Source organism: Strongylocentrotus purpuratus, unplaced genomic scaffold (genome assembly GCF_000002235.5).
Source record: "Strongylocentrotus purpuratus isolate Spur 01 unplaced genomic scaffold, Spur_5.0 spur5_scaffold_15, whole genome shotgun sequence".
NCBI lineage: Eukaryota > Metazoa > Echinodermata > Echinoidea > Camarodonta > Strongylocentrotidae > Strongylocentrotus > Strongylocentrotus purpuratus.
In genome coordinates this window covers 13,452,717-13,518,289 of record NW_022145600.1, presented here as the reverse complement: position 1 = coordinate 13,518,289, position 65,573 = coordinate 13,452,717, and the positions used below count along the sequence as shown (strand labels likewise).

The window sequence follows — 65,573 nt, the reverse complement described above, 5'->3', positions numbered from 1 at the left end:
ATGAATATATTTCCATATTCTAAGGGGTCCTGTGATATTTAATCTATTACATAGGGGTGAAAATGGCCTCCGGACAAAATGTAACGCGAGTTACCGTAACGTGAGTTACCGACATATTTGCTTCCTGCATTTTACTAGTCCATTGTTTCTTATCTTTAATATTGTGATCTTATACTAGTAAGTCACAACCTACTATCAAATTAAAATAGGAAAGATTTTGTCAAGATTGTCTAGTATGAGGAGAAAAGAGGGTCTCGTAGGATTGACCATGTCCTTTTTTTGTAACGCGAGTTACCGAAATTCAATAATCCAAGAATCTAAAAATGTTTGTTCTTCAATTTTCTTTTTTGTTTCATTCAGTTGTTCTATATCTACCCTGTCCATGTTTGAAAAAAGTATCTTGTAGATCCTAGCAGTTCTAAAGATATAGGCACATTATCGTGTCAATGTACCCATTAAGTGTAACGCGAGTTACCATGGAATGGCCCTGCAACAGATTAGCGATGCATAAATAAAATGTGCTCATTTTATGAATTATTCTGCTTAGTGAGCGCGAAATTCGATCGAGAAGCTAAAGATACAACACACCAAATTCGGTGCATGGGACTGATCTCGAAAAATATGCTGCAACAAATTGGCGATGCATAAATAAAATTGTTCATTTTATGAATTATTCTGCAACAACTTTGATTTAAGGGCAATTACAGACACGAAAATGTGTTAATTTAAGAGAATTCACGCTTCCACCACTCTCCGGTTCTAGAATTAGGTCAATTTGGGTCCATTTTGTGACTTCAATGTGATGTTTCGTGCCTACAAAAGATTGCTTACGAACATGTATCGTCACAGTTTGCGAACGACGGCAAAACAAGGGCCAACGCGTTCGAGAATTCTGCTACGAACGATGAGCTCGTCGATGCGCGTGCGCACTGCTTCAAAAGTGACCACATACGTCGCAGTCTACTAGTGAACGGGCAAATCGAAAAGTCCCTGATGACCTTATGCTATGGTCACATTACCCAAAAGTAGCCTGCTCGGCGACCGAGCGGCGAGTTTTTAACAAATTCTGGCCGGCGGCTGCCCGGCCACCGAGCGGCGGCCGCCCAGGCACCGCTCGTTTTTAGGGCATCGCTCGGTCGCCGCTGAAGTTTTAGCGCGGAGTTAAAATTTGGGCGGCGCCTGCTCACTTTTCACTCGCCGCCCAAAATACGCTCGGTGCCTGGGCGGTCGCCGCCCGGGCACCGACCTAATCGCTGGACGATGCCTAATTCCAGCAGCGAACGAGCAGGCTACTGATCGGTCGGTCGCTGCTCTGATTTGTGACCATAGCTTTAGACAGTGGGCTGGTGTAGAGAACGAAGAGCAGTGGGCCGATTACGGAACCTTGAGGAACGCCGCAGATCAGTGGAAATGTTGCAGAAGGCGACACGTTGACTGCAATTGTGGAGATATGAGCGTATCCAATCAAGCACAGTTCCGGTGATAAAAAAGTCATTTTCCAGGCGATGAAGTAACAGGGTATGGTCGATGGTATCAAATGCAGCTGTGTAATCCAGGAGGATGAGCACGGCTTCATTACCCTTGTCTATGGCCAGGAGAAGATCGTTCAAGACTTTAACCGTAGCAGTTTCTGTTGAATGGTGGTTCCTGTAAGCAGATTGATGAACAGGAAGCATGCCAAATCTCTCGAGGTGGGCCTTCAGCTGAGCAGCCACAATCCTCTCCAAGACCTTATCTAGCTAGATTTGCAATGGGCCTGTAGTTGTTCAGTCCATTTAGATCAAGGTTCGGCTTCTTGAGAAGAGGAAGGAGTAGGGAGAGGAGAGATTAAACATCTTGGTGATAACAGGGAGGAGTTCGTCAAGGGTGTCCTTCAAGAGCCACGTGGGAATTGGATCCAATTTACAGTGTTTAAATGGTAGTGATTTGATGAGCTTCCTGACTTCCGAATCAGATACAAGACAGAATTGGGAAAGTTCATGATCAGACGACGGAGCGCAATATGTGACTGCTGGCACCGGAACTGAGTCAGTGAAGGAAGATACCAAATTGGATACCTTCTCGCTGAAGAACCTAGCAAACCTGTTGGCAAGTTCACTGTCAGATGAGTGATCCGGAATAATTGATGATTGATTTGGTGATGAGAGTGACTTTACAATGCTGAACAGTTGTTTGGTGTCAACATCTGCAATAAGATTCTTGAGATACGTTGACCTAGCATTGTAGATGCATTCGTAGTAAGAATCGCATTCTCGACGATACAGTTCCCTGTCAACACAAAGCCCTGACTTGATCATACAGCGTTCCGCCCGGCGCCTTCGTCTCTTTGCCTCCCGCACGTCTTCGGTAAACCAAGGCGCTTTAGGTCTAATTGTGACGGTTTTGACTTGAAGAGGAGCATGCCTATCAATCAAAGTACTCAGAAAGGAGTTGTATTGATCTGTAGATTTAGAGGGACATACAGGTTCAGAAAGTGGATGGAAGATCTGTTTAATGTCGTTGCGTAGAGAGTCCATATTGATGCTTCGAAATTTTCTGAAGCTCACTTCCTTCTTCGGGTTCTGTGGCCTGGTGAGGCTAACTGTAGCAACAAGTGCAGAATGATCGGAAGGGAGTGAAGACAACAGCTTCACATGGTCGATGTCGTCTGAATCTCTAGTGAATAATAGGTCAAGGGTATGGCCTGCTCGATGCGTAGGTTCATGGACATGCTGCTTAAACCCAAGAGAATCAACTCCGCCCATCAAGGATTTTGCAAAATTATCTTTGGGATCGTCAACATGTACGTTAAAATCACCTAAGAGTAGAGGGAAGTGATCGGTTACAGCAGCACCTTCAAGAAGAGTTAAAAACTCCTCCCGAAAGGTGCTGTTAGAGACATTGTTACTTGTGGAGGGAGGACGATAAATACAGTACAATCTAGCAGCAGAGGATGGGGTAAGGTTGATTGTTAAATCAAGTAATTCAAAGGAAGAAAAATCATCATTGGAATTTACAGTACAACGAGTTGTGGATCTACAAAGTACAAAAATGCCACCACCCTGAGAAGACTTACGGGGTCGGTGAGTAAAATCATAATTAGGCAAGCATAACTTTATATCGGCCAAAGTGTGACCGTCCCTGTTACTATCCCCAGATAGCCATGACTCAGTTATGACTAATACATCAAGGTTATTGTCTAAAACTAAATCGGTAACCGCATGTGTTTTATTGGTCAAGGATCGTGCATTCCATAGGCCAAGTTGGAGACCAGTGGATGGCACAGAAATAGAAATAGATGCAGAGTATTGTGACCTTGGGACCCTACGCTTACGGGGCTTACGTCCGCGGTGAGTTTGACGTCGGCGACCGATACCAAGCTCACAAACCCTGGTCAACACAGGCTGAGATAGCAGCTGGAAAGGCTGTCTGTTCAACTGATATAGAGGGCATTTAAATCATAGCAAATACGACTTGACGGTGCATAATCAGTATATTGAGATGTATGAACATGGTCATGATCATGGATACAGGAAAGGACAGAACCCCTCCCACCCCAAAGAAAAAGGGTAGTCACTCTCAGAGACGCTTCATTGGGATTATGGACTAGATCTAATTTTTCCTCCGATTCCCCTATTTTTGGAAATCCGCCTCTGCCTTCACGTTTCCCAAATTTGCTTGATGTGAAAGAACAATACGAGACGAGATCATAATGATTAAAATTGTGTAAAATGTTGTCATTTATTGATCAACTGGGCCCCATGTTATCAAGAGTACTGTTGTAAAAATAGCATACAATCGTTTGCTAGCTTGCCGTCGATTCGGATAAATGTCTCGTGTAATCGCTCGGGGTATAATGCTACGTTTACACTATGTTCCCGGCGGCCACGGCAGTCCCGTTTGCCCGAAACGTAGTGCGCCGTGGGATTTTGGCCATTTTTGTATTTGTAGACAAGTTTTGTTATATTAGGTCTTGTCAAGTTTTCTCACGGTCTATCACGGTATCCGTGACGGGCCGTGTGGGGGAAAGGGGTGTCCCGAGGGCTCAAAGGCGCACTAAGGTTCGGCCCGCGATCTACCACGGATGTCAGTACGTTCCCTCCCGGCCCGTCACGTTCTGAGTGGGTCCATCACGTTTATCACGTTCCGATCAAGTTATGCCGAGTGGTTCACGTTCTATCAAGGCTTTCTACGAATGAAACGTGGACGCCGGGCAGTTTTGGAGTTTTGTGCCCACGGTATAAAAAGGCCTACCAAGCAATAGCAATCATTGTACGCGACAACATCATGAAAGCCCTAGATGAAGAAGATTTTGTGTTTGCATGTTTGCTGGGTGCATACATCCAGTCTGTGCGTCAGCAAGAAGAAGGCCGGCAGCATTTGCAAAGAGGGAAGGCCAGAGTTCAGCAGGCAGCAAGAAGGCGAAGAAGGCGGATGAGAAGGCCAAGATCCACGTAGGTGATCAAATGGCTATCGGAAGACAGAAGGCAGCAGCTGGGCCACTACTCAACATTTCTTACCAGAGAGTTCCGCACCGAAGATGTCAACGCCTTCCAGAACTATCTGAGGATGCCTCCAGAGCACTTCGATGATATCCTAGGAGATTAACACCAGCCATCGAGAGACAAGACACGAAGTTTTTTGACAGTTTAAAAATCTGGCCCGGCATCCGCCGCAATCACGGCCTGTCACGTTTGCTCATTTCGTCCCCTGCGTTGTCTCACGTCCATCCCGTTATGTCCACGGTGGCCTGAAACGTGATTACCGTGGCCGCCGGGAACATAGTTTAAACGTAGCATAAGTCTAGAAATACAAAGAATAGGCGATACAGAAATGGCAAATGGCATTTCTAGAAATACTTACAGATATGATAGAAGATTTCGTCGACACCCTCACCAGTCTTGGCGCTGGAATGAAAGTGAAACACTCCTTTGGTTTGGGCGTAACTCTCTGCCACTTCCCGGTCGACAACACGGTGCGATTCGAGGTCTACTTTGTTCCCAATGACATAAATCAAGATTCCCTCAGGACCATTACCCCTTAGCTCTGAGATCCAGAAATCAACTTCATCGAACGATCTCTAAATGTGTTTTTTCCATAAAAAAAGAACAAAGAAACGGCCTTGACATTTGCTGCTATTTTTCATTTCGGCAGTTGCCCCTCCCCAATGATTATTGCGTTGGTATCTTGTTTGCACTGATCTTATAGCCTTACCCCTTACATCGCATAAGAATGTCGATTTTCCATCAAAAGAAATATAAAAAGAAAACGAAGAAGAAGAAGAAGAAAAAGAGTAAAAGGATCGAATTATTTTTTATGCAGCGTCGGGGCAACATTTTCCCTCCCCTGTGGGATACCCCTTAGCGTCACCCTAAGAGGAAATCTATATTCTCTTACCTGATCTGTGATGTCATAAACGATGAGTGCGGCGGCTGCAGACCTGTACACCAGAGGGGCCAGGGCACGAAACTTTACGAGACAAATAAACAGGTGATGATAATCATGATAATTTCTATATAATTATGTAATGCTTCCTGGGAGAAATTTCAATTATTTAAATATATTTGTGGCTTACACCCAGTAAATAAGATCGATTGATCGATCTGTATTAAAAAACAAGTCAGAACAAATCTTGGAACCAGCGGGACTTGAACCTGCATCTACTGCTTACCTAGTGGTAGAGTCGCTGCCCGGTAAGCAGTAGATGCAGGTTCAAGTCCCACTGGTTTCAAGATTTTTTCTGACTTGTTTTTCAATACAGATCGATCAATCGATCTTATTTACTGGGTGTAAGCCACAAATATGTTTAAATAATCATGATAATGGTTAAGTTAAATTAAGTGAAGATAAGTTAAGTTAGGATAAGTTAAGTTAGGTTAAGTTAAGATAAGTTTAAGTTAAGTTAAATTCAGTTAATATACTGATAGGCTAGGCTAAACCTTAAATGAGGAAAACATGAAATAAAATTATGTATTAAATTTTGATGTGTAACGAACATGACACCAAATACTCGACTTTTAAGTGCTTATTAACTCCCAGTTTTCTTCTTTCCTGGTATTATCAAGCGAACATAAAATAACACGTTGTTTGGTAATGGCAGATTGTCTATTACAAGGACTTACAGCTCAATATAATAATTCCTGCTATTAGTGGGTCAATAAGAATTATGCCACTTAGATATTTTATGACAATTAGGTACACATATACTCGTTTGATGAGAATATTTTCTAATTCTTAGTCATTCCAAAGTTAAATAGAAAATGATGCCAGATCTTTAGAGAATAATGGTCACCGCGTTATTATTTAACTGTTATGAAACAGAATTTCATTCATTTAGTGATGAAAAAAAATGATAAGAAAATATTTTCCAGGGTCTCTTAAACAGATTTGAAGATGATTGCAATAAAGTATTAGATGAATGAGTTTACCCTAAAATTCCCGATATCGCTAACAAACAAAATCCCTCTTCTCCTCAATAAATCTTCACAAAAAAAAATCATAGTTACCCTTTCTTGCCCTGCCGTATCCCATAATGCAAAACGATATTCGATGTTCTGAAAGGTGAGAGATCTTGACAAGAAGGCGAAGCTATGATGGGAGAGAGAGATGGAGAGAGAAAGAGAGAGAGGGGAGAGTGAGACAGAGTGGGAGAGATTAGAGTAATTAGAGAGAGAGGAAGAAGAAGAAAGAGAGAGGGGGAGAGATTCAAGGTTTCTTTTTTATTTTAATATAACATAATCAAATGAATATGCAATATATACAAATTCAATAACATTATATTAACCAAAGATACGACAAAGGATTATACAATTATTCAAATAAATCATTTAAGATTGGCACAGAAGTAAAACATAGTGGAGGAGTCTATCAAAAAGAAAAGCATGTCTTGTATTTTATAGACCCCTTGGAAATAAAAAAAAAGTTACAAGTGTTCTGTAATATAATTAGAAAATATATGTATAAAAATGTTTAGGTAATCATACACCACCCCCCCCCCCCCCCCGCTACAAAACAAAAAGGTTGTCTTTGACATTGGTGAATATACAAAAAATACAGATAATGGAAATAATAACAAAGTATAACCTTTCTAGCAGAGAAGAGAGAAAGAGAGAGAAAGAGAGAGAGAGAGAGAGGGAGAGCGGAAGAGAGAAGAAAGATAGAGAGAATGGAAGATGAAGCATGAAGAACGGGGACATTACACACTATGGTTACTTTTTCAATGTTTTGGTCTTATCTTACTAATAGGTTTATCTTTTAATTTTTTTAAATTATTGTTCCAAAAGTTGTTTTCTCTATACATGTTGTCGTTTCAATTATTGTGTCTATCTAGATGGTATTGTTTAAGTCTACGTTTAAATGAAAAAATAGTAGAAGCTGATTTAATGTTATCTTTCAACGAGTTCCATAGCTGTGGTCCGGTATATATAAAAGTCTTTTAAGCAGTGACGGTTCTCGTCTGTGGTAGATGAAATTGATCTGATTGTCGAGTGGGGTACTTGTGTACTTCATTTAAAAAAAAAAGATTTGCAACAGGTTTTCTGGTAACTGATTTTTTTTCTTTCTCCTAAAGGTTTTTCAAAAAACAACCGAGATTATACAAATATAATTCATCCATTTTTAAGATCGTATTATTATGAAAAAGAGTGTTAGTGTGAGAACGATAGTTTTTGTTGCAAATAATTCTCATTAGCGTTTTTTTTTGGAGCAATATGAGTTTCTTGAGGTTTTGTTTAGTAGAGTGGCCCATACGAGTATTTCAAAATTCAAAATGGATAGGACAAGAGTACAGTATAATACATGGAGGGTGGGCTGTGGAAAGAAATGTTTAATTTTGTTTATGCCTGGGTGTCATGATTGACGAGGAGTTACGTTGGACAGAGCATGTGGAAAAAGTTATTAAAACTGCTCAAAGAAATATAAGTGTAATTAAGCAAGCCAAGATTATGTTCCAACAAGATCTCTAAAACTTCTGTATAATGCCATCGTACTTCCTCATTTTGATTATTGTTCCTCGGTGTGGTCTGAGCGATTTCAAAGACAAACGATTAAATTACAAAAGGTTCAAAAACGAGCTGCACGTGTAGTGCTGGGAGAAGGATTTGAAGTATCTTCAAATGATATGTTTAGTCGCTTAGGATGGATGCCTATTCAGACACGTTTCCAGTTTGGACGTGCAGTGATGATGTATAAATCAATGCATGACATGGCACCAACATACTTAAAACAAGATTTACATCATGTTAGTTCACAACATGATCACAACACAAGACATGCTGTAAGGGATGCATTGTAATTGTGTGTACCCAAATTCAGGACGGCCACTTATAAAAAAAATAGTCCTCTAATTTTTAGGAATTAGAGTATGGAACCATCTTAAAAGTCCTGTCAAAATGTCACCTACTTTGAACAGTTTTAAACACGCTCTAAAAGCCCTGTTATTTGTAGATGACGTGTAAGTGAACTTTTGGGGGTTTCGTGCGAAGCTAACCATTTTTTTTTCCTATTTGCAAAATTATGAAATTTTGTTGACACGGTTATCGTTATATCATGTATTCATACATGTTATGTATCCATTTTTAGCTATCTTGTAAACAACCTAAGTGTATTTGAATGTAAATATGTATATAACAATTTTGGTATCCCGTGCGTTAAAGGTACTATGTCCCTTTTGCAGCCAACCTCAACCTCAATTTCAATCTGTATTTCAAGGAGAAAATAACATTTCTAGAAAGTTCAATTCCTGCCCTTTCATATGACACCTCAATCAGGAAAAATGAGCTAGGAATAACAAAGTTCTGTTTGTTCAAAAAAATGCTTGCATTTCCATAATTTGATCAAACGAGTTCGTTTTCACTGGCTAGCAACAAACAGAGTTGACAAAAGACTTAACTCCATTTCGTTGAAGATCAGCCAGGCATCAGGTCTTTCGTCTTCTTTGTGCATGGCTGATCGTCAACGAAACGGAGTTAAGTCTTTTGTCAATTCTGTTCGTTGCAACGGCAAGAAGCCAGTAAAAAACGAACCCGTTTGATCAAATTATGGAAATGCAAGCATTACTTTAAACAAACAGAACTTTGTTATTCCTGGCTCATTTTTCCTGATTGAGGTGTCATATGAAATACATATTTTGAAAATATCCAGTATTTGTAGATTTAATGTAGCCTAATTTAGGAGAGAGAGAGAAGATGAATAAGAAGAAAGAGAGAGATAAAGAGAGAGAAGAGAGAGAGAGAGGGAGTGAGAGAGAGAGAGAGAGAGAGAGAGAGAGAGAGGGGGGAGGGGAGAGGGATAGAGAACGTGGTCGGGAGGGTAAAGGAACTTACCCGATAGTGCGGCCGTATACCTCTTCACACCGTCCTTCGACGAATCGATTGGTTATACTGGTTTTCCCCACAAAGACACCCTATGATACACGAAATTAAAGTAAGGATATATCATCATGATGATTATGGCAAGGAAGGATAGGGCTCCAAGAATCTTGAAAAGGAAAATGTGGAGCGAAACAGCGGTAAATAGGCTTTTTAAAGAGAGAGAGAGAGAGAGAAGGGGTGCCGAGATCAATCATAATTATGTCTACAGTAAATGCTATTCATTCAAAAGTATATTTGCGTTTACAGTGCAAGCTGTAATGGAAAAATTAGCTCTTTCTTTCTCGAACTTTTCTAACAATTTCATCGTGAAGTCATACGAATACATTATTCCGAAGGGTCACAATAGTAGGGAGATTTAGTATAATCCTAGCTGTTTCCGACAGGTTTAGCACAGGACTTGCGGTGACTCCGCCGGAATGGGGAAAGTCCCCTTTTGTTACCCAAACCTCGCACAGACATGCGCACGTAATATATTTTCAATGCAAGAAATGTTTTATATGTCGGTCGTGTTTTACAAACCCACATCACAAGAGTAAATGAGAGTAAAAACATTTTGTGCTTTCAATGATTAAGCAAACAATATCATGCGTATATTATGAGGCATAATTATTAATCGCAGATAAGTTAATCTGTATGCCTGACTGAGGAAAATACCTCCTTTTATTACACTCTTCCAATTACAATCAATATCAAGGAAATACAAAAGAAAATGATTGAGCGCGCTTTTAATCCCTACTGATCAAAGGGCTCATTGACAAATATAGCAACTAAAACACTCTCGAAAAGATTGTCTGTATGATATACTTACGCCAAGAAAGCACACCTTAACGTCCTTCTGTGCCATATTCTCGGCAATAATTCCGTAGGCGATGAGACCAGAAACTGACAGTAGTTTCTTTCAGACGCCGAAGTCAAATACTAGATTGTGGGATTTCTAAAGCTGCACGAAAAACGGAACAAAACCACAAATAAATATTGATCTTGCGAACTGTATATGATCGCACTCAGCAGTAGGGTCAAAATATGAAGATTATTTTTCAAGCAGTATAAATTACAAGGCAAAAATTACCGAAAGCTTCCAAATGTATCTTCAGATTTATAAGCCTGTTTATGTATTCAAAACCAACCTTTACTCTGGCGACCAATAGAGTACCAAAGTATGACGTCATATTAGGCAAGTTGTCAAGGTAGCTGGTTCCAAACAATTTTGTGCTAAACAATGGCGTGGTGATCACACCAACGCCAAACATTTTGTTCTGCTCCAGCCAGGGGCGTCGCTAGACCCTTTTCAGTGGGGGGGGGGGGGGGGGGGGGGGGTGTAGAGGCCAACGATTACCGACAAAACTAGCCCCCGATTACCGACAAAATTAAATGTCCCAATATTTACAAATTTAACCCTATATAACCGGGGCCGAAGGCTAAATTGTTTTTCCTACGGACTATCTATAGTACTTGCGTATGCGCAAATGGTCATTTTCCTCGACGACATAAATATACGAATTATTTCTTGAACTTAGTCAGCATCATAGCTATATATTTTAATGCAGGCGCGGAGCTACGATCTTATATTAGGGAGGGGCGGTAGTGAGCAAGCGGATCACTTAAAGAGCGCGTGAAGCGCGCTTATTAGGGGGGTGTGGGTGATGGGCCTCCCGCGCGAAGCGCGGAAGCTTAGACGTTTCCTTAATTTTTTAGGAAAAGAAGACGATTTATTGTACCGTTCTCGACTGTTAATCCTTGTTTGAATTCAGTTCTCCACCTTTGTTTTGACTTTTGCTTTGTTTTGAAAGTTTTGACGTTTCATTAAATTATTAGAGAAAGAAGGCGATTCGTTGTACCGACTTCGACTCTTAATAAGCCCTAATTGTCTGAATTCCGTTTCCCCCTTTAGCGCGAAGCGCGGAAGCTTTGACGTTTCCTTAATTTATTAGAGGAAGCAGACGATTCGTTGTACCGTTTTCGACTCTTAATCCTAGTCTGAATTCAGTTTCCCTCCTACCGCGCGAATCGCGGAAGCTTTGACGTTTACTTAAATTATTAGAGAAAGAAGACGATTCGTTGTACCTTTCTCGACTTGTCTAAATGAAGTTTTCCCCCGCACGCGCGAAGCGCGGAATCTTTGGCGTTTCATCAAAATATAGAGAAAGGAAGACGATTCGTCGTACCGTTGTTGACTCTTATTCCTTGTTAGAGTTTAGTTTCCCCGAAAATTTTAAACATCTGATTTCTCTAGCTGATAATATAGGAAAGTGAAACTTCGAGAAAATACAAGTATTGTAGTTTGTTTTTTTGTAGTCACTCTCGAAGTCGTCACAGCGGATAAAAAGTCACCGTTCGTAGGGAAAAAAACTTGTCGGCCGACTGACAATACATATCACCGACTTCAAACTTCTGCATTGATATAGTAATCATAATAATAATATAATAATAATAATAATAAATGTATATAGCGCGAGGATCGAGCAAGAATACCGACACAGCAACATATTTACCTGTGTCTTTCTTGCACCCTCGACGAGACGACTCCAACCAACAACCCCTTCTCTCTTTTACTCTCACTCCTCCTCTTTCAGGCTCTTACCTCCCCTCTCTCCCAGGGGCGTCGCCAAAGGGGGTGTGGGGGGAGGGGTGCGACCCCCCCCCCCCCACCTGTCAGGATATTGTCAGTAAAATTGCGCTGTCGTCGGGAAAAAAGAGAAAAGGGGGAGGGGGGAAAAGAGAGGGAAAGGGAAAGGGAAGAAAAAAAGAAAAAAAAAAGAAAAGGAAAAGAAAGGAAAGAAATGAAAAGAAAGGAAAGAAAGGAAAAGAAAGGAAAGAAAGGAAAAGAAAGGAAAAAAGGAGAGGAAAGGTAAGAGAAGAGAAAAAAGAAAAAGAGGGAGGAGAGGAAAGGAAAGAAAAGAAAAGAGAAAAGAAAGAAAAGGAGAAAAGGAAGAAAAAAAGAGAAAAAGGAAACATGGGGAGGTAAGAGCCTGAGAGAGGGTGGGTGGGAGTAAACGAGAGGGGGGTTGTTGGGTGGAGTCGTCTCGTCGAGGAAGCAAGAAAGACACGCATAAGTATATTGCTGTGTCGGGTCAGCTGTGTCGGTATTCTTGCTCGATCCTCGGGTACTATATAAATGCAGGAATTTGAAGACGGTGAGATGTATAATGTCGACCGACAACTTTTTTTCCCCTACTAACTGTGACTTTTATCCGCTTTGACGACATTGAGAGAGACTTCAACTATAATACTGGTATTTTCTAGAAGTTTGACTCTCCTATAATATCAGCTAAAGAAATCAGAGGTTTAAAATTTTCGGGTAAACTAAATTCAAACAAGGATTAAGAGTCAAGAACGGTACAACGAATCGTCCTTTTTCTCTAATATGTTAATGAAACGCCAAAGCTTTCGCGCTTCGCGCGGAAGGGGGGAACTTTATTTAGACAAGAATTAAGAGTCGAGAACGGTACGACGAATCGTCTACTTTCTCTAATAATTTAAGAAAACGTCAAAACTTCCGCGCTTCGCGCGGGAGGGGGTAAACTGAATTCAGACAAGAATTAGGAGTCGAAAACAGTAGAACAGATCGTCAGCTTTCTATAATAATTTAAGGAAACGTCAAAGCTTTAGCGCTTCGCGCGATAGGGGAAATTTGGATTCAGACAATTAGGGCTGATTAAGAACCAAAAACGGTACAACGAATCGTCTTCATTGTCTAATAATAAATACTACAAATTTAATGAAACGTCTAAGCTTCCGCGCTTCGCGCGGGAGGGGGTAAACTAAATTCAGACAAGGATTAAGAGTCGAGAACAGTAGAACAGATCGTCTGCTTTTTCTAATAATTTAAGGAAACTTCAAAGCTTCCGAACTTCGCGCGATTGGGGGAAACTGAATTCAGACAATAAAGGATTAAGAGTCGACAATACTACATCGAATCGTCTGCTTTCTATAATAATTTAATGAAACGTCAAAGCTTCCGCGCTTCGCGCGGAAGGGTGGAATCTTCATTCAGATAAGGATTAAGAGACGAGAACAGTACAACGAATCGTCTGCTTTCTCTCATAATTTAATGAAACGTCAGAGCTTCCGCGCTTCGCGCGATTGTGGGAAACTTCATTCAGACAAGGATTGAGAGTCGCGAACGGTACGACGAATCGTCTTCTTTCTCTTATAATTTAATAAAACGTAAAAACTTCCGCGCGTCGCGCGGTGGGGGTAAACTGAATTCAGACAAGGATTAAGAGTCGAGAGCAGAAGAACAGATCGTCTGCTTTTTCTAATAATTTAAGGAAACGTCAAAGCTTCCGCGCTTTGCGCGATTTGGGGAAACTGAATTCAGACAATTAAGGATTAAGAGTCGAGAAACTACATAGAATCGTCTGCTTTCTATAATAATTTAATGAAACGTCAAAGTTTCCGCGCTTCGCGCGGTAGGGTGGAATCTGCATTCAGATAAGGATTAAGAGACGAGAACAGTACAACGAATCGTCTTCATTGTCTAATGATTTAATGAAACGTCTAAGCTTCGAGCGGGAGGCCCTTCGCGCGCTCTTTAAGTGATTCGCTTCTCACTACCCCCCCCCCTAAAATAGGATCCAAGCTACGCGCCTGCATTTAAATATATAGCTATGATACTGAATAAGTTAACGAAAAAATTCTTATATTTATGTCGAGGAAAATGACCATTTACGCATACGCAAGTGCTTTAGATAGTTCATAGGAAAAAAACAATTTAGCCTTCGGCCCCGGGTTGATAGGGTTAAATTTGTAGACACGGGGACATTAAATTTTGTCGGTAATTGGTGGCTAGTTTTGTCGGTAATCGGTGGTCTCTACACCCCCCCACTGAAAAAGGTCTAGCGACGCCCCTGCTCTCTCCTCTCTTTCACCCCCCGTTTCTTTTGTTTCTCTTTTCTCTTTTTTCTCCTTTTTTCCCTTTTCTTTCTCCTCTTTCTTTTGTTTTCTTTCCTCTCCTCCCTCTATTTCTTTTTTTATCTTTCTTTCTTCTCTTTTCTTTCCTTTCTTTTCCTTTCTTTCCTTTCTTTTCCTTTCTTTCTTTTCTTTTCCTTTTCTTTTTTCTTTTCTTTCCCTTTCCCTCTCTTTTTACCTCCCCCTTTTCTCTTTTTTTCCAACGGTAGCGCAATTTTAATGACAGGTGGGGGTGTCGCACCCCCACCCCCCCCCCCCTTGGAGACGCCCCTGGCTCCAGCCCGTTGCTTGAATGATATCGCGGTGAAATTTATTTATTTATTTATTTCTAAGTATTTATACATGGTGACTCATTATCAACAATAATGGTGGTCTTCCATGAGGCACTGTTAAACATAATGAGGTACATTATAGTTTAACAAATATATATATATATGATAATAATATTAATAACAAAATCTTGAACTTAAATTCATATTAGTAATAAACAATATTAAGTAAGAACATGCATAAACATAATATATACCAAGTATTTGGTATCCTCATAATAAAAGAATGGTTTGTTTGTTTTGTTTTGCTTTTCGTTCAAGAAAACGTTGATGCATAATCATAATATTTTAATTTAACATTATAGTATAGACAGTAATTAGTTTTTTAATCCGATGAAAAGTAACTTTTAGCGTATTTCGGTAAGTATTAGCCTAGACCTTGAAAAAAGGCAACATATACTTTGAGAGTTCAATTGTTATATACATATTTACAACAACAAAATATAATACAGGATAGTACATTACTGGATAATATGAATAATTATTGCATGTAATCTAGTATTTGACAACTTTGACAACTTTGACAACTTGACTTCCGAGATGTGGAAGGCTACAGGTGAAGAAGGTACTGACCTGATGTGGCGTCTCTGTTGCAATATCTGGAATAGTAGGGAGTTGCCTAAAGCTATGGTCACAAATTAGAGCAGCGACCGACCGATCAGTAGCCTGCTCGGTCGCTGCTGGAATTAGGCATCGTCCAGCGATTAGTTCGGTGCCCGGGCGGCGACCGCCCAGGCACCGAGCGTATTTTGGGCGGCGAGTGAAAAGTGGGCAGGCGCCGCCCAAATTTTAACTCCGCGCTAAAACTTCAGCGGCGACCGAGCGATGCCCTAACAACGAGTGGTGACTGGCCGGTCGCCGCTCGGTGGCCGGGCAGCCGCCGGGCAGAATTGGTTAAAAACTCGCCGCTCGGCCGCCGAGCAGGCTACTTTTGGGTAATGTGACCATAGCATAAGGACTGGTGTAGAGCTGTTTTTATACCATTGCCAAAGAAGAGAGATCTGAAAAAATGTGCAAATCACCGAATGATCAGCCTGATTTGTCATGCAAGCAAAATACTTCTGAAGGTGATTAGCAGAAAAATGAAAATCAAACTGCAAGCCGAGATCTCAGATGAGCAAGCAGGGTTCCGTGAAGGTAGAGGGACAAGAGAACAGATTGTCAACATTCGAAACATATTAGAGAAATGCAGAGAACACAAACATCGCCTCTAATTTTGTGCTTTATAGATTATAGCAAAGCATTTTACTGTGTGAGCCACTCTCAATTGTGGAATACAATGGCAAAGATGGGGTTCCCAAGTCACATCATCGAACTGATCAAAAACCTCTATCATGACCAAGAAGCAACAGTGAGAACCAGTAACGGCAATACTGAGTGGTTTGGAATTGGCAGGGGAGTACGTCAAGGCTGTATACTGTCTCCTAACCTTTTTAATATTTACTCTGAGGACATTATGAGAAATGCTCTGGTCTGATATTAAGAAAGTGTCTGGACAAGGAATGAAAGGTGCAACACAAATGGCAGGTGAAAGAGTTGCATGGCGTGTTCTCGTGAAGGCCACAGCAGCGCTTTACAGCGCCATCTGAAGTTGATGATGATGATGACTGTATGCTCTACACACTAAGAAAAAATGGTGCAACTATGCACCTTTAGGGGTTCAAACCGATGCAACAATAGCAGCACCTTTAGGGGTTAAATCCTGCACCCTTTTTAAAGGTGCAATCCTGCACCCTTCAAAAGGGTGCCAGATTGAACCTTTTGGGGGAAATGTTAGTACCCTTTATGGTTCAATCCTGCACCTTTAGGGGTGCAAACCGATGCAACAATAGCAGCACCTTTAGGGGTTAAATCCTGCACCCTTTAGGAGGGTGTCAGAATGCACCTTTTAGGAGACATGTTAGTACCCTTAATGGTTCAATCCTGCTCCTTTAGGGGTGCAAACCAATGCAATAGCAGCACCTTAAGGGGTTCAATCCTGCACCCTTTAAAAGGTGCAATCCTGCACCCATCATCGAGGAATACTCGTGTCATTTGCTCGTACACATATACATATTAAACATGCATGATGTTTCTTGGTTAGTAAAAATATAATCAATATATATATTGCTAAAACGTGAATGTAATTGTAACATGATCAGACAAAATAATCTATTGGTTAATGATTACCGAAGGAAAATAAAAATCACATAATTGATGTGCATTGTCATAATTTGCTTAACAAATCATATGATAAATGTATTTTATGTGACAGTGGAAAGTAATCATGAATATGCATGCGATATGCAAACATTTATTTTGCACCTTTTTGGGTTGTTAGGGTTCATTTTTGTGGGAAGGGTGCAAAATCTTATATTGCACCCTTTTTTGAACCCCTTTTCCTTCAATAGGGTTCAATTTTATGTAAAGGGTGCAAACTCTTATTTTGCACCCTTTTTTGCACCCTTTTTTCTAAGAGTGTAGCGTGAAAACGGCCAATGGCCGCAAACCCCTGTATATTCATGCTTTGCATGAATGCACCGAGCCTCATTTACATTCTTGCAAATTTTCACCTAGCCAAACAAAAGGATTTTTGTTCAGATCAGATTAATTTTATTGGTCCATTTGGAAATCCATTAGTTCCTATTTCGCAAGCTCAAACGGAAATAAATAATTCCTATTGAACCTACGAAGTATGGTGAAACAAAAAACATACAATTATATACCAACTGATACAAAATGAATTACCTGGGGGGGGGGGAGGGGGGCACCGTGCGAGCACCATTCATTCATGCTCCCAAACATAAAGTAAAAAGAGCTGGAATATGTCTATTAAGCAGTCTTCCTATAATGTACTATTCATAAGTACCAGTGTTAAGATAGGACCGTGTCCATCAATGATATTACTTCTTTAAAGTGACTTGGTAGCATTGTTGAAGGTTGCTGAAAAAATTGCTTAATTTTTGTATAAAATGTTACTTACTATATTCCTTCTACTGTACTTACCCTCTGACATGCAAAAAATCCTGAAAAAATTCTCAAACCACGAATATATCTATGGTTTTCTTTGAAGGAGTCGATGTATGACACCCTCTAACCATGGACCTACTACAGTAGAATTTTCAGATTATCTTTAATTGTACATCTAGCATTGAAGTCACTACCTTAGCACCACAATCTCTCATCTGAACAATGTTACAAAGTCCCTTTAAGACATCAGGAATATAATACATAATTTCATTATCAATCATGCCGTGAGTGCTTACGACAATTTATGTCTCCTTGGCAATCTGTATATCACATGGGGACTTTAACAGATCATGAATTTAGTAAAAACAAACTGTTTTGTCAGTATTTCTTTTACGATTTACATATATTTTGACAAGCATGTTTGCACTACCTTTATGCCTTTGAAATGTCATTAAGTTCACTTCTGCCGCTGCAGCAGTGTCTCGTGCACGAAGAGTTGGAATTTATCCTGGATCTAAAGCAGGGCTCCCACTTAGCCGAGTTGGAGCCTCGAGTTGTGGCGAGCTGGCGCGAGCTTATGGCTAGCCGTCTTATCATTAAAATATATTTCTTGATATCAAGAATTCAATTGTTGATATCACGAAATCGAATTCTTGATATCACGAATTCAATTCTTGATATCAAGAATTACCATTGCTTTACAACGTAAAATCATGTCTTGATATCAAGAAATGTGTTTTAATGATAAAACGGCTTGCCATAAGCTCGCGCCAGCTCGCCACAACTCGAGGCTCCAACTCGGCTAAGTGGGAGCCCTGCTTAAAATTTCTCCGCGTCTTGAACAGGATATCTATTTTTCTGGCTTCTTTATCATTGACAAATGTATCAAATTAAGTCGCATGAACGGGAAACTTATTCTAATGAGTATCATGAATGGGTTGTTTAAGTAACTCATTCATTGGTAATGTGGGTTTACTGTCCAAAGCTAGCTAAGTTCCTTCTCTTAATTCATCTGCTTTCTGTTGTCAGTAAAGTTTTGTAGGAGATGTTACTAACTCATTCATTTACACCTAAACACTTTGATTTATAGAGATCCTGTGATAACGTTACATGAGCAGATCAGCCAAAGGGTAATGTAATGCAATGATTTGATTTTGTGTTATTGATTCTAATGGTTCGTTATGGAACAGGAGTACCTTGATTTGAGATCACACATGGCATGACATATTTTCAACACCTTCCGTGCTTCTACTACTAGTACTTGTCCTTTGTTTTTGTCATATTGCCTGCTTTTAAATGTGTCTCACTCATATACTCTCGAGATCTAACTTACTCTTCGCCATTTAATTTATACAAGCCCTGTAGTAACATTGTATTAAAGATAAACTCCAGTTCTGATAAAAAAAGAAAATTAATTCTCACAGAATCAAACGAAACTTACACTGAATGTTCAGGATTACAAATAAATGACATGTGCCCAACAATTTTGGAAGAAAATGTATACTGGCTGAGTAATGAGCATAGAAAGACAAGGAAATCAAGGTAGTACTAGCCCCGACACCATGTGTGTTGTCCCATATATAGCTTTCTGTGTACAGTGCTTGTTACTTTACCAAGACTCGGCCAAATTTATTATGATTTTGATGACTCCAGAACCTTGCAGTGCACACCAATACTTACATGCTACATGATCAACTGTTTCTGATCCATTCCACACCTTTTCTTTCACAATGCAATCGCATTACCAGAACTCACCTTTATCTTTAATGTAACAAGTGAATGCAGTCAAAACTTATGGTCACTGGAACTCCCTTGTTCATAGACATCTTTTTAAACATCGCTATGTCAGCACAGGTATTATACATTCGTCTCCAGTGAGACAACTTAAACATGCATAAATCAATAAGACATCCCTCTGTAAGGACAATAAGGTTTATATAGATTCCATCATTTTGATATACTCCTACCTGTGCATAACTTTTGATGTAATCTCAATTTAAACAAGAACCATCTTCTTGATTAACCTCTTCTGATACATCTGTATAGCAGCACATGCATTATATTCTTATCCAGTGAGACAGTGTAAACATGCATAAAGGGCGTCCTTCTGTAAGGACTAAACTAAGGTTCGTATAGATTTCATCGTTTGATATACTTGTACATGTGTATGTATCAATGCGTACGTGTATGTACTAATTTCAAGTGAAATATCATCACAATGTTAAGTCACGAGAACTCTGTTTCATAATCTTCTTCTGATATATCAGTATGTCAGCACATGTATTACATTATTCTCCAGTGAGAAAATGTAAACAGGTATAAAGCAAACACAGTTAGGAATTCTTCAGTAAGGAAATAAAGCTCATATAGATATCATCATGTGATATACCTATGCAGGATGTCTGTTACTTCCAAGTAAAATTATGAAAGAATATAAATGTCTACTGAACTCCTAACTTCATTTATAACCTCTGCCTTTTGCAAGCGCATTAAACTCCTTCTGTTTCCATGACACGGTATGTTTATGTATATTGTTTATGTCATGTTCACTTCTTGAGCAATAGGGACTTTTAGATTCGCACGAAGACAATGGGGATTGCTACGATCGACGTCCTTTTAATGCACTGCCTTGAATGGACGTCACACGTATCAGTCCACGCAAATCTAAAAGTCCCTATTTGCATGCCAGTGCATACTTTTAACCACCGTCTTCGGTGACACAGTGTAATCTTTCTCATTTCCAAACCATCATTACCACCCGTCCCATCATTATGATCCGTCAATCTCCAGTGAGACTTAACGACCTCCCAGTAGTATGGGAAAGTTATCGTCGTTCAGTTCAGTTCAGTTAATTTATTCAAAACCATACAAAGCATGATATAATCTGTTACATAAAAAAGAGACTGGTAATAGTACATCAATCAACATATTCTAACTTGATTACATCATAAACTGAATGGTTTTAGGACCCCTTTAGAAGCTAAGCTTGTGAGCGGGGCCCTATAGTCAACAAAATACATACATTTACAGTAAAAAGAATGTTAAGTATGATTATACAATGGATGAAAATACTAAGCTACAGAATATAGAACATACAAATACTCTCTCACACACGCACACACACGCCCATACACAGCAAACACACTGACGAGTAGGTCCTTAGTGGTCAAAAAGCATTTCAGAATAAGAAATTACTAAGATGCAAATAAAAACTATGTCAGTCTTTAAAGCAGGTACGTTTTAGATAAACTTCTAAACCTAGAAAGAGTTGTACTATTTTTTATATCATCAGGCAGACTGTTCCATTCTTTAATGCAAGAGATATGGAAAGAGGTCAGAGTGACATTTGTTCTTGCAAAAGGCTACTTCTCTTCCATTATGTAGAATATTCTTTACCATTTTCATTTCTGCAATTCCATTACAAGTCTTTTCTCATATCTGATCCTCTATAATTCGTTTCACTGATGAAGCAGTTTGAACCAAACATGTTTTTTGCCTTCATAAGCAGAATGATTTTTTTTTATGATACCAGAGCTATGCTCTGATAAACATCGATCCATCTTAATTAATATTTAAGACCATGTTGGTAGAAGAGTTTCTATTGTGCTATGTTTAGACAGTTTTGTAGTTAGCCTATTTACAATGATAATAAATAGACCGGAACATTGGATTACTGGAAGCGAGGTATTCTTCGTATTCAAGAGAACCCCCCCCCCCCCCTAGCTCCCCGAGTCATTAATGTGCCTCCTGTATTAGATCGGTTCTATAAAGCCATACTCTTATTTGAATAATCCTAGAGTAAAAGGGCTCTTCTAACACTTCGTTCTCTTACGACAAGCTTTCTTGCTGTATCTGGCAATTCTCAGTATTCCATCAATAATTTTCTATGTAGAAAATGATGATCAATTCCGTATCGACTGAGAAATCCAATGTGTGGAACTGAATTGTTTCATACGTGAATACGTTTAGGAATTTTACCTACAGAAATAAAAACATAGTATGCACTTTACTATTTGAAAATTATTACAGATTCTAACATCACACTGTACAGGAATAGTATTTTTTTTCTCCTCACTCACCCCTTCTCTCTTCTCGCACTACAAAGACATATTGAATGCTACCTGCTAGAAGATGTGCATACCTCAAACCGCATTTCGATGCATCAGCCAACATGTTACCATTCAGGTCTGCCTCCTTAAAGACTGTAACTAGCCCTGTCCATTGAAAGAGGGTAACAAATTTCAGGGCGTGGTTGTACAATTTTGTTTGTTTAAAGCGGACAAGGAAGAGCAACAACAACTTATGTGGTTGTATGCTCCAGAGTGAAAACGTTCAATGGCGGCAAACCCCTGTATATTCATGCTTTGCATGAATGCACCAAGCCTCATTTGCAAGAATACAAATGCTCACCTATCCAAACAATAGCAAATTCCATTTCAATACACATTTATTGGTGAGTCAGTCGAAAAATGATTTGTGATGCAAATCATATACTTGGCCCGTGCTAGCTGTCTAAGGGTGCGTTTAAGCTCAATTTTGAAGGCAGAATGAGCGATTTGAAACGCACATCGTAAACGCTCATCGTAATCGCAGTTCCACGGTGTACTGTTTATGCTCACTTCTCTGGCTCCTCCAGGCAATTCTTCCTGGGCGGCCTTAATTGGCCTTGCATCAGTGCGTTGACCACATTTAAACGCGTTTACAAATTGTAAACGCACCTTTTTGTGAGTTTACGATCGGCGATCATGATCGCCGTTTTTCGGTGATTCTACAAAAGTGAGAAAGGACGCAACCGTGTTTTGAACTAAACGCGTAACAGATGCCTGATTCTGGCCAGAAAAAGTTGAGCATAAACATACCCTAAGAGAGTACTGTAGAAATAGAGTACCGAAGTGTGACGTCATATTAGCCAAGTTGTCAAGGTGTAACATTAGGGACTTTTAAATTTGCACGACGATATCGAGAACGTGGACTGCTCGTGTGACATCCTTTTAAGGCAATGTGACGTCACTGCCAGTCCCTTAAAAGGACGTAAAATTGGATGTCACACGTCGCAGTCCACGTTCTCGTCGTGCAAATCTAAAAGTCCCTAATGGCGATTTGATCACACCAGCGCCAAACTTAGAATTTGCCCTGCTCCTGTCCGTTGCTGAAGTAGGGACTTTTAGATTAAGTGGACGAGAACACGACGAACGCCGACTGATCATGCGTGTCAACGTACTCAACTGCCCATGTTGACTACAATTAGATCTTTTAAAGATCGCACTCGACGATATACATGCATGCAGGAAGTAACACTACGATTATGACGGACAATTAAAGAGGACAAAATATACAGTTCCTCATTCTACCCTCAACAATTGCTGTGGTAGACAAAAGAACATCCCTTCACTGCTATTATGTAAAAATGTGTAGAACAGTTGAATATGCGTGTGACACCTGTTCTACACATTTTTACTTAATAGCAGGGAAGGGATGTTTCTTTGTGTACCTGAGGAACTGTATATTTTATGCGCACGCGGCACACTTGTACCGTACTAGATTTAGGACAATCAAGGTTAAAGCATTCTCGATCGCCGACTGAGACGACGTGACACATGCGCAGTGCCTTAAAATGACGTCACACGTTGCAGTCAAAGCTGTCGACATGCAAATCTAAAAGTCCCTAATAATGCCGCGGTGATCCTCATGCGCATGGCTCTGTTGTTTGGAACTAGTAACCGAGACGACGAGCGAATATGACGTTAGCACTTCGGTACTCTATTCGGGAGTTTGACAGCGACAGCGAGAGAGAGAGAAAGGGAGAGAGAGAGAGAGAGAGAGCGCGCAATCTAGATAAAGGGAAGACAAGGGGGGGGGGGGGCAACTCAGGCATCAGAAACAAATAATAATTAAAAACGGGCATCGTGAATGCCAATGTTCTCTGGTCTTATCCAAGCGCTCACAAGGCTGTCGACTTGATATACCAACCGGCAAAAGGCTGTGGTGAGGTCGGTATATCGGTATATATTTGCAAACTTGTGCATTGTGTGCTAAAGGGTGACCCAAAAAGGTGACCTCACCTCTCCCAACTTATTCAAAATTTGTCATCAAATCGTGGACCCCCCCCCCCCCAAAAAAAAAGTGCTCTTACCCCCCAATGATTATGAAGGCTGGATCTCGAAGAAGGGAAACGCAACACCTTGAAATGATATTGTTACGTTCTTTACGCAGCTTATGTTATCATTAAAAGTAAATATGGTCAATGTTAGAGATCTAGGGAATGCAGGTGAAAAACATGCCTTTGTAAAACACATTCTGAAGAGGAGAATTTCAATTGAAGCTTGTCTGACATTGTTTTTCGATCAAACTAAGCCGTTGTTTCAACTTTTCGACAAAGTCTTTTTGCGTTTGTCTATTGGTTTCAGAGATTACAATGTAGAAGTAAAATGACTGATATTGTTGTAAATTTGAAGAACTATTTATCTTCAATTTAATCCTCATAAAGACCTTGTCCTAAAAGGTTTAAATGAACTTGAACCAACTAACCTTAGACTTGAAAATAAAATTAAAAAGTTTTATAATATCATACTTTAGTTTTTGAATTCTCACCGACATACCACCTACCCTAAAAGTACCTACTACAGGTTAATATGAATCCATCATTGAATTAATTAAGTAATGCGTAATTATGATTATTAAATGTATTCATTTTTTTCTATTGACTCTATCTTGTCTTAATCATAATAATGAAACTTTGCTCTCAATACATTTGGCAGTTCATCAGCAATCACGTTAAAACATGTTCACTGATATCATGCGTGCATACATTAAAAAATGACTTAAAGACTTCCCCCGAGGTTTACAAGGCCTAATAACACTTAGCCTACATTAAACGGTAGATGCTGTCTATATAGATGGCAATGAACTGTAGAGTCAACAGATTAATAGGGGCGCGCTCTGCCGTTAAGTTCCAAGGAACTGAAATACATTAGATGACCTAAACTAGTTTATTGTTGCAGTATATCTCTCTCTCTCTCTCTTTCTATCTTCCTCTATCTGTTTAGCTCTCTCTCTCTCTCTCTTCTTTCTCTCTCTTTCTCTCTCTTTCTCTCTCTCTCTCTCTCTCTGTATGGGATGATACTTAAACATTAAACGCGCCGTTATGCACACACACACGCACACGCACACACAAAAGTCACATATTTTATTTGATTTGATTTGATTTTATTTTATTTTCTTCTGCATTCATATAAATACAATGTTTTTCGAGTAGTAATATAAAATACAATAAGTATTTTTCTGACAATGAATCATAAATAAGCAAATATATATAATATTTTTTTTTTCAAAAACGAAATGATTAACTTACTGTCAAAAATACTAAATTTCATCAAACATCAAACATTATACAATTTTCCAGCAAATTACTTAAAAATAAGACAGCCCCAGTCAGGAGGTATCCATTATATTCTACTTGTACAGACTTGAAGTTCGAATGTGCAGGGAGAGCATTCCATAGAGTGCGGAACATCGCCCTCCTTCACCCCCTAATGAGTATAAAAAGTGGCGTATTCAGATATTAATAAAAGGTGGGGGATTATCCCTAGACGTGGGATATGAGAGTAGCCCCCCCCCCCCCACCCCTATCCCCTCCGTTCAGAACATCCAATTTATTGTCATTTCTAGGGCCTAGAAATGGCGGCGGCCGGGCCGCGCCATACATCGACTTTAAATATTATACTGGATACCAAATGTCATAACTTATAATAACATTCACAGACTTAAAGTCACCCGTTAATATTGAATGGCGTCATGTTCTAGCTTATAAAGTCAAATGAAATTAATAGAATTTTAACTAAATTTCGACCCCTTTCAGGTCCAAATGATTTTAATAAACTGCAACTTTTATTTCAGTACTACAGTCCTGAATACAGTGGCGTAGACAGGTTCGTACACCTGGGGGGATGACTCAGGGGCGGATCTAGCTTTTTGCTAAGGGGGGGTTGACCAATAATGACGATGCGGAGCATCGTCCACGAGCCGCGAAGCGGCGAGCCAATTTTTTTGGGGGTGTTTATTTGAACCCCGTAAGTGATGTTTTCCTGGCATCTATTAACACAATGGAGACCATAAAAAGCAGTGCATGATAACGTATTTTTAAATCAAGTTACAGTTAAATACACAGTTATATCCAGATGAGTTGAATATCTTCTCACAATATTTGCACTTGAAAGGGTTTCTCTCCAGCGTGCGTTCTTTTTTTTTCTTTTTTTCTTTTTTTTTTCTTCTTTTTTTTCCCTTTTTTCTTTTTGTTTGTTTTTTTTTTGTTTTGTTTTTGTAGATCCGCGCCTGTTTAATCTTGTGGTTATCTTGTGGTTTCCAAACCACAAGATAACCACAAAATACTTGTAAGATTTTCTTTTTTTTACCGTCTGAATTGGCTTTCACCGTGTGAATGCGGCTAATAACAATAAACACAATTACAATAATGATGAGGATTATTATTATCATCATCATAATTATTATTATTATTAATATTATAATTGTTATCATTATTATTATTACTATTATTATCATCATTATGACTTATTAAGTAAGCAAATATCATTCCCCAAAACCTGGGGGGGGGATGATTGTACATGCCATCCCCCCCACCTTGTGAGGTGGGGGGATGCATCCCCCTCATCCCCCCCCCCCCCCGTTGTCTACGCCCCTGCCTGAATATGTATATTATGATTAACATCTCTTTAAACATAAAACACAGATTGCTTACATGATCCATCTCATTAATGATAATGAAAAACAAAAAACAGTGTTGCCCCCTCCCCCTCTCTCTCTCGATCTCTCTTTCTCTCTCTCTCTCTCTCTCTTCCACCCTCCTCCTCCTACCCCCACCCAGATTTCTTTTAACTTCAGGGCATTTTGTGTCACTATAAATAAGTTTATCTCGCATTGTTCATTGGCAAGAAATGTTGAAAGATAATGTTTGCGGAGCAATTGATTCGGGTATTCTTTGGCGTGTAATGTTGGGGTTAGGCTGGCTTGGGGATAAAGAATTAAGTTAGTAAAGAATATTTAGCGCGGAACAATCATCACTGTCGCCTGAGTAGAATTACGCAGAACGTCAGTTTAGGAAGTCTAATATGAATATACGGATAATAGCAATGTTTTTTTTTCGTTTTAATTCCATGTAAATCTTAAGCCATGACATCAGATTTTTTCTTGACGCATGCAAAGAGTTTATAAAGCCTGATAATAGCTGTTAGCAAAGAGATTAATTAGCTCAAGGAAATTTCAATTTCCTGTTGTATTCCCTTTATAGAAATCATGTTTGGTTGAAGTAATAGGTTCGCGCATTTCAAAAGGCGATGTAAAAGGCTACTGAAATTGCTTTTACGTTGATTTTAGAAAGCCTTTGCGATCATGTTTGATGATGTGATCACTTGCTCTGACATCGACATCGACCGCGATCACCTTCTCTGTTTCCATCGGAATTGGTAGAGTTGGAGACATCGACCGTACTCTGACGATTCTTGCATCTATTTTCTTGTATTGATCTTGTCTTTTGACCTGTTAGGAGTAAAGGAAATGAAAAGGGATATTCAAGAACATAACTTATTCAATTTCTTTGTGAGATAATGAAAAACTGAGTGGCCAGTTCGAAAGAACATATACAATTTAAATGACAAAATCATCTTTGTTTGATCAAAATCAGTTCACAGACGGCTGAAATGTCCATAAATATAACCATTCCTAATATTTGTGGGGCCCCACAAATGTTCGATAATTTTGAACCGGCTGTTGAAAGACAAAAAAATGCTTACAGTTTTCAAACGAATATTTTTAAATACTTGTTGATGATCTCTCTATTTAATCATTATTTTAACAAAGCACAACATGCACAATTTTATTATAATGAATGTTTAAAACCAATGACTTTTTAGAGAATGCCCTCATATGGTTTAAATTTTCTCTTTAATTGATAACAAGCTTATCACTTAGTCGTTGTAATTTAGTTAAATCCCTTTCAAGCATGGTGCAGTAATAACTTTTAGTATTCGTAAATGTTTTTTTTTAATTATAGACGTAATTTTGTTCTTCTTCAAAACTAACTAAGTTCTTTAGAATTTAGATTTTTAGGATTCTTATTATTGCCTTTTGCTTTAGCGGATCCAAGAAAAGGACAGAACCCCCCCCCCCCCCCTCTGAAATTTTTCCTTCGACTCCCCTGTTTTCTTGAAATCCGCTTCTGCCTTGTCGTTTCCCAAATTTGCTTCACGTGAAAGAACGAGATGAGACGAGATCATAATGATTACACTTATGTAAAATTATGTAAATTATTGATCAACTGCGCCCCATGTTTTCAAGAGTACTGTTGTGAAAATAGCATGCAAACTTTAGCTACTTGCCGTCGATTCAGATAAATGGCATCCCTTTATCGCTCGGGGAATAAGTGTGGAAATACATAGAATAGGCGATAAAAAAAATGGAATTACTTACAGATATGATAGAAGATTTCGTCGACACCCTGACCAGTCTTGGCGCTGGAATGAAAGTGAAACACTCCTTTGGTTTGGGCGTAACTCTCTGCCACTTCCCGGTCGACAACACGGTATGATTCAAGGTCTACTTTGTTCCCAATCACATAAATCAAGATTTCCTCAGGGCCCATGCTCCTCAGCTCTGAGATCCAGAAATCCACCTCATCGAAGGAATCCTATTTTTTAAGAGGAAGAAAGAAATAATCTGTTTACATTTGCCCCAATTTTATTTGGGCAGTTGCCCCTCCTCCCCAATGCGATATTGCGTTGGTATTTATGCAGTGGTTGCATTAAACAAAATCTTACCCCTCACACCGCACAAGAAAGTCGATTTTTCATCAAAATAAATTTTAAAAAAACGAGGAAGAAGAAGGGGAAAAAAAGAGTAAATCATTTGAAAATTGTTTGAATGCATCGGCGGGGCAACATTTTCCCTCCCCGGTGGGATACCCCTTAGCGTCACCCTAAGAGAAAAATCTATTTTCTCTTACCTGATTTGTGATATCATAAACGATGAGTGCGGCGGCTGCAGACCTGTACGCCAGAGGGGCCAGTGAACGAAACTGTAAAAGACAAATAAACAGGTGATAATAACAAAAACTGTATGGAATTATATTTCCTGCTATTCGTGAATCAATACGAATTATGCCATGTAGATATCTTATGACAATTAGATACACATTAAACTCGTTTGTCATCAAACTGGCTATTGATAAGGAGGCGCGATAGCTTTAGTTGTTAGAGCAGTGGTCTCGTAATCCGGTGGCCGGGTTCGAAGCCATGCCGATGCGCTAGTGCCCTTTGGTAAGGCATTAATCCTCATTACCAGGTCCCTCGGAGTGGACTTGTAGCTTACTAACAAGCGTTTATGCTTTCTTAGCAGTCAGGTTAAATAACCACCACCACATGTATCAATTCTAATTCTTAGTAATTACAAAGTTACATAGAAATGATGCCATATATTTAGAGAATAATGGTCGCCCCATTATGAAAGAGGGATCATTTCTTTTATTGTTTGCTGTTATGGAACAGAATGTCATTTATTTAGTGAACAACGACAAACATGATATGAAAATCAGATGATTTTACACCTATGATTTCCGATAACGCTGACAAACAAAATCCTTCTTCTCAACAATAAATCTTCAAGAGAATATCATAGTTACCCTTTCTTGTCCCGCCGTATCCCATAATGCAAAACTATATTCGATGTTCTGAAAGTAGAGTGATCTTGACAAGAAGGCGGCGCTATGATGGGAGAGGGAAAGAGAGAGAGATGACGAGAGGGGAGGAAGAGGAAGTTGAAAAGAGGAGAGAGAGAGAGAGAGAGAAAGAGAGATGAGAGTGAGACGCAGAGGGAGAGATCAGAGTAAGAGGGAGAGAGAGAGGGGGGGGAGAGAGAATAAATATATAGAGAGAAGAAGAAATAGAGACAGGGAGTGAGAGAGACAGAAAAAGAGAGAGGGAGAGTAAGTCAGAAAAGTTTTATGACCAAAACAACATGCCAACTACCCAACAATAGCTCAATAGCGAATGCTAGTTTCAGTAAGAACTAGACTAATTTCATATGCATAAGAAGAAAATAGAGCGTATTGTATTCATAATTAAAAGATTTATGCATGAAATGATAGTCTTGTCCTTGAAAACAAAGATGTAAAAGACACATTCTTTTGATAGTTATGAAACGAAAAATTACTGTATACATTATAACAAGCTTGTGAAACCCCTATGATATTTGTTAGCCTAATACCCCATTCACAGTGGTTTTGAAATTTGTAGCGGCGTTGTAGCGGAGCGGCGACACCGCCATAACACCGCTACAAATGCATTCACAGTAGAAAAGTTATCCCGCTGCAGCAGCGGGATAAATATCATGTACCCATTCACGCTGCAGCGGGTGATTTTTATTACCTCCGTAACAAACACGTGTATGCATGGCTCATGACCCGCGAGTGACCCCGATATGACCGGAAATACTTCAGCGCGGGGTTTTATCATATTACTTTTTAAAAAACTAGCATTTTTATTGTTTCCAGTCAGAATATTTTAATTTTTTGAAGTGTGAAATATTTTTATTTGGATAATTATAATATCTACATAATAATAAAATCAATTTGAATCCACTGGTTACTTTATTTCTATTTCACTTTATGTTCCCCATTGCTGGAGAAAAGAGGTCAGTGATAGGTAAGTAAACAAATCACACGTGTTTGTCGCGGTGTTATAGTGGAGAGCCTTCACACTGAGTAAACACCGCGACAGCAGCGGGACTGTCCCGCTGCTGTAGCTAGGCGAACCTAGCGATAGTTTGTCGCGGCGTTATCGCGAGGCGGTGTTATCCCGCGATAGTTTATAACGGGTCCGAGCCTTCACACTGAAGACAACACCGCGACAGCAGCGGGACAGTCCCGCTGCTGTCGCGGTGTTTGAGGCCATACCCCATTCACAGTGGTTTTGAAATTTGTAGCGGCGTTGTAGCGGAGCGGCGACACCGCCATAACACCGCTACAAATGCATTCACAGTAGAAAAGTTATCCCGCTGCAGCAGCGGGATAAATATCATGTACCCATTCACGCTGCAGCGGGTGATTTTTATTACCTCCGTAACAAACTCGTGTATGCATGGCTCATGACCCGCGAGTGACCCCGATATGACCGGAAATACTTCAGCGCGGGGTTTTCGATTGCTTGAAATTGCACGCGCTAGCTGTACTTTACACACTTTACTTTACTTTTTAAAAAACTAGCATTTTTATTGCTTCCAGTCAGAATATTTTAATTTTTTGAAGTGTGAAATATTTTTATTTGGATAATTATAATATCTACATAATAATAAAATCAATTTGAATCCACTGGTTACTTTATTTCTATTTCACTTTATGTTCCCCATTGCTGGAGAAAAGAGGTCAGTGATAGGTAAGTAAACAAATCACATGTGTTTGTCGCGGTGTTATAGCGGAGAGCCTTCACACTGAGTAAACACCGCGACAGCAGCGGGACTGTCCCGCTGCTGTAGCTAGGCGAACCTGATTGATTGATTGATTTTTATTCGACAAGCTTCCAACATACAACAATATACAATAATAACAGATCAAAAATAAGTCAGCTTGAACAGGATAACCCACGAAAGCTCGAGAGCTTATTTCCAGTGGGGTCCCTTACAGACATGTATACAATTAATAAATTAAAATAGTAATATTTACAGACAGATAAGAAAATTAAAAGAACTACTTATCAAAGATAATAATAACAACATTAAACTGATGATAGAAATGATATTAAGTACAAGAAGAAAAAGAAGAAGGAGAAGAAGAAAAAGAGGAGAAGGAAGAAGAGGAAAATAATGATGAATTTGTAGAATTTCTATAACGTACGAAAACATAAGTATATACAACATGAAAAAGTATGAACCGACAGAAGAATAACAATTTCAATCATATAACATGTCATTCACTTCTCTTCTCTGACTGTCAAGTATTAGGTATTCCTTTAATTTCCTCTTAAAATGATCATAGTTTCCTATTTCTTTTACACCATTGGGAAGGGAATTCCAATGTTTTATGGCATTGTAATAAAACGAATTTCCAATACTACCTACTCTTTCTGGTAAGTTAAAGTTGAATCGTCTATTTCTTGTATTATAATCATGTACGTCAGTAACAAGATCGAAGTTGGATCGAATATAATGATTCGACCTAGTATGATATATTTTATGCACGTGATGCAATGCGAGTTGTTTTGATCTTTGGTCGACTTCAAGAAAACCAGCTTTAGAAAGTTCGCTATAGCCAACATGAGTTCTTGGACCAGAACAGTTGATAAATCTCACCATTTTGTTCTGTATAATCTTCAACTTCTTTTGATCTGACTTGTTTATGTTACTGTACCATGCAGGGTTAGCATAGTCAAATAAACATTGAATAAGAGCAAAACAGAGTGTACGTCTTGCTTTTAAATCCATACAACTTTGATATCTGTACAAAAATTTCAGACGAGAATTTGCTTTTTTTACAACTGATTCTACTAAAGATGAAAATGAAATTGCGCTAGCCAACTCAATGCCTAAATACTTCACAGACTCTTTTCTCTTGATTGCTTGATTATTGTGTCTCACTTTGAATTCAAATGACTTTTTAGAACTACTTTTAGAACAAAATAAAATGCTTTCTGTTTTTCCCAAGTGTAAAGAAAGCTTATTATCAGTCATCCAATCGACACACGTAGACAGCTGTTCACTGAGCTTTTCCTCAATATATTTAGGATCAGGATTTGAATAGAGTAGTACGCTGTCATCTGCGTACAATAATAGTTTGAAGTCTTTTATACAAGTACACATATCATTTATATAACTTGAAAATAGAATTGGGCCTAAAATACTTCCCTGAGGAACACCGCATGTTATAGGCATTAGTTTGGAACGAATATCATGAATGGCCACTACTTGGTGCCGATTAGATAAGTAGGATCTGAACCAATCTAAACTTGCCTTATCAAAACCCATTAGTTGTAACTTCTTCAATAAGACGCAATGATTAACTGTATCAAAAGCTTTTTGCAGATCAAGGAGCACCATACCAACAAAGCGCCCTTGGGAAGTTTCTCTCCTCAAATAATCAGTCAAATGAATTAGACATGTTTCAGTCGAATAATCATGTCGAAAACCAGATTGAAATTCATAAATTATATCATTTTCTTTGAAGTATCTTTCAATTTGAACACAGACCGATTTTTCTAGAATCTTTGATGCTACGCTTAAAACACTAATAGGTCTATAGTTGCTAACATCAGTTTTATCTTTCTTTTTATAAAGTGGAGTCACTTTTGCTATTTTCATATCTTCTGGAAAAGTACTCGTCAAGATAGATAGGTTCATTAAGTAACTTAGAGGCTTAAATAAAACCTTCGCACCATCTTTTAGAAATTTAGCTGGAATCAAGTCTAACCCAGTACTTTTTGATACATTCAACTTACGTAACTCTTTGAAAACAAATTGTTCACTGATTGGTAATAACTCGAAGCTGTTTTCACGTACACCTTTTCTTTCGTAAAAGTCACGAATACAATCATTGTCTGCGCTGAAAAAGTCTTTGGAAGGGGGGAGTTTGTCTACTAATTTGGCAGCCACATTTGTGAAATGAGAATTGAATTCATCAGCGATGGCCATCTTATCATGACATAATTCCCCATCAATTTTAATGACAGATTCTTGTTCTTTTCGCTTCTTATTTTTCAATCCTAAGCTTTTTAGATTCTGCCAAAGTTTTTTCGAATCTTGTTTATTTTCTTCTATCTTGTTTTGTAAGTAATCGAGTTTAGCCTTTTTCACCTCTCTTTGGACCATATTTCTTAATACTAGCGATAGTTTGTCGCGGCGTTATCGCGAGGCGGTGTTATCCCGCGATAGTTTATAACGGGTCCGAGCCTTCACACTGAAGACAACACCGCGACAGCAGCGGGACAGTCCCGCTGCTGTCGCGGTGTTTGAGGCCACTGTGAATGGGGTATAAGACTCGAGAGAAACGTCTCGCATCTTTTTATATCCAGAATGGTACGAGTCGGATTTTGTTATTCATATTACTGTTCTAGAATTACTTCCTTCTAACTAGTTTCATAAAGACATTCCTATAATTTCAATAAAGTCAAGTAAGACCTTATTGAGAATGAAGGTTATGCTTTAAATCATATTGGCCATTCAACCAATGTTTAAAGCACCATTAGGTGCAGACATGTACATCAACGAAATTCTCGTTGAATAGACGTTTACATTTATATTTTGACCAGGCTCCTGTCGTAAGAAATTGTTGTAATATGATACATTGTATAATGATAAATTAGCGGTATTGTATTGAGAAAGTGGTCAAGAGGGTAGAAGCTTACCCGATAGTGCTGACGCAGTTCTCATCAAACTTTCCTTTGACGAATTGCGTAGTTATACAGGTTTTCCCTACACAGAGAGTCTATAATAAATGACATGAAAGTAAACACACATCATCATGAAGATTGTGGGAAGGAAGGATAGGGCTCCAAGAATCTTGAGAAAGGGAATTGTGGAGCGACACGGCAGTATATAGGCGTCTTGAAGAGAGAGAAAGATAGAGAGAGAGAGAGAGAGAGAGAGGGGGGGGGGTACAGAGATCGATCATACTGTCTACAGTACATGCACTATTCCCAATACAATCCCCAAACAAATTTTATAATTTACACTGACATTTTGCCGGTATTTTAAATGTGAAACTGTGCCTGGCCTCTGAGATTCCCCGCAGATGAAGAGCGCCTCGGAGCAAGGAACTTGAAAGCCAAGTGGAGTGTTACGCATCCCATTGTTATAGTTTAGAACCAACGCATGCCTGATCAGGGGGGGGGGGGGGGTGTTTCAAAAAGACTAAGATCGACTTTAAGTTGGACTTAACTATGATAGGCCATTCATGCCACTTGTTGCTCTTACCATTGGTCTCTCAATTATGATCTTTAGATAATATTTTGTCCTTCAATTATAGTGAACTATCAACAATGCAAATTTTGTAGATTTGTGACAATGATTTGTACGTCCCTTGAGAAACCAATGCCAGGAATGGTAAAAGGAACTAGTGGCATGAACGGCCTGCCAAAGTTAAGTCCAACTTGAAGTCTTAGTATTTGTGAAACATCCCCCCCCCCCCTCACACACACACTGTCTATTCGATATAACAATTCAGGACAGGACAGCGGTTACTCCGCCGGCATGGGGAAGTCCCCTTTTGTTACCCAAACCTCGCACAGACATGCGCACGTAATATATTTTCAACGCAGATTATACGTTGGACCATGAAAAGGCGTTATTCCGTTGTGTTGTACAGGCCAACGTCATGGGAGTTAACGAGAATAATAACATTTTGCGTTTTTCAATGATTAAGCAAACATTTACCATACGTATGTCAGTGGGGCATAATTATTATTCGTAGGAAATTCACGTTGTGAGGTTGATAAGTTAACTTATAGGCCTGACTGAGATAATACCTAAATACCTCATTATATTACACTCCTCCAATTACAATCAATATCAAGGAAATGCAAAAGAAAATGATTAAGCGCGCTTCGAATTCCTATTGACCAAAGGGCTCATTGACAAATTAGAACAACTAAAACACTCTCGAAAAGATTTTCAGTGTGATATACTTACGCCAAGAAGGCACACTTTGATCGACTTCTGTGGCATATTCTCAGCGACAATAATATTCCGTAGACAATCGGACCAGAGACTGACAGCATTTTCTTTTAGACGCTGAAGTCAAAGTCCAATTAAATTGGGGGATTTCTAAAGCTGCTCCAAAAACGGAACAAAACCTCAAATAAATATTGACCCTGCGAACTGTTTATGATCGCACTCAGTGATGGGTCAAAATATGAAGATGATTTTTCAAGCAGTATAAAATTACAAGGCGGAAAGGTTCCAAATGTATCTTCAGATTTGTAAACCTGTTTATGTATTCAACACCAACCTTTACTCTACGTTCAATAGAGTACCAAAGTATAACATCATATTAGCCAAGTTGTCAAGGTAGTTGGTTCAAAACAATTTTGTGCTAAACAATGGCGTGGTGATCACACCAGCTCCAAACAACTTGCCCTGCTCCAGCCCGTTGCTTGAATGATATCACGGTGAAATTCATGCGAAGGCCCTGTTGATATAGGAACCAATAACCGAGACAAGGAGCGAATACGACGTTAGCACTTCTGTTAAATGACAAATCATCTTTGCTTCATCAAAATCAGTTCAGAGACGGCTGGAATATCCATAAATGTAACAATTTATAATATTTGTGTACCACCACAAATATTCGATAATATGAAAAAGCCGTTGAAAAAACGAAATAGCGCCTTTTACGTTGTATTTCAGCCAATGCCGATGTTGGTTTTTGTTTGTTGGCTTTTTGGTTATATTACACACAACCAGTCGGCCCATGTATTGTTATTATTAATTAATCAATTAATTATCGGTCACTGTATTTTTTGAAAATAGAGTTGAATTGGTATGATCGTATTGGCTAAATTTCACACATTTTGGGGTCTAAAATTACCTTCATAGCAATTTTTGGGTCCTAAAAGGGCACTAGAAATGTCATAGATAAGAATAAGAGCAATAACCATGCACTTTGAAGGCATTTGCAGTCTAAAAACAGAACTCAACTATCCCTTTAAATGAACTGGAGCCAACCAACCCTAGACTTGAAAATAAAATGAAAGAGTATTATAATATCATATTTTAGTTTTTTAATTCTCACCGACATACCACCTACCCGAAAAATACCCACTACAGGTTAATGTCAATCCATCATTGAATTAATTAAGTAATTCGTATATGACTATTAGATGTATTCATTTCTTGTCCTATTGACTCTATTTTGTCTTAATCATAATAGCAAAATTTTGCTATTTATACATTTGGCAGTTCATCAGCAATCATGTTAAAACATGTTCATTGTTATTATGCGTGCATACATTAGAAAATGACTTAAAGACTTCCCCGACGTTTACAAGGCCTAATAACCCTTGCATTAAACGGTAGATGCCGTCTATATAGATTGCAATGAACTTTAAAGTGAAATAATTGATAGGGGTTCTGCCGTTAAGTTCCAATGAACTGAAATACATTAGATGGCCTAAACTGGTTAATGTTGCAGTATTTTTTTTTCTCTCTCTCTCTCTTTACCTATCTTTTTAGCTCTCTAGTTTCCTTCCCCCCTCTCTCTCTCTCTCTCTGTATGTATTGGGATGATGCTCAAACATTAAACGCACCTACATACACACACACGCACACACACACACACACACACACGCGCGCGCACACACAAAAGTCATGTATTTGATTTGATTTTATTTTATTTTCTTCTGCATTCATATAAATACAATGTTTTTCGAGTAGTAATATAAAATACAATAAGTATTTTTCTGACAATGAATCATAAATAAGCAAATATATATAATAATTTATTTTTTTCAAAAACGAAATGATAAACTAACTGTCAAAAATTCTAAATTTCGTCAAACATTATACAATTTGTCAGCAAATTACTTGAAAATAAGACAGCCTCTAGTCAGGAGGTATCCATTATATTCTATTTGTACAAACTTGAAGTTCAAATGTTTCCGACAACATGTGCAGGGAGAGCATTCCATCGAGTGCGGAAAATCGCCCTCCTTCACCCCCTTATGAGTGATCTTAAAAGTGGCGTATTCAGATATTTATAAAAGGTGGGGGAATTTTCCCTAGACGTGGGATATGAAAGTAGCCCCCCCCCCCCCCACCCCCACCCCCTCCGTTCAGAACATCCAATTTGTTGACATTTCTAGGGCATTGACAAGACGGAGGCCGGCCCATACGTCGGCTATAAATATTATACTGGATACCAAATACCAAATACCAGACTTAAAGTCACCCATTAATATTGAACGGCGTCATGTTCTAGCTTATAAAGTCAAATGAAATTAATCGAATTTTAACTAAATTTCGACCCCTTTCAGGCCAAAATGATTTGAATACACTGCAACTTTTATTTCAGTACCACAGTTCTGATTATGCATCTTATGAGAAACATCTCCTTAATCATAGAAGACAAATTGCTTTCATGATCAATCTCATAAATGATGATGAAAAAACAACAACAATGTTGCCCCCTATCTCTGTCTCTGTTTCTCTCTCTCTCCCACCTTCCTCCTCTTATTCCCCAAATTTTTAATTAACATTAGGGCATTTTTTTCCCTCTCAGTATAAGTAAGTTTATATCGCACTGTTCATTGGCAAGAAATGTTGAAAGATATTATGTTTCTGGAGCAATTGATTCGGGTATTCTTTGGCGTATAATGTTAGGGGTAGACTGGTTTGAAATTAAGAATTCGGTTAGTGAAGAATATTAAGCGTGGATCAATAATCACTGTCGCCAGAGTAGAATTTCGCAGAACGTCAGTTTAGGAAGTCTAATATGAATATACGGATAATAGCAATGATTTTTTTTCGTTTTAATTCCATGTAAATCTTAAGCCATATGACATCAGATTTTTTTCTTGATGCATGCAAAGAGTTTATAAAGCCTGATAATAGCTCTTAGCAAATTGATTAATTAGCTCAAGGAAATTTCAATATCCTGTTGTATTCCCTGTATAGAAATCATGTTCGGTTGAAGTAATAGGTTCGCGCATTTCAAAAGGCGATGTAAAAGGCTACTGAAATTGCTTTTACGTTGATTTTAGAAAGCCTTTGCGATCATGTTTGCTGATGTGATCACTTGCTCTGACATCGACATCGACCGCGATCACCTTCTCTGTTTTCATCGGAATTGGTAGAGTTAGAGACATCGACCGTACTCTGACGATTCTTGGATCTATTTTCTTGTATTGATCTTGTCATTTGACCTGTTTGGAGGATATGAAATGAAAAGGAATATTCAAGAACATAACTGATTCAATTTCTTTGTGAGATAATGAAAAACTGAGTGGCGAGTTCGAAAGAACATATACAATTTAAATGACAAAATCATCTTTGTTTTATCAAAATCAGTTCACAGACGGCTGAAATATCCATAAATATAACCATTGCTAATATTTGTGGGGCCCCACAAATATTCGATAATTTTGAACCGGCTGTTGAAAGACAAAAAAATGCTTACAGTTTTCAAACGAATATTTTTGAATACTTGTTGATGATCTCTCTATTTATTCTTTATTTTAACAAAGCATAACATACGCAATGTTATTATAATGAATGGTTAAAACCAATGACCGTTTTTTTAGAGAATGCCCTCATATGGTTTAAAGTTTCTCTTTAATTGATAACAGGCTTATCTCTAAGTCGTTTGTAATTTTGTTAAATCCCTTTCGAGCATGGTGCAGTAATAACTTTTAGTATTCGCAAATGTTTTGTTATTATATACGTAATTTTTTTCTTCTTCAAAACTAAGTAAGTTCTTTAGAATTTATATTTGTAGGATTCTTAATCAAATCTAAAGATGAGAAGAAGGCAATGATTGCCTTTTGCTCTAGCGGATCCAAGAAAAGGACAGACCCCCCCCCCCCTAAAAAGGGTCACTCTCAGGGACCCTCCCTTGGGATTATATTATGGACTACATTTAATCTTTCCTTCAACTCCCACGTTTTCTGGAAATCCGCCTCTGCCTTGTCGTTTCCCAAATTTGATTCAAGTGAAAAAACAAGACGAGACGAGATCATAATGATTACAATAATGTAAAATTATGTAAACTATTGATCAACTGCGCCCCATGTTTTCAAGAGTACTGTTGTGAAAATAGCATGCAAACTTTAGCTACTTGCCGTCGATTCGGATAAATGGCATCCCTTTATCGCTCGTGATTAAGTCTGGAAATACATAGAATAGGCGATTAAAAATAAAGGGAATACTTACAGATATGATAGAAGATTTCGTCGACACCCTCACCAGTCTTTGCGCTGGAATGAAAGTGAAATACTCCTTTGGTTTGGGCGTAACTCTCTGCCATTTTACGGTCGACAACACGGAATGATTCAAGGTCTACTTTGTTCCCAATCACATAAATCAAGATTTCCTCAGGACCCATGCTCCTCAGCTCTGAGATCCAGAAATCCACCTCATCGAAGGAATCCTATTTTTAAAGAGGAAGAAGTAAATAATCTGTTTACATTTGCTGCTATTTTTATTTGGGCAGTTGACCCTCCTCCCCAATGCGATATTGCGTTTGTATTTATGCAGTGTTTGCATAAAAAAAGTCTTACCCCTCACACAGCACAAGAATGTCGATTTTTCATCAAAAGAAATTTAAAAAAAACACGAAGAAGAAAAAGAAAGAAAAAAAAAGAGTAAAAAGAGGGCAACATTTTTTCTCCCCGGTGGGATACCCCTTAGCGTCACCCTAAGAGAAAAATCTATATTCTTTTACCTGATTTGTGATGTCATAAACGATGAGTGCGGCGGCTGCAGACCTGTACGTCAGAGGGGCCAGTGAACGAAACTGTATGAGACAAATAAACAGGTGATAATAACTAAAACTGTATGGAATTATATTTCCTGCTTTTCGTGAATCAATAAGAATTATGCTTGGTAGATATCTTATGACATTTATATACACATTATACTCGTTTGTCATCAAACTGGCTGTCTTTAATTTTGATAAGGAGGCGCGATAGCTCAGTTGTTAGAGTAGTGGTCTCGTAATCTGGTGGCCGGGTTCGAAAACATGTCGATGCGCTATAGTGCCCTTTGGTAAGGCATTGATCCTCATTACCAGCTCCCTCGGAGTGGAACTTCAGCTTACTAACAGGCGTTTATGCTTTCTTAGCAGTCAGGTTAAATAGCCACCAACACATATATTAATTCTAATTCTTAATAATTACAAAGTTAAATAGAAATGATGCCAGATATTTAGAGAATAATGGTCGCCCCATTATGAAAGAGGGACGATTTCTTTATTGTTTGCTGTTATGGAACAGAATGTCATTTATTTAGTGAACAACGACAAACATGATATGAAAATCAGATGATTTTACACCTATGATTTCCGATAACGCTGACAAACAAAATTCTTCTTCTCCACAATAAATCTTCAAGAGAAAATCATAGTTACCCTTTCTTGCCCCGCCGTATCCCATAATGCAAAACTATATTCGATGTTCTGAAAGTAGAGTAATCTTGACAAGAAGGCGGCGCTGTGATGGGAGAGGAGAGAGAGAGAGAGAGAGATGACGAGATGGGAGGAAGAGGAAGTTGAAAAGAGGAGAGAGAGAGAAAGAGGGATGAGAGTGAGACGCAGAGAGAGAGAGAGATCAGAGTAAGAGGGAGAGAGAAGAAATATATATCGAGAGAATATGAAATAGAGAGTGAGAGAGACAGAAGGAGAGAGAGGGGAAGGGAGAGTAAGTCAGAAAAGTTTTATGACCAAAACAACATGCGAACTACCAAAAATAGCTAATTAGCGAATGTCAGTTTCAGTAAGGACTAGACTAATTTCATATGCATAGGAAGAAAATACAGCGTATTGTATTCATAATTAAAGATTTATGCAAATTTTTTTAGTCTTGTCCTTGAAAAGAAAGATGTAACAGGTACATTGTTCTGATAGTTATGAAACCAAAAATTACTGTATACATTATAACAAGCTTGTGAAACCCCTATGATATTTGTTAGCCTCAGACTCAAGAGAAACGTCTCTCATCTTTTTATATCCCGAATGGTACGAGTCGGACTTTGCTATTCATATTTCTGTTTTAGACTTACTTCCTTCTAACTAGTTTCATAAAGACATTACTATGATTTCAATAAATTAGCCAAGAAAAAACCTTATTGAGAATAAAGGTTATGCTTAAAAACGTAGTGGCCATTCAGCAAATGTTTAAAGCGGCATTTGGTACAAACATGTACAACAACGAAATTCTCGTGACCAGGCTAATGCCGTAGGTAATTATTGTAATACGATTCATTGTATAATAATAAATTAGTGACATTGTGTATTGTATTGAGAAAGTGGTCAAGAGGGTAGAAGCTTACCCGACAGAGCTGATGTATTTCTCATCAAACTCTCCTTTGACGAATCGTGTGGTTATACTGGTTTTCCCTACGCAGATAGTCTATAATAAATGACATGAAAGTAAATACACATCATCATCATGATTGTGGTAAGGAAGTGTAGGGCTCCAAGAATCTTGAGAAAGGGAATTGTGGAGCGAAACGGCAGTCTTTAGGAGAGAGAGAGAGAGAGAGAGAGAGGGGGGGGGGTGCAGAGATCGATCATAATGTCTACATTACATGGTATTTATTAACAATTAGATTTGCTTTTACAGAGCAAGCTGTAATGAAAACATTAGCCCTTTTTTCGAAATGTTCAAACAATTTCATCACGAAGTCACACGAATACGTAGTGGAATCTTAGATGCTCCCGACAGGTGTAGCCAACTATATCAGATCAGGGAGGTGATAGAGAAGGAGTGGAATCAAGCCGCTCTCCTTTGACCCAGTGCTCCAAGCCGCCGAAAAGTTATGAGAAGATTGTAAATCGTGGATTAAAATGACGGGACATTAAAACATGCGAAAATAATTCCTAAAATATTGAATTGTTGTCAGAATCTAATTTATTTTTACCAACTCTGGCACACAAATTATAGAAAGGTCGGAGTACAAAATATGAATAATTGTTTGATGCACTTTTACCCATATAAAGTTTATAATTTGCACTGAATTTTTCCGGTAATTTATTAAATGTAACATTATGCCTGGCCTCCGAAATTCCCCGCAGTTAAAGAGCGCCTCGGAGCAAGGAACTTCAAAGCCAAGTAGAACGTTACGCATCCCATTGTTACGCTTTAGAAATCACGCATGCCTGATCAGGGGGGGGGGGGGGGGGGATGTTTCACAAAGGGCGTGTTCACACCGCAGGGGGGGACCGTGGGCGGACCGTGGATCGCGCTATCGTAGCGCGACCCACGGTCCGCCCATTGGCATTCGCCGGATCCACACCGCAGTGAGATAGCGCGGTCTATCGTAGCACCCCCTATTTTGAGAGGTCCTGTTGCCATGACGCGCAACGTCATGAGGTCAGAGCGGTCAAAGATTTCCCGCGCTAATACGAGTGGGAGTGTTGAGTTGTACCGATTCAGATTCAGATCGCACCAAAAAAGAATGAGTATAAAATTCCCCGCGTGTAGAACGATGACTTCCGGTGTGCTATCGTAGCTCGGGTTCACACCGGCAGAGATAGCGCGGTCTAGCGCGCGCTAGACCTAGAGCGCGACCCACGGTCCGCCCATTGGCATTCGCCGGATCCACACCGCAGTGAGATAGCGCGGTCTATCGTAGCACCCCCTATTTTGAGAGGTCCTGTTGCCATGACGCGCAACGTCATGAGGTCAGAGCGGTCAAAGATTTCGCGCGCTAATACGAGTGGGAGTGTTGAGTTGTACCGATTCAGATTCAGATCGCACCAAAAAAGAATGAGTATAAAATTCCCCGCGTGTAGAACGATGACTTCCGGTGTGCTATCGTATCTCGGGTTCACACCGGCAGAGATAGCGCGGTCTAGCGCGCGCTAGACCGCGCGCTAGACCGCGCTATCTCTCGTGGACCACCCCCAAGAGGTGCTCCAGTGGCACGCCGTTTTGGCTCGCCGTGGCTCGCTGTTGGGCGGACCGAAACGACGTTGTACCTTCCACACCGCAGAGATAGCGCGGTCTAGCGCGCGCTAGACCGCGCTATCTCTGCCGGTGTGAACAGCCTCAAAGACTAAGATCGACTTTAAGTTGGCCTTAACTATGACAGGCCATTCATGCCACTGGTTGCTCTCACCATTGGTCTCTCAATAGACCAGTTCACGGTTAGCACGTTACTGCAATGACCCCGAATATCCACAGATCTTCAAAACATGAAGAGGCCCCACTTTGTACATTTTGAAATAATTACTCCTACAGCGATGGAGGTGCTATATAAATAAATAGCCTTTGTTTCCCCTTTTTTCAAAGAATACTTCCACCTGTGTATCATGGAGTGCACTGAATGTTACTTTATCTGCTCATGCTCAGACTGCAACCGTGAACTGGCTTATTATGATCTTGAGATAATATTTTGTCCAACAAATGAAAATTGTCTAGATTTGTGACCATGGTTTGTACGTCCCTCGAGAGACCAATGCCAGGTATGGTTAATACTGATAATAATAATAATATGTCTTGTTTACCCAGGGTAGCCTCATCAGCAGTCATACTGTTCTCCCTGATGGCCCTGCAATCATATTACCCCGGTTAGAGGAACTAGTGGCATGAACAGCCTGCCATAGTTAAAGGGAAAGTCCACCCCAGGATTTTCTTTAGCTGACGATATAGACCTAATAATACCATGAAGAACTAGATTTGTAATACTTGTTTGGAACAAGTATAGGTGGGCTGGTCCAACTAAAATTTTAGACAAAATGAAGGGTACATTTGAGATAGCTCTTTGTCTCAGCTACATCATACTCAAAGTTCAGCTTAAACGAAGCTAAAACGACGGAGATATTGCTCGCGAAAGACGGGAATGTAGAATCCAGTTTTGAGAAAAAGTCATGTCCCATAGAGAATACACGCAAAAAGTAAAAAATTGACATGCCTCCTTTAATCGCAAAAATACGCCATGATTCCTTTGTCAAAAATGAAAAATGTTGTTAACTACATTTGTAACGAATTGTCTCAGCTAGAACATATCGAAATTTGGAAGAAAATCGATCAATATTTACAGAGATGCAATCAATTTTTGAAAAATATACTGACATCATAATATGCAAATTGAAATTATGAGTTCGGAGGCCATTATGATGACGTCATGAGAAAAGTAAGGGTCAAATGAGACTTGAAATCATATCTCCAATTCATATTCTATCACAATAAGAAGAAAAAAATTCGGGTCACCTTGCATCCTAAAGAGCTACAATGGATTTTGTATAGGCATCTTTTTGCCCATTTATGATATGTATTACAAGAGCTCGCGCGCACGGAAATTTATGTTAAACGGGGGATCATTCCGTTATTAATAGTAAACATGGTATCAATTTGTTTGTAAAAATATGTGCAATATTATGAAAGAAAAAAAATGGCGATTCTATGTTGTGTAATAGTTTTACGCGCGAAAACGCGCGCGCATGCGCGCGTGCGCGATTTTTTATAAAATGCTTAGAATGGCCTAAAACGTATGCAAAATGATTTTGAGACGATTTTGAGCATTTTACAATTTTGCGCGCGCATTGACGCGCGGACGTACGCGCACGTGCGCGTTATTTGACCTGAAATTGACCGGACGGATATTGACCTCGATCATGATAAATATGAATGAGAAATAGCTTTTGGTTATGAAGATATGATCATGAGTTGATTTTTACAAAATGGTGCCTAGATGACGTCATCAGTGAAGGTCAATGTTGAAAACGTTATTGTGTTTTGTACATATGCCTATACATATGTGTGCCAAATTTCAAGGCATTTGATCGAGCCATTTTCAAGTTATCTTGCTAACAAAAAAGTGGTTAGAAATAAGAAAAATATTTAATAAATAAATAAATAAAGGCAATTCTAACGAAATTATAAGGTGGTCTGTACGTTATACAGCCCACCTGATAATACAAGTCTCATTAAAATCCATGATCACATAACGAAGATATATCGACTTTTTGTATCGAAAATCAGCCGTCCGCCATATGCTTAGCGTTACATGGGCATGAAACGATCGCCAAAAAATAACCGATAGTATCGAAATTGTGACGTATGTTGCGAGCTGCCTTCTTATTTCGCAGACATTCACTTTCGCTCGCGGTACACTGTTATCGCACTGACACGACGAATCATGGTCTTTTGCCAAGCAATAGGTTGCTATAATGACTCCTCTAGGACAAAGGGTAAAAGTTTTTACTCAATACCGGACCCCGTGAAAGAACGGGAAAGGTGTGCAAAATGGATTGCTGCGCTGAAATCGGCGAAATTCAACTTGAACAATTACCAATATAATAGAAATCATGTCGTTTGTAGCGACCACTTTGAACCACGGTACTTCGAGCATGATCTGAAAGCGGAGCTATGCGGTACAAGACCTCGAAAAATCCTCAAAGATGATGCTATTCCTACCATTTTCATACATCGAGGACCGGTTAAGATGCGCACATCAAGTGAAAGAAGGATTTCTGGAAGACGTACTAAACAGGTTAGTTATATTAATTATCTTTCCGTTTTATAATTTGATTTTACCGGGCTTCAAGAATCAACCTCCCGCTGTATATTTATACTGAGCAGCACGCGCGGTTGTCGTCTGCTAGTGCTAGCTGGTACCTTCCAATACTAGCGCTATAAGCTAGCTTCGCGAAGCGATGGGATGGTACCTATTATATGTGTCAAACAGCGTTTCAATTTGATTCAAAATAATACTTGTGATCGTAGATTAAATGTACCTTCATGAATTTAATAATGTGAAATTCTCAAACTCACACGTAGCTAGCTAATGATACACAAACTTTGATTATTGGACATTAATTGTTACTGCTCTGCTTACGGTACCCGGTATTGCAATTATTGGCAAGTTAATTTTTTCCTTGAGCAAGAAAAATGACCATGTGCAAGTTGTCGACAAATTATAAAATTACTGACCAACAAAGTCATTTGATTCTTGGATGATGAGATGGACTGATTGATATACATGGTGAGATAGTATTTTCATATTCGGGTGAATTTAGTGTTAACTTTAATCTCGAGATTATGATACTTTGATAGTCCGAGTGAGTACTTCTAGTTTATGATCGACCGCGGTGAGGACAGCGTATACGGCACGGAGAACTCGCCCGAGCCGAGACGGCTAGGCTTCGTTTTCCGTAGATACAGAAAGCCGAAAGTTGTTTACAAATGTACGATGCACGCACGTACGCGTGCGCATTTGACGACGAAACCAATTTAAAAATTACACGAGTTTTGTTTTGTAGACTCTTTTTAAAATTTATTGCAACAGTTTTGTGAACGTTAATAAATACAAGTTTATTTAATAATTATTTCTAAATTACATATAAGTTTAACAGTGAAAAACAGCATCTTACAGATCAATATTCCTGTACAAATTCACCGACCAATCAATACAATAACGGCCAGCTCGCAAGATACGTCACACCACGGCGGGTCAATTCACAAAATGGCGATCCCCAGTGACGGCGATCACAGGGAGAATGCGTATGTTTCAACTGTGATTCTACAGCTAAATCCTGTCTTTTCTACAAAAATAAATGAAATCATCTTACATGACATTTTATGGAGATTTCGACAGTATAAAGAAATTTCTGGGGTGGACTATATCCCTTTAAGTAACATTTCAGGACAGGACTGCGGGTTACCCCGCAGGAATGGGGAAGTCCCCTTTTGTTACCCAAACCTCGCACAGTCATGCGCACGTAAAGATGTTAGGTGATTTATATTTTCAACGCAGATAATACGTTGGACCATGAAATGTCTTATATACCGTTGTGTTTTTACAAACCAACGTCATGGTGTAAACGAGTATAATAACATTTTGTGCTTTTCAATGATTAAGCAAACATGTACCATGCGTATGTCAGTGAGGCATAAATATTATTCGTAGGAAATTCACGTTGTGAGGTTGATAACATAATATATAAGCCTGACTGAGATAATACCTAAACACCTCATTTTATTACACTCCTCCAATTACAATCAATATCAAGGAAATGCAAAAAACAAAAAAAGATTAGGCGCGCTTCAAATTCAAATTGTTCAAAGGGCTCATTGACAAATATAGCAACAAAAACACTCTCGAAAAGATTGTCTGTGTGATATACTTACGCCAAGAAGGCACACTTTAATCGACTTCTGTGGCATATTCTCAGCGACAATAATATTCCGTAGACGATCGGACCAGAGACTGACAGCATTTTCTTTCAGACGCTGGAGTCAAAGTCCAATTAAATTGGGGGATTTCTAAAGCTGCTCAGAAAACGGAACAAACCTCAAATAAATCGTCGCTGTTTTCACGAAGTGACGGTAGTGAAAAAAATTGCATTCACTTTGCGTTACGATTTTTCTCACTACCGTCACTTCGTGAAAACAAGGACGAAATATTGATCCTGCGAACTGTTTATGATCGCACTCAGTGATGGGTTGAAATATGAACATTATTTTCCAAGCAGTATAAATTACAAGGCGAAAATTACTGAAAGGTTCCAAATGTATCTTCAGATTTGTAAACCTGTTTATGTACTCAAAACCAACCTTTACTCTCCGATCAATAGAGTACCGAAGTATGACGTCATATTAGCTAAGTTGTCAAGGTAGCTGGTTCCAAACAATTTAGTGCTAAACAATGACGTGGTGATCACCAGGCACGTAGCCAGAGTTTGATGTTTGGGGGGCATATACATGTAATTGATCGACGTCCTGGGGAGGGGTCTAAAAAGTTCAACCGATCCTGGAAATTCTTTTGGGGGCATGTGCCCCCCCCCCCCCCCCCCCGTGGCTCCGTGCCTGGTGATCACACCAGCGCCAAATATTGAATTTTTCCTGCTCCAGCCTGTTGCTTGAATGATATCGCGGTGAAATTCATGCGAAGTCCCTGAGCCAATAGCCGAGACGAGGAGCGAATACGACGTTAGCACTTCGGTACTCTATCCAGCAAGATGTTGAGGATATGGCTGGTACAGCTGTAAGTTCAAGGTAGATATCATGGATGGGAATTACCCCCCCCCCCCCCCGAAATGTTCTAGCCATCTGTGAATGAACGCGTACCCATCTTTTTAGGTTATTTCTGGCAGTGCTAAAAAAAAATGCACGAATACACGTTGATTGTTGTATTTGAGATTGATGGCGTTTCCCTCGTCATTGGATAGTTTTCGCCATAATAAAAATTGATGATGAGATGAGATTATTTACATTGTCGGGTAGCCTGTGCGGCTAAGGCAAGGCGCCACTCTAACCTGCAGAGAGCGAGAAACATACATCTTTACTCCATGCTTGACTGTGGGGGAACTGCCTGGGATTATGCATGCTAGCTTGCAACCTCAGGTTTCTTTTTGCATATCTATAGCTACATGTTCATTTGCATCTCAACTGTAAACAATAAATACATATTAATAATAAATAATATGGATATTTATATAGCGCCGGTATCCGCCAGGCTCTGATGCTCATGGAGCTTTACACATATTACCCTGGTTGTAGCCGAGCTGCCAAAGTAATTAGAGCTCAAGCATATCAGGTACCCATTTACACCTGGATGGAGAGTGGAAAATGGAGATCAATGTCTTGCCAAAGGATTAGTGCCGCGGCGAGACTCGAACCGCGGACCTTTAGAGCTTGTATATGAAAGAAAGTACATATCTAGGGTTCAGTGACACAAAGACGTAACTCCATATTTTGCCAAAATGAGTATTTGATATCACAATTTTCAGAAAAATGTGGGCTTTCCAAGAAACACAAAGACTAAAATCCACCCAACACCCCATTAAAGTCACTGGCTAGTGAAACATAGACTTAACTCCTTAAGGCCCAAGTGCTCAGAGACACATTACCACTTTTTCTCAAAATGGCCAAAATGGATTTACGTCCTTGTGTCACTGACCCCTCGATATATATATATATATATATATATATATATATATATATATATATATATATAAGCAAGTTTAGTAAAACTGCAATTTCTGACAGTGCTCAACTGTAGGAGCAAATGTATAGGAGTCTGTATAACTCGTACCAATAAAGTGTAACCTTCCAACTCCTATATCTATATATATACATATATTTATGTGCATGTAAAGGAGCTGATATTCACATTGAATAAGGGCTTAACCAATATCAAACCGGAAAGAAAAAGTCTACTGAACCACAGGATGAACAATTAGGTGGATGAAATGGGAAGGCTCAATGTGAAAGGGTCTTTCATCTTCTTGCCACTTCACATTCCCTCTCGCTTCTCTTTCGCTTCTCCTCCTCCGTCTTCTCTGTTTTTTTTCTCTCTCCCTCTCTCTCTCTCTCTCTCTCTCTCTGAGTCTTTTTAATTTGTTTACTTTTCGAGGACCCCCCCCCCCCGATCGTGCCCGGTATCTACATCACAGGCCATCTTTGGATTCATTCTTGTCAATTAAGAACCCATACCATAATGCCTTCTAAAAAATGAAATACGAAATAAAAAATGTCATCATTGGTAATATCATAAATATGTTTTTAATGGATTTACATATCTCCATTATCAAAAATTTTCGTTGACAGAGATATATCATTGATACAGACAGGTACAACGAGTTCGGTTAAGCATGCCATCTTACATTGAAATCATTAATGGATGTATATAGGCCTATATCTACCATCAGATACTAGTGTTACTATCACAAACATCAAACTATACTTATAGGTCTTGATTATTAATTAAATTATAAAAGCATATGCAACTTATTTATATGAATAGACATATACTGTACCACAGGCCTTATGAGCAACGTACTAATCAGAATTATGCTTGATAAAAATCACGTGATGGATGAGGGAGGGGCAACCAAACTTGCCACTAGCTCCACATGCATTCTATATTTGGTTACTTAAAAAAGGAAAGAAAAGGGTTGTAAGGTGGTGGATTTTTCCCTGGAGCACCCAAGTAATGTTTACCTTTAAAAACTGGCAAAATATGAAAATAGCTTCACCAAATATTTTACGAAATATGCTGAAACAACAGACTCTCTCTCCGAAAACTATGGTGGGGCCAATATGGTCCACTGCATCTCAGAATCACTGAATGATTACAAAACAGGCGATACAAAGAACAAGCATACCAACAAGCAATAAAAGCAACAACAAAAAAGAAGGAGGCGAGTATCCATATCTTCTACTTTTAAAGGCTTGAAGCCCATTATCTGAAATGTTTCCAACAACATGAACAGAGAGAGAGAGAGAGAGAGAGAGAAAGAGCGTTCCATAGAGTACGAAACATCGCCCTCTTTCACCTGCTTATTTATGTGTTCTCATAAAGGTGGGGGATTCTCCCTAGCCGTAGGAAAGGAGTGTAGCCCCGTATCCTCTCGATATTGACATTTCTAGGACCTTGAAAGGCCGTGTAGTTCGTTGGGCAATACCTTATTTGATGGATACCCAATATCATAACTCATTATTCACAGACTTAAAGTCAGTCATTAACTAAATGACGTCATGTTCTAGCTTAAGTCAAATGAAATTTTTTTAATAGAATTTTTAACGAAATTTTGACCCCTTTCAGGACCCAATAAATTGAATACACTGCAACTTTTATTTCAGTACCACAGTCCTGATTATGTATATTATGATAAATGTCTCCTTAAATATAGAAGACTGACTGCTTCCTCGATCCATCTAATAAATGATAATGAAAAACAATAAATTAAAAAAGACAATGTTGCCCCCCCCCACTCTCTCTCTCTCTCTCTCTCTCTCCCCTCTCTCTTCCACCTTCCTCCTCCTATTCACCCTCCCCCAATTTATATTTACTATAGGGCATTTTTCCCATTCTAAGTAAGTTTACATCGCACTGTTCATTGGCAAGAAATCTTGAAAGACATTATGTTCCGGGAGCAATGGATGCGGGTATTTTTTGGCGTATAATGTTAGGGTGAGGCTGGTTAGAAATTAAGAATTCGGTTAGTGAAGAATATGTAGCGTGGAACAATAATCATTGCCGCCAGAGCATAATTTCGCAGAATTCAGTTTAAGAAGTCTTAAGAAATATGGATAATAGCAATGATTTTTTCGTTTTAATTCCATGTAAATCTTGAGCCATGACATCAGATTTCTTCTTGACGCATGCAGAAAGCTTTGATAAAGTCTGACAATAGCTGTTTGCAAAGAGATTAATCAGTGTAAGGAAAATTTCAATATCCTGTTGTATTACCTGTATAGAAATCATGTTCGGTCGAAATAAAAGGTTCGCATATTTCAAAGGCGATGTATAAGGCTACTGAAATTGCTTTTACGTTGATTTTAGAAAGCCTTTGCGATCTAGTTTGATTATGTGATCAATTTTACTGACATCGACATGGACCGCGATGACCGCCGTTGTTTCCATCGGAATTGGTGGAGTTTGAGACATCGACCGTACTCTGACGATTCTTGCATCCAGTTTCTTTTATTGAACTCTTCTTGAGCTCTTCTTGACCTGTTAGGAGTACAGGAAATGAAAGGGGATAGTTAAGAACATAACTGATTTTAAAAGAAGAAAATGTCAAGGGGCAAATACCAGTGAGCTTTTATGTGCAAATGTTTCATCATCATAGACGTATACTTTTTTCTTTAAAACTAACTTACTGAAAAGTTTTTAAGAATTTATATTTTTAGGAACCTTTATCAAATCTAAAGGTGAGAAGAAGGCAATGTTTTGCCTTTTGCTTAAATAAGCGGATACAGGAAAGGACAGAACCCTACCACTCCAAAGAAAAATGGTAGTCACTCTCAGGGACGCTTCCTTGGGGTTATGGACTAGATCTAATCTTTCCTCCGATTCCCCTATTTTCTGGAAATCCACCTCTGCCTTGTCGTTTCCCAAATTCGCTTGATGTGAAAGAACAATACGAGACGAGATAATAATAATAATAATAATAATAATAATAATAATAATGGGTTCTTGTACAGCGCTCATGTCAGTCAGATTTGACCCTCCTGGCGCTCCCGATTATTACCCTGGCTTTAGCACGGCTGCCATACGGCGCTCTATGATTTAATATGATTAAAATTATGTAAAATGTTGTCATTTATTGATCAACTGGGCCACATTTTATCAAGAGTACTGTTGTGAAAATAGCATATGCAATCGTTTGCTAGCTTGCCGTCGATTAGGATAAATGTCAACGTGTAATCGCCCGGGGTATAGGTCTGGAAATACAAAGAATAGGTGATACAGAAATGGCAAATGGCATTTCTCGAAATACTTACAAATATGATAGAAGATTTCTTCGACACCCTGGCCAGTCTTGGCGCTGGAATGAAAGTGAAACACTCCTTTGGTTTGGGCGTAACTCTCTGCCACTTCCCGGTCGACAACACGGCATGATTCAAGATCTGCTTTGTTTCCAATCACATAAATCAAGATTTCCTCAGGACCCTTACTCCTTAGCTCTGAGATCCAGTAATCAACCTCATCAAACGAATTCTAAATGTGTTTTTTTTTCCATAAAAAGAAAGCAAAAAGAAACGACCTTGACATTTGCTGCTATTTTTCATTTGGGCAGTTGTCCCTCCCCCAATGATATTGCGTTGGTATCTTGTTTGCACTGAATAGCCTTACCCCTTACATCGCATAAGAATGTCGATTTTCCATCAAAAGAAATATAACAAGAAAACGAACAAGAAGAAGGAGAAGAAGAAGAAGCAGAAGAAGAAGAAGGAGAAGAAGAAGAAGAAGAAGAGAAGAAGAAGAAGAAGAAGAAGAAGAAGAAGAAGAAGATGGAGATGGAGATGAAGATGAAGATGAAGATGAAGAAGAAGAAGAAAAAAGAAGAAGAAGAAGAAGAAGAAGAAGAAGAAGAAGAAGAAGAAGAAGAAGAAGAAGAAGAAGAAGAAGAAGAGTAAAAGGGTCGATTTTTTTGTATGCAGCGGTGGGGCAACATTTTCCCTCCCCGGTGGGATACCTCTTAGCGTCACCTAAGCGAAAACCTGTATTCACTTACCTGATCTGTGATGTCATAAACGATGAGTGCGGCGGCTGCAGCCCTGTACACCATAGGGGCCATTGAACGAAACTGTACGAGACAAATAAACAGGTGATGATAATCATGATAACGGTTTAGTTAAGTTAAGTGAAGATAAGTTATGTTAAGATAAGTTAAGTTAGGCTAAGTTAAGATAAGTTTAAGTCAAGTTAAATTCAGTTAATATGCTGATAGGCTGGGCTAAACCTTAGATGAGGAAAACATGAAATAACATTATGTATTAGATTTAGATGTGTAACGAACATGACACCAAATACTCGACTTACAAGTGTTTATTTATTCCCAGTTTTCTTCTTTCCTGGTATTATCAAGCGAACATAAAATAACGCGTTGTTTGGTAATGGCAGATTGTCTATAGTATTTATTACAGGATTTACAGCTCAGTATAATAATTCCTGCTTTCCGAGGATCAATAAGAATTATGCCACTTAGATATTTTATGACAATTAGGTACACATATACTCGTTTGATGAGAATATTTTCTAATTTTAAGTCATTCCAAAGTTAAATAGGAAATGATGCCAGATCTTTAGAGAATAAGGCCAAAAAAAAAATCATTTGGTTGTCCTCGACCGCCCGCTCGTCATTTTCGGGCCGCTCGTATGTTTTTGATTTTTTTTTAATAAAAATTATATATTTTTTTTTTATTCAATTTTTTTTTTTTTTAATTATTATTATTATTATTATTATTATTATTATTATTTGTTTTAATTTTATTTTATGGGGGAGCAAAGTTAAATGCCAAACATACCATTTTATGCATTTGCAAGGATCGAAATGCGTCCCGTTGCCAGTTTTGTCTTTTCAGTACGCAATTAGGTATTTATTAAACTTGCCATTTTTATTTTTCAAAGTCAAAATGCCGTTCATTCAAATCAGGTTCTGAGCATTCTTAAACTCATTTTAAAGCCCATCTGTACTAGTTTCCAGGAGGGATTAGACCACCCTGCAAGGTCACTGGACAGGTGGTTATCTCATCAAATCAGCTCTCAGTTAATATAAGATAAAGAGGATCATGGGGGACCAATGGTCACCGATTAAGCATTGTTTGCTACATAGAGGGCGCAAGTAGCTGTAAGTAGTACAATGGAGATTAAAAAGGTGCTGTATTTCAAAGCCCAAAATACTTTCTGTGTCGGTCTTGATATTCATTGTACATGAAACTAGTCTTTAACCATATTAAAGTGTTTTGTAGACTTTGTTTGTTTAAATGCTTGACAATCCCAATGATTTTTGATTTTTTTTATGGAAAAAAAAATTTAAAAAATTAAATTTAAAAAAAAGACACACAAAAATGAAGTTAAATTTTTTTTTTTTTTTTTAAATCCACCCGTCCGCCCGCCCCTACTCCAGAAAAGCAATCGAGGACAACCAAACAATTTTTTTTGTTTTGTTTGGGGGGGGGGGGGCCTAATGGTCACCGCGTTATCATTTACTGTTATGAAACAGAATTTTATTCATTTAGTGATGACAACAAATGATAAGAAAATATTTTCCAGGGTCTCTTAAACAGACTTGAAGATGATTGCAATAAAGTATTAGATGAATGAGTTTACACCTAAAATTCTCGATATCGCTAACCAACAAAATCCCTCTTCTCCTCAAGAAAATCTTTAAAAAAATCATAGTTACCCTTTCATGCCCCGCCGTATCCCATACTGCAAAACTATATTCGATGTTCTGAAAGAAGAGTGATCTTGACGAGAAGGCGCCGCTATGATAGGAGAGGGAGAGAGAGAGAGAGATGGAGAGAGAAAGAGAGGAAGAGGGGAGAGAGGGGGAAAGTGAGACAGAGAGGGAGAGATCAGAGTAAGAGAGAGAGAGAGAGAGAGAGGAAGAAAAAGAAAGAGAAAGAAAGAGAGAGGGGGAGAGAGAGATTCAAGGTTTTTGTTTATTTCCACATAATATAACATAATCAAATGAATATGCAATATATACAAATATTAACCAAAGATTCGACAGATGATTATACAATTATTCAAATAAATCATTTAAGATTGGCACGGAAGTAAAACATAGTGGAGGAGTCTATCAAAAAAGCATGGCTTGTATTTTATAGACCCCTTGAGAATAAAAAAGTTACAAGTGCTCTGTAATATAATTAGAAAATATATGTATAAAAATGCTTAGGTAATCATACACCATCCCCTCCTACCCCCACGCTACAAAACAAAAAGGTTGTCTTTAACATTGGTGAATATACACAAAGATTACAGATAATGGAAATAATAACAAATTATAACCTTTCTAGCAGAGAAGAGAATGAGAGAGAGAGAGAGAGAGGGAGAGAAGGAGAGAGAAGAAAGATAGAGAAAATGGAATATGAAGCATGAAGGACGGGGACATTACACACTATGGTTACTTTTGCAATGTTTTGGTCTTATCTTACTAATAGGTTTATCTTCTTTTTTTATTTTATTATTGTTCCAAAAGCTGTTTTCTCAATACATGTTGTCGTTTTAAGGATTGTATCTATCTAGAAGGTACTGTTTAAGTCTACGTTTGAATGAAAAAATAGTAGGAGCTGATTTTTTAATGTTATCATTCAACGAGTTCCATAGCTTGTGGTCCGGCATATATAAAAGTCTTTTGAGCAGTGACGGTTCTGGTCTGTGGTAGATGAAATTGATCTGATTGTCGAGTGGGGTACTTGTGTACTTCATAAAAAAAAAAAAAAAAAAAAAAAATTGCAACAGGTTTTCTGGTAACTGATTTTTTTCTCCAAAAGGTGCATAAAACAACCGAGATTATACAAATTATAATTCATCTATTATTAAGATCTTATTATTATAACAAAGAGTGTTAGTGTGAGAACCATAGGCAACGGAAGTGGGGGAGGGGGCAGGGATGGGGCAGTTGCCCCCCCCCCCAGTCAAGAAAGTGTGGGGGGCAAAACGCTTTTTTTTGTCCCCCCCCCAAAAAAAAAAAAAAAAAACAGTTAAGGAGTAAACATGGTTTGTATTTTTAATCCAAAAGAACGTAACAATAATAAAAACCTGAATTAAATCACATATACAATTCCATTCAAAGAGAAAGGAAAGTTCACAGGAATTCAATTTCATAAACATTGCGCATGCCACCTATACGGTATTTATCAATGGAGGTCTCTATAATAGCGATACGCGCATATCGTGGACATATTGTGCGAGAATGGGAAAGCGTGTCCGTTTTTTTTGTTATAGGGGTGAGAAGACATGAGTCCCTGAACGCTGGCGTACTGATGGGGGAGGTGATGTATTTCTTATTCGAAACAAGTGATTTACAAATGTTGATGTTGTGACATGATTTTCCGGCATTATTTCTACATTTTTTTTGTTGTCATACCTTTTTCTGCGTTTGTTGGAAAATAAGAAATTCCCAAATTACAGTCAGGCAAAATACGCTTATTCAGAAGCCTTTATGTCATGGTCTGCGAAGTAGCTGGGCTCGAGCCCCCTCCCCCCCTCCTTTTTGAAAAAGTATGTTAAAGATGAAAAGAAAGAAAGAGGGAGAAAGTGACCTGCCAATGTCACAAATAAGGTATAAAAAAAGCTCATCTGATCGTAATTAAATGCTTAAAACCCCGGAGCTTACGGGGGCTCCGCCCCCTGGACCCCACCAAGGGACCTAAGACGGGCCCCTGGATGCTCATCTGACCGTAATTAAATACCTAAAACCCCTGAGCTTCCGGGGGCTCTGCCCCCTGGACCCCACCAAGGGACCTAAGACGGGCCCCTGGATGCTCATCTGACTGTAATTAAATACCTAAAACCCCTGAGCTTCCAGGGGCTCTGCCCCCTGGACAACACCAAGGGCTCTAAGTCGGGCCCCTGGATGCTCATCTGACCTTAATTAAATACCTAAAACCCCCGAGCTTCCAGGGGCTCTGCCCCCTGGACCCCGACAAGGGCCCTAAAGCGGCCCCCTGGATGCTCATCTAACCGTAATTAAATACCTAAAACCCCTGAGCTTCCGGGTGCTCAGCCCCTTGCTTGACCCCCTGCGGAGGCTCATGCCCTGGACCCCCACGCCAATTTACGCTCTATCTGATCGATAATACTCCACTTTGAAAAACGTTCCGCGGGACCTGCATATAACGTGTAAGACTGGTGGTGATGCAGATTTTTCGTCTGCCCCCCCCCCCTTCCGAACTTTTTTTTCTCATTACGTCACTGCCCCTGGAATGTGAGCCCCCTGTGATGTTTGCCCCCCCCCCCCCCCAATCCCAAACTGCTTCCGGCGCGCCTGGTGAGAACGATAGCTTTTGTTGCAGATAATTCTCATTAGCCTTTTTTTGTAGCAGTATGAGTTTACTGAGGTTTTGTTTAGTAGATTGGCCCCATGCGAGTATTCCATAATTCAAAATGGATAGGACAAGAGTACAGTTTAATACATGGATGGTGGGCTGTGGGGGAAAATGTTTAATTTTATTTATTTGCACCGATGTTACGTGATGTTACCTTGTTACATAATTGTGTAACATGGGATTTCCATGTCAGACGGTCATCAATTATAATACCAAGGAATTTGGTATTAGTAACCTGGGTGAGTGCATGTGTAATGAGAATGGTAGGTTCAGGGAGTGTAGTAATACTATTGCCAAATATCATAAAATGGGGTTTTATCCAAAAAAAATTAGTGAAAGTTTATTTGCTGAAATCCAAATTGCTACATTCTTAAATTTAGTGTTAACAATTTCGGAGAGCTGGTGTGGATCCTTATTTGTATAAAATAAATTAGAATCGTCAGCAAAGCGTATACATGATAATAGTCTAGATGAAGGATAACAGTCATTGATATGACCATCTGAATAACAAGATTTCCCATAGGAAACTCAGTGTTATTTGCTCTGGCTCCTAACCATTAGGAGCCAGAGCAAATAACACTGAGTTCCTATAGGAAATATATTTATTCAGATGGTCATATCTCAGCCAATACTTAACATATTCAATTGGTTTTCATCATTTGGACATTATTTTTGATGCTCTTTCGGAAAATGAAGAAAAAATAAGGAATATCTCAAAATAGATTTGTTGATGACATCACATTGCCTTAAAATGATGTCACATGTAGCAGTCCAAGTTCTAGTCGTGCAAATCTAATAGTCCCTAACGTGTATGTTGATGTGGACATTAATTTGACGCGACAATATTGATTATGTAATCATGCTCATCTCAGACAAAAGAACATTTTACATTTCTTCAGATTCTTTTCGCTGGGCCAGGGCCAAGAGTCTAGTTTCAGGAAAAGTATCGTGATTTAAGACCAGTTAGAGGAGCAGTGAACAATTGTATGACAATTTGTGTGATATTAGATTAATTATTAAAGAAGTGGACACTGGTGGACGTACATCTGAAAAATAAATATTCTTTACTGTCCTATTATACCTTCTATTCCTTGGAAATGGATAGGATAAATTTTTAAATGAAGTTTAAAATCACTATGTCACAGCCAAGTTTACAGGTTTCTCTTGTAAACTACTTTTAATTTCCTGAAAACTTCATATACGTCAATATTCATAATTATGTACGCCACAACTGCACCTGCATTTCCATGATTTTAAGCAATTCGGTTTCTTTTGCGCATGCATTTTGTACAGTTCCCGGCAAAGTTCCGTTTTTTTTTTTGTTATGGCTGACTGGCGGCGGTCGTGATGAGCTCAAAGCTTGGAAGCATGTACTTTGGAATGTCATTATGATACCTTTGACAGAGTCAGGTGCATAAATATTTTATGGTACCGATCAATGTCCATTTGTAGTAGGTCCATGATAAAAGCAACTATAAAAAAAAGGTAAAAAACAGGTGGATCACCTAAAAACAACAGTTCACTTCATTGTAATTTAAACAAACTGCAAAGGAGAAATATGTAACGTAAGAATTCATTTTATATGAGCGAACCCAGGTGTGTAGACAGGGAAGTCAGTACATGAATAAGTTACATGTAGCTATTTGCTTCATATGCAAAAAGTGTTGTTAAAGGATTTCGAAAATTACAGAGTATATTTGTTTACACATGGCTATTAGTTCGGCTTGCTTCGAACTATGAAGAGGGATAAAGGCATACATCGGTTGACATTGTGATGAATACTACAAATTTGTATCGGTGAGCAAATATATAAAGTTGACCCAAAAGAGTTAGTACACGTATTAATTGTCAATTCAAAATAAATTTGCAGCAGGGATTGTGAAAGAGGAGAGCTATCAAATCTGTTTGTAGTCACCAAGCATGCGCTATTGATTTAGTTGCAGACTGTGTGCTAAGAAGTCAAATTATACGGAGTAGTCAATAAAGAACACGGAATGTGTTTGTATTGATTTGAACTCCAATTATCCTTAGGACGACTAATTTCAACATTTTGGGTCTCTAAATAAGTGATCTATATCAATCAATGCAATAATAGTAAATAGTTAGTAGCAATGATCGTATCAGAGATTATTCGAAATCAAGTAAAGTAATTGTGCACAATGAGTCATCTAACGCATCAATGACAATTAAGCATTTACACGAATATCGTCATATTTGAATAGTTGCATTATTATTGGTGTACATACTACAGAACAAATGCAAGTATATAGAAAACCCAGGTCGGTCACCTTCGAGAATGGCGACAAGCACAATCTTTTGGGAAATTGTCAATTGAATTAACGATATGTAAAAAAGCAATGAAAATGATTCGACCATAGATTTACCAGGTAAACGATTTTAATTGAATTTGGCAGTATAGGTTTTTACAGACTGTGTTTCAGTATTATATAGATAAACATCATCATAGGCGCCGGAAGTGGGGGGCAGGGGGCAGTTGCCCCCCCCCCCCCAGTCAAAAAAGTGGGGGGCAAAACGCATTTTTGCCCCCCCCCCCAAAAAAAAAAAAAAAAAAAAAAAAAAAAAAAACGCCCCCCCCCCCCTCTCCAAAAAAAAAAAAAAAAAACAAACAGTAAAGGAGTAAACATGGTTTGTATTTTTAATCCAAAAGAACGTAACAATAATAAAAACCTGAATTAAATCAAATATACAATTCCATTCAAAGAAAAGGAAAGTTCACAGGAATTAAATTTCATAAAATTGCGCATGCCACCTATACGGTATTTATCAATGGAGGTCTCTATAATAGCGATACGCGCATATCGTGGACATATTGTGCGAGAATGGGAAAGCGTGTCCGTTTTTTTGTTATAGGGGTGAGAAGACATGAGCCCCTGAACGCTGGTGTGCTGATAGGGGGGGGGGGGTGATGTATTTCTTATTCGAAACAAGTGATTTACAAATGTTGAGGTTGTGACATGATTTTCCGGCATTTTTTTCTCCATTTTTTGTGTAAGTCATACCTTTTTATGCGTTTGTTGGAAAATAAGAAATTCCCAAATTACAGTCAGGCGAAATACGCTAATTTAGAAGCCTTTATGTCATGGTCTGCAAAGGCAAAGTGGCTGGGCTCGAGCCCCCCCCCCCCTCCTTTTTGAAAAAGTATGTTAAAGAGAAAAAGAAAGAAAGACGGAGAACAAAAATAAGTGACCTGCCACAAATAAGGTATAAAAAATGCTCATCTGACCGTAATTAAATGCTTAAAACCCTAGAGCTTCCGGAAGTTCTGCCCCCTGGAACCCCACCAAGGGCCCTGAGGCGGACCCCTGGAGGCTCATCTGACCGTTATTAAATACCTAAAACCCCTGAGCTTCCGGGGCTTTGCCCCCTGGACCCCATCAAGGGCTCTAAGGCGGGCCCCTGGATGCTCATCTGACCGTAATAAAATACCTAAAACCCCTGAGCTTCCGGAAGTTCTGCCCCCTGGAACCCCACCAAGGGCCCTAAGGCGGGCACCTGGAAGCTCATCTGACCGTTATTAAATACCTAAAACCCCTGAGCTTCCGGGGGCTCTGCCCCCTGGACCACACCAAGGGCCCTAAGACGGCCCCTGGATGCTCATCTAACCGTAGTTAAATATTAAAACCTCTGAGCTTTTGGGGGCTCTCCCCTCCCCCTTGGAACACGTATATTGCCTTACAGAGGGCCCCTGGATGCTCATCTAACCGTATTTAAATACCTTAAACCCCTGAGCTTCCGGGGGCTCAGCCCCTTGGCCCCCGCCGAGGCTCATGTCTTGGACCCCACGCCAATTTACGCTCTATCTGATCGATAATACTCCACTTTGAAAAACGTTCCGTGGGACCTGCATGTAACGTGTAAGACTGGTGGTGATGCAGAGTTTTCGTCTGCCCCCCCCCTTCCGAACTTTTTTTCTCATTACGTCACTGCCCCTGGAATGTGAGCCCCCTGGAATGTTTGCCCCCCCCCCCAGTCCCAAACTGCTTCCGGCGCGCCTGAACATCATCAAGCAGTCAAAACGTAATAACAATTTTGAAATTTTGTTGACCTTCTAGATAAATATTCAAGACAGAGCTTGGATGGTACATGTAGTTCATCAACTGGATCCCACAGTCTTTCTTTAGGGAAAAGAGAGACTGTTAAGATCCAGATGATTATCAAACAAGATAAAAAAAAAAAAGTAGCAGTAATGATAGGTCACATAGTCACAATATCGGTTAAGGAAATGTAGCGTATTCACTACCGGCATCGAATGATCACCTTAAAGGTACTATGTCCCATTTGCAGGCCAAAAAAATGAAAAAGTTAAATTCCAACTGCATTTGAAAGATAATACATATTTAGAACTTCCCTAAAAAAGGTGGGGCTTGAAAATGTATTCAAGTGGGAAAATAATGACTATTAGTTGTCAAATCGACTTTAGGGCTATAGAGCCCAAAAGTAATGGTCTTGATTTTCAGACAATTATACCGAATGGTCATACGTTTTATGCTGCCCAAAAGATTCAATCAATTGAATCTTGGCCATCACAAGAAGTGGGTTATTGATGTAGAAAAATGCTCATGTACCCTTTACAACTCTTTTCATGTATGTTATTACCAAAGAAGAAAAAAGGCCAGTCAGTCACTCAATAGTGTCTGACAGTGAAGTCTAGCAAGTAAACGGGTTTCCTTGCATAATTTGAATATGAGGACACTGCTAACGTTTAATTTCACAGATATGACATACATGACATATTCATAATTCCTGCAAAGTTCTACAGAATTTGAGGTTGGCTGCAAAAGGGACATAGTACCTTTAACAGCTAACACCAAATAGCATTATATTTTGAGAATATGGGTTCAATGAATCTATGGCACAGGCGCCAGATGCCACGCCCTTCGCTGGTGGAGCAGACATTTTGCGGGCAGAATTTCCCTTTTTTGATCAAGAGTTTGGGATATTTTTGTTGGCTTGTGGTGTCCTCAAGTTGTAGGCTTTATGCCCACTATACATCTTTTGAAAATATCAAGTATTTGTAGGTTAAATATAGCCTAATTTAGGAGAGAGACAGAGAGAACGAGAGAGAGAGGAGATGAAGAAGAAGAAAGAGAGAGAGAAAAAAAGAGAGAGTGAGAGGGAAAGGGAGAGAGAGAGAGAGAGAGAGAGAGAGAGGGGGGGGGGGGAGGTGGGAGGGGGAGTAGGTTCGATGTGAACAGTTTCATGACCAAAATTACATGCGAACTACCAACAAAATAATAGCTAATAATGACTCCTAATTTCATTTTAAGTAAGGACTATTTTCATAGGCAAAGAAAGAAAATACAGTCCATTCATGAATACAGATCTATGCACATTTAAACAGAATTGAAGGTTTAAAGCGTATCTGCCATAGTTAACAGGAGGGATTAGACTGCCCTGCAAGGTCACTGGTCAGGTGGTTATCTCATCAACTCAGCTCTCAGTTAACATTAGAAAAAGAGGATCATGGGGACAAATGGTCACCGATTAGGCATGGTTTGTTATATAGAGGGCGCAAGTAGCTACAAGTAGTGCAGTGGGCCTTTTAGAGGGCAAACATCCGAAATGACAGGCTTGTTCTCTAAAAGAAAGATATAAAGGGTGCATTGTTCTGCATATCATGAAATCAAAACTTGTCGTTTACAATCGGTAGCACCAGGAGTGTCAAAACTGACATACATGAACGTTATACTAGAACCCACTATTATTATTATTAATATTAAAAGCTTATGAACATTTGAATGTTTGAACACTCGTATGATATTCGTTTTAAAATGTTTGCCTCAGACTCGAGAGAAACGACTCGCATCTTTTTATATTAAGAGTGGTACGAGTATGAGGATTTGATAATACGCGCACATCGTGGACAAATTGTGTGAAGATGGGAAAGCGTGTGTTTTTTTATATTTAATATAGGGGTGAGAAAACATGAGCCACTGAACAGTGGCGTACTGATGGTGGGGGAGGGGGGGGGGGAGCTTGCCCCCCAAAATAAAATCAAACGTGGTTTATTTCTAATTCGTACCTCCAGTAATTAACAAATATTGCCGAAATGACATGATTTTTAGGAATTTGTTCTCAACCTTTTTTTTGTGTAAACTATGCTTTGTTTATGCTTTTGTTGGAAAATCACAAATTCCTAAATTTACAGTCAGGCAAAAATATACCTATTTAAAAGCTTTCATACCAGAACGGCGGGGCTTGAGGGGCTTAAGCCTTACTTTTTTTGAAAAAGTATGTTAAAGAGAAAAAGAGAGAAAGAAAGAAAGAATAGTGACTTGCCAGTGTCACAATAGGGGGGCTCTGCCCCTGGACCTCACCATGGACCCTAAGGTGGGCCCCTGGATGTTCATATGACCGTAATTAGATACCTAAAACCCCTGAGCTACCGAGGGTCCGGTTTCCTGGACCCCACCAAGGGCCCTAAGGCGGGCCCCTAGATGCTCACCTGACCATAATTTAATGCCTAAAACCCTTGAGCTTTATTGGGCTCAGCCCCCTGGACCCCATGCCAATTAGTAACCTGCTAGTGTCATAATTAAATGCCTAAAACCCCTGACCTTACGGAGGCTCCGCCCCCCCCCCCCCCCCGCCGGGGCAAAGCCCTTGGACCCTACGCCAATTTATGCTCCACTCACTTCTCTTGCTACGCTCTGCATCACCACCACTCTTATATTTATAAGAATGGTGGTGTTGCAGATTATTCTTCTGCCCCAAACGTTTTTGCCCATTACGCCACTGCCCTTGAAAGGTGAGCCCCTGGAACGTTTGCTCCCCCCCCCCCCAATCCCAAACAGCTTCCGGCGCGCCAGATAGAGACATACATGAAACTATAATTTTCATAAAGCCAAGGAAAACATAATACAAGAAAAAACGTATTGGCCATTCCAACCAATGTTTTGACCAAGATCCTGCCTAAGGAAATTAATGAAATATGATACATTGTATGGTAATCATTTGGCGATATTGTGTATTGTGGAATAAGATTTAAGAGATAAAGGTGAGAGGAGAGCGAGGGACAGAGGGAGAGAGAGAGAGGGGGGGATCCTAGGGGAAGAACATAAGAGATCAAGGTGGAAAAAGAAAAAACGGGAAGAGGACCCTGGATGAGGCAGAGAAAGTGAGAGGGAGAGGGAGAGAGAGAGAGGGGAGAGTGCAAGGGGAGAGGGAGAGAGAGAGAGAGAGTGTGAGAGAGAGGGGGTAGAGAGAGAGAGAGGGGGGGGGAGAAGGGGGAGGGGTAGAGAGAGATACAGAGAGGAAGGGGAGAGGGATAGAGAACGTGGTCGGGAGGGTAAAGCAACTTACCCGATAGTGGGGACGTACTCTTCACACTTTCCTTCGACGAATCGTTTGGTTATACTGGTTTTCCCCACAAAGACACCCTATGGATACACGAAATGAAAGTAAACATATATAATTATGATGATTATGGCAAGGAAGAATAGGGCTCCAAGAATCTTGAAAAGGAAAATATGGAGCGAAACAGCAGTAAATAGGCTTCTTAAAGAGAGAGAGGGGGAGAGAGAGAGAGAGAGGGGGAGGGAGAGAGGAGAGAGAGAGAGAGAGAGAGAGAGAGAGAGAGAGAGAGAGAGAGGGTGCAGAGATCACTCATAATTATGTCTAAAGTAAATGGTATTCTTTCAAAAGTATATTTGCCTTTACAGTGCAAGCTGTATAATGAATACATTAGCTCTTTCTTCCTCGAAATGTTCAAACAATTTCATCGTGAAGTCTCACGAATACATTAATCATTATTCCGAAGGGTCATAATAATAGGGAGATTTAGTATAATCCTAACCGTTTCCGACAAGTTTAGCACAGGACTGCGGAGACTCCGCCGGAATGGGGAAGTCCCCTTTTGTTACCCAAACCTCGCACAGACATGCGCACGTAACATCAATGCAAGAAATGTTTTATATGTCGGTTGTGTTTTACAAACCCACATTACAAGAGTAAATGAGAGTAAAATCATTTTGTGCTTTTCAATAATTAAGCAAACAATGTCATGCGTACAT

General features: G+C 39.2%; 3 protein-coding genes and 1 pseudogene across 3 annotated transcripts; all 4 read right to left on the bottom strand.

Annotated features, from left to right (window-relative positions):
* Positions 1-4,828: 4,828 nt before the first annotated feature.
* On the bottom strand, positions 4,829-10,194 carry LOC115924138 (annotated as a pseudogene).
* Positions 10,195-26,960: 16,766 nt separating this feature from the next.
* Positions 26,961-35,257, bottom strand: LOC585552 (ras-related protein Rab-21). Its single transcript, XM_030985958.1, has 4 exons — positions 35,222-35,257; positions 28,554-28,625; positions 28,022-28,238; positions 26,961-27,091 (listed from the first exon to the last, which is right to left on the bottom strand). The coding sequence occupies exons 1-4, from the start codon at positions 35,255-35,257 to the stop codon at positions 26,961-26,963; spliced, it is 456 nt and encodes a 151-aa protein (XP_030841818.1).
* Positions 35,258-37,360: 2,103 nt separating this feature from the next.
* On the bottom strand, positions 37,361-47,464 carry LOC115924040 (ras-related protein Rab-21-like). Its single transcript, XM_030985623.1, has 6 exons — positions 47,377-47,464; positions 41,573-41,652; positions 40,653-40,734; positions 39,969-40,040; positions 39,458-39,674; positions 37,361-38,451 (listed from the first exon to the last, which is right to left on the bottom strand). Exons 1-6 carry the CDS (start codon positions 47,410-47,412, stop codon positions 38,321-38,323), a joined length of 618 nt encoding a protein of 205 aa, XP_030841483.1. The 5' UTR covers positions 47,413-47,464; the 3' UTR covers positions 37,361-38,320.
* Positions 47,465-51,572: 4,108 nt separating this feature from the next.
* LOC115924136 (ras-related protein Rab-21-like) lies at positions 51,573-53,267 on the bottom strand. Its single transcript, XM_030985957.1, has 3 exons — positions 53,214-53,267; positions 52,480-52,696; positions 51,573-51,706 (listed from the first exon to the last, which is right to left on the bottom strand). The coding sequence occupies exons 1-3, from the start codon at positions 53,265-53,267 to the stop codon at positions 51,573-51,575; spliced, it is 405 nt and encodes a 134-aa protein (XP_030841817.1).
* Between the last annotated feature and the right edge of the window lie 12,306 nt (positions 53,268-65,573).

Bases quoted from the DNA above. Each gene is read 5' to 3' on its own strand.
- LOC115924136 (XM_030985957.1), bottom strand. From the start codon at position 53,267: ATGGTGTACAGGGCTGCAGCCGCCGCACTCATCGTTTATGACATCACA. The intron at 52,697-53,213 runs GTAAGTGAATAC...AAACACATTTAG, and splicing joins TTTATGACATCACAGATCAG to AATTCGTTTGATGAGGTTGA. The intron at 51,707-52,479 runs GTAAGTATTTCG...TACTCCTAACAG, and splicing joins AGAAATCTTCTATCATATTT to GTCAAGAAGAGCTCAAGAAG.
- LOC585552 (XM_030985958.1), bottom strand. From the start codon at position 35,257: ATGCCACAGAAGTCGATCAAAGTGTGCCTTCTTGGC. The intron at 28,626-35,221 runs GTAAGTATATCA...TGTCTTTTACAG, and splicing joins TCAAAGTGTGCCTTCTTGGC to TTTCGTTCACTGGCCCCTCT. The intron at 27,092-28,021 runs GTAAGTAATTCC...TACTCCTAACAG, and splicing joins CGAAATCTTCTATCATATCT to GTCAAAAGACAAGATCAATA.
- LOC115924040 (XM_030985623.1), bottom strand. From the start codon at position 47,412: ATGCCACAGAAGTCGATTAAAGTGTGCCTTCTTGGC. The intron at 40,041-40,652 runs GTAACTATGATT...TGTCTCATACAG, and splicing joins ATACGGCGGGGCAAGAAAGG to TTTCGTTCACTGGCCCCTCT. The intron at 39,675-39,968 runs GTAAAAGAATAT...CTTTAAAAATAG, and splicing joins TTTATGACATCACAAATCAG to GATTCCTTCGATGAGGTGGA.